This window comes from Kogia breviceps, chromosome 18, assembly GCF_026419965.1.
Source record: "Kogia breviceps isolate mKogBre1 chromosome 18, mKogBre1 haplotype 1, whole genome shotgun sequence".
Lineage (NCBI taxonomy): Eukaryota > Metazoa > Chordata > Mammalia > Artiodactyla > Physeteridae > Kogia > Kogia breviceps.
Genome location: NC_081327.1, coordinates 31,489,044 through 31,542,885, shown reverse-complemented (window position 1 = coordinate 31,542,885; position 53,842 = coordinate 31,489,044). Strand labels below are relative to the sequence as shown.

At 51.8% G+C, this 53,842-nt stretch overlaps 3 protein-coding genes across 4 annotated transcripts; all 3 read right to left on the bottom strand.

Moving 5' to 3' along the window:
* Positions 1 to 2,751: 2,751 nt before the first annotated feature.
* On the bottom strand, positions 2,752 to 23,386 carry CCL17 (C-C motif chemokine ligand 17). 2 transcript variants are annotated; one of them, XM_067020116.1, is made up of 5 exons: positions 23,297 to 23,386; positions 14,313 to 14,382; positions 13,193 to 13,283; positions 3,641 to 3,758; positions 2,752 to 3,008 (listed from the first exon to the last, which is right to left on the bottom strand). In XM_067020116.1, exons 3-5 carry the CDS (start codon positions 13,281 to 13,283, stop codon positions 2,888 to 2,890), a joined length of 330 nt encoding a protein of 109 aa, XP_066876217.1. In that variant the 5' UTR covers positions 14,313 to 14,382; positions 23,297 to 23,386; the 3' UTR covers positions 2,752 to 2,887. The 2 variants fall into 2 exon arrangements, with proteins under 2 accessions (XP_066876217.1, XP_058899842.1); XM_059043859.2 differs by lacking the exons at positions 13,193 to 13,283; positions 14,313 to 14,382; positions 23,297 to 23,386 and adding an exon at positions 5,306 to 5,375.
* CX3CL1 (C-X3-C motif chemokine ligand 1) lies at positions 22,190 to 34,574 on the bottom strand. The gene is made up of 4 exons (XM_059043849.2): positions 34,353 to 34,574; positions 33,430 to 34,152; positions 27,333 to 27,453; positions 22,190 to 25,377 (listed from the first exon to the last, which is right to left on the bottom strand). The coding sequence occupies exons 2-4, from the start codon at positions 33,497 to 33,499 to the stop codon at positions 24,297 to 24,299; spliced, it is 1,272 nt and encodes a 423-aa protein (XP_058899832.1). The 5' UTR covers positions 33,500 to 34,152; positions 34,353 to 34,574; the 3' UTR covers positions 22,190 to 24,296.
* Positions 34,575 to 43,029: 8,455 nt separating this feature from the next.
* On the bottom strand, positions 43,030 to 46,725 carry CCL22 (C-C motif chemokine ligand 22). Its single transcript, XM_059043858.2, has 3 exons — positions 46,653 to 46,725; positions 45,310 to 45,433; positions 43,030 to 43,114 (listed from the first exon to the last, which is right to left on the bottom strand). Exons 1-3 carry the CDS (start codon positions 46,723 to 46,725, stop codon positions 43,030 to 43,032), a joined length of 282 nt encoding a protein of 93 aa, XP_058899841.1.
* Positions 46,726 to 53,842: the final 7,117 nt, after the last annotated feature.

Sequence of the window (53,842 nt, the reverse complement as noted above, 5' to 3'; positions counted from 1 at the left end):
CTGCCCACGTTGCATCTGGAATGAGTGGCCCTGCAATTCCCAGCAGTGGTTTTCCTTCTTCCTCTTCACCTCGCTAACCCCTGGCAGCATCGTTGGTGGTTTCCTTGCCTCTGCTCCCTTAGGAGAAGGGTTGGCCAACCTCAGACACCCTGACCCTAGGCCCTGAGCAGCTACAGTCGGATGTCGGTGACCCCAGCCCCTGGGGACAGCACAGAGGCCAGGGCTCTGGTGGTCAGGGACATCAATCAGGCTCAATCTTTATTGGGAGATGGAGCGCCCCCTGGTGGGAAACCAAAGAGCGGCGCAATTCAAAATTCCACTTCAATGCCGGGCTTGAAGCCCAGTTACGTTATCAGGGCACCGCTCCTCTGGGAGTTTCTTTTTTGACGTGCCCCTCATGGGAGTCACCCAGGGGCTTGTTGATGAAAATATATATGTCAAATGTCCACTTTGCACAAAGCACTTTTCCCCCCTTATAAATGAGTCAGTAAGTACCGAGTTGCCTGACTCAAATACCTCCCCCAAGGAGCTCATCATTGAGTCAAACATGCAAGTAACTATAGTTACAGGGGACAATGTGGTAAAGCTCAGGTGAGAGCAGGGAGCTGGTGGAGGACACAGAGTGGGGCATCAACTGCAACCAAGGAGACCAGGGAGGGCTTCTTGAGGGAGGCAGCATTTGAGCTGAGCTCTGAAGGCGGACTGGATTTCAGACGTGGAGGAGGCGAAGCTCTTTTCAGGTGGAAGGAACAATGAGAGACCAGCGCCCCTCCCTACCGCTCTGTGTTCTCTGCTTCTGCCCTGTCTTCTTTCTTCCTGTCTCCCCCTAGCCTGTCACGAGTCCTTAAAATGGCTTCTTCCCAGGGGAGCATGGTGGCGGGTCCCATCTCCTGCATCTTGCCCCACCCACATTGCACCCTGACTCTGATAGTAGACACTTGGATTCTGAATCCTGCATTTTGTTGCCAGTCTTGGCTTCAACTCTCCCCCACTGAGGGACCTTTAAGCCACCCCCCTGCTCAGTCACCCTCAGCGCCTCCCCCCCGGGTAACCCCTTACCTCCTCATCGTCCTCCACTTATCGAGTTCACAATATGGGTCTCTGAGGAATATTTCACTAGGAAAAAAAGGTTTTGATTCTTTTAAGGCAAGTTTTCAATGCACTGGATTACATGCATGTTTTCTGAGTGTCTTTCTGGCAGGCGAGGGATCTGGGTCCCAGCCCTTGTCCCAGGGGCTCCTCCTTACCTCCCCCTATTTTGAGATCATCTTTTTCTCACCCCTCACCCCATGTATCCAGATGACATTTTTCCACAAAGAATTCAGACTGGGCTGCCCCAAGGACTCTGGATCCAAGGCAACTGTTCAAGGGATAGGGATACTCCTTGGGACCAGGGCAGGGAAAGAGCCCACCTGTGGCTGAGGAGACGCTGGGGTCACAGAGAAGTTCACAGTTCATTACCATCATCAGCCTTAGTAGTAGTAGTAGTAGTAGTACTGTTGCTGTTTTCTTCTTGTCCCTCTTCGAAAGTGGGCTTGGCTCTGACATCTGCCCTGCAATAAGATAACTGGCCACAGGGGGACAGCAGAAGACATAAGCTTTGCCTGAAAATAACTCAATTGCAGCCCCTCCAAACAACACAGGTCACAGAATCCTAGGAGAGAAGGACCCATTACTCCTGCTCCCGGACTTCGTCCCATAGAGAGACGCCACAGCCTACAGCTGGTCAGGAGGGTGAAGCAGAACTAGAATCCGAAGACCCTAACTTCCCCCACCCCCGCACGGCTCCAGTCCTGAGCTGCGCCTCCACAAAGGGGTCTGGGGATGGGTCCTGGTCCACATCCTTCTGAGCACTATGGGGTCCCCAGGGAGACTCACTGAGCTCCCAGCCTAATGGAGGAGCCAGGACTATAGACCCATGCAGGAGTCGACGGGAGAACAACCCCCTCGGGCTGCCCCAGAGTCCCTGAGAGCAAGAGAGAGAATCGGGGGTAGCTGTTCTCAGGGACGGCTTCCTGGAGGCTGGCTTGGGCGGAGGTTGGGTGAGATGTCACCTGGTAGGGCGGGGCTCACACTTCAGGTCGGCAGGAACCACGGGGCCGGGCTGGGGCGGGAGACGAGGGCTGGGGGCAGCGGGGATGAGCGGGCGCGGAGGTGAGGCTCGGGACGCGGTGGAGCAGCTCCGGCCCTGGGAGCCGGCCTGGGGTTGGAGCCGGGGGAGGGGAGCTGGGCGCAGGTGGAGCTGGGCTTGCAAAGACCGTCCGTCCAGGGCTGGCTGCGCTGCGGGGTTGGGTGGGGGCTGGGAGGTGGGCAAGATGGGGAAGGGGCTGCGGGAGCCCTCGGGCCAGGGAGCTCCCCAGCACTTGACAGAACCCTGGCCTGCGGAAGAATTCTAGTACCATTTGTGGAATTGGACCAAATGCTTAAGGCGAAGCGTGTCCTCAGTTCCACATCAGCTGGGGTGTCACGGAGGAGAATGGGGCAGGCCTGGGAGGGCTCCATGGGCAAATAAGACGAGAGAGAATCCAGATGGCCCTTCCCAGGTCCCCCTCCTGCCTGCGTGCAGGCCTCTTGCCACCCCTGCCCTGCTCGCCCCACAGACCCCCTCAGCCCTACCCCTGTCCAGGCCTCCCCTCATTAAGGTGGTCTGCACACTCGAAGCCTCAGTTTCCCTCTCTGACCTGGATAGGGAGAGACTAGATGTTCTCTGCAGGCCCTTCCAGGGCGACAGGCCAGAGTGCTGACCCAGACTGGGGGAGAAAAACTTTAATCGGAGAAGGGGACAAGGGGCCTCTTTGTCCTTGTAAGGCCTCCACTGGACTCAGGGAGCTCGGGGTTGGGCTAGTGAACGTGGAGGCAGGAAGACTCCAGATGGTCCGGGGAGAAATCAGGACGGCTGGGCGGCCAGGTCACGTGGCTTCGTGGTGTTTTTCAAGTGCTTGACTGCCTTCTTCACCCTCACATCCTTGGGGTCTGAACAGATGGATCTGCCTCGGAGAGTAACCAGCCTACACGGAGGGAGAAAACCTCTCAGGTGCTCAGGGCAGCAAGGCCTTCCAGAGCCCTGAGAGCAGCCTCGCCCTGCACTAATGAGGACCCTGAGCCTGCAAGAGGAGCAGGAACTTGCCTGAAGTCAGCCAGGGCGGCAGCGGCAGCTCTGAGACACCCGGCCCTGTCCTCAGGGATTCCTGACCCTCCCAGGGTCCCTGCCAGGCCTGGCCCTCCCAGAGAGCTGGGGCTGCACGACTTTGCCCCACCCTCCTCAGACCGCCTGCACCCATCTAGGCCTGGGAACGAGGGGTGCCCGGGAGGGGCCCAGTGCTCAGGGCTCAAGACCAGGGCCTGCGAAGTGACCACATGGGCTGCTGACCGCCCGTGGGATACGGGGCTGTCCCATCTATCTCAGGGCCTCAATTTCCCCATAAATCAATGAAGAGCTTAGACCTCACAGCCTGGGGCCCTTTGGGGGCTCGCAGTGTGGGGTACGGGGGCTGCCCTGGGGAGCGGGGCCAGGGGGTCAAGGGACGAAGGCCCTGCTCTCTCCTCTCCTCTCCCCAGTGCCCTTCTGGGAGCTCCAGGCTCTGCCTTCTTCCACACTCAGCTCCTAGGACAGGGGCAGGGTAGGGACAGGCTGACTCACACGATGGCATCCCTGGGACAGTCCTCTGGGGTCCGGTACCACCTCACCAGCTTCCTGAGAGGACTGGCCTCTTTGAAGTACTCCAGGCAGCACTCCCGGCCCACACTGGCTCCTCGAGCTGCAACAAAGCAGGAGCAGGTGTGTCTGTGGCTGTCTGCTTGGGGAGGGCGTGTGCACGGCTATGGCTGTGGTTGTGGACGAGGCTCTGTGAGGGTCTGCACGTGTGTGTGTGTGTGTGTGTGTCTGTCTGTCTGTCTGTCTGTCTGTCTGTCTGTCTGGAGCGGAGTCTGTGTGTGCATATCTGCATGTGTGTTGGTGCGCCTGTGTATGTCTGTGGTATCAGGGTGCATCTGTGTGTGTGTGTGTATTTCTGCATATGTGTGTCTGTGTGGTTGGGAGGGGTCTGTAATTGTATTTCTGTGTAGGGTGTATGTGAGGGGTCTGCACATGTGTCTCTGTGTATGTCTGCGTGTGTCAATGCATGCACGATTGTGTGCATGAGGTCCTGTGTGTGCTTTGGGGGGCCCTTTGAGTTTGTGTGTCTGTCTGTCCACGTATCTGTGTATGTTTGGGAGGGTTTGTGTATGCATATGCATGTCTGTGTGTGTGCCTGTGAGTGTGTGTCTGTATGTGTGCATATTTGTGTGTGCGAGATCTCTGTGTGTGTGCATGTGTGTATCTGCGTGTGTTTGGGGAGTCTGTGCATATATGTGTGTGTCTGCATGTGTGTGCGTCCGTGTGTGCTCACACTCAGACCAGCCCCGAATCACCAAATGTTGACTCTGGGCCAGGCTCTGGGCTGAGCCTTTGCTACTGCTGCCCCTTCAGCCCTCAAGCACACCTGGAGACGGGTGCTGTCACTACCCCATTCTACACATGAGAAAGTGGAGGTCCGAGATATGAACACGCTTTCCTGGGACTCAGTGTCTTCATCTTTGCACAAGAAAAAATATCCAGCGCTTGCTAACTGGCAAGCTGGTAATCTGTGACTACAATTAAGTCCGCGACAGAGTGTTTTCTAGGAAGTCTCTGACTGTCCTCTGACCACTTCGGGGGTGGAACTTGATTTGACTAACACGGAGCTGACCAGGCCCAGCGTTTTACGAAGTGAGAGTGAACGTGCAGCCAACTATGAGGATGACCCCATTAAGATAACCCCAAAGACTGCAGCTGTGTCACCATGTCACTGCGCAGGGCGCTAACCAGCTTTATTTCTAAAGTAGCAATCTCATCTCAGTCTTCCTTTCCCAACTGAGTATAAAAATCTCTTTTTTCACCTGCTCTGGGAACCAATTCTCCTGCCTTTATGCTGATCCTGTCATTGTACATAAGACCCATCAATAAAATAGACTCTAACAAATACTTGTGAGAATCTTCCTTTTCCACTGTCAAAACACAACCAAGGTCACTGCTACACAACATTTGCAGTGTGAGATATGCAAGTACTTTGTTCCTCAGAAGCTGAGCCCCAAGCCCTGGGGCATCCTCATGCATCTTCCTCCTCCTCATTTTCCTTCGAACGCCTCCCTCAAAATCCTATTGTTCCCGACCTCTCGCATTTTGGTAGGAATAAGTGGGGTGTAGGAATGATGTGTGGGGCCAGCTGCTGTAGTCTCAGTGGCCCCACTCCTCCTTGCCCGGTGTCCCTTCCTCCTGCTGCCTCACTTGCATGGGTGTCCTGCAGGGAAGCCCCCAGGATGAGGGCGGCCAGGAGCAGCAGCTTCAGGGAGGTCATGGTGCCCGGAGCCCAGGAGAAGGTCTCTGTGTGCGGGTCTCTTTGCTCAGGGGAGACCAGGATGAACACCAAGGGTGGAGGTGACATATTTAACCTCTTCGGGGATCTTGCCCCGCCTCCTGTCACCTCCCCCCACATCCTTCCCTAGACCCATGGAATTCCACGCATTTGAGGTGATTCGGCAGAAGTCCAGTCTTGGAATATTTGCGGCTTTCCAGAGAATAGACACTCAGCTGGGGACAGAGGTGGGTTATGTGTGTCCGGGGGCCATGACACACTTCTCCTTTCACAGGGGACATTTCTTGGTTCCTCAATTAGCAGAGCCCAAAAGCCTCCATCCTAAGCTGCGTGCACCCGTGCTCTGAGGCTGGCGAGCCTCCTTCATGCGGCGCCCTGGGTTGGGGGACAGCCAGGCTGGGGCCAAGAGGGGCTGCTTAACCTGGGCCCGGAGGAGCTTCCGGGTGCCAGGAAGGCCTCCTCAGGCGGTCGGCAGGCTGCGCGGGCACACGGCGTCACTCTGCAGGGAGAGCTCCGTCTCATTCTGAGAAAGGTCTGAGGCCCAGACAGCCTTGGTTGTGGGTCCTTCCCTAAGCTGGGCCCTGGACCACAGAAGGCCAGAGCCCAGCAGGCTTGAATCACCATGTAGGCCCAATCTGTAGAGATTGGGAAGCCAAGTTCTCTTCTGGCTCCTAGCAGAGCCAAGTCTGCATTGGGCACGTGGTCAGGGTCCAGTCCCAGCCACGCCCTGAGCAGAATTTCCACGAACCCCATGGGCCACAGCATCCCTGCATCAGGTCAGTGTCCTGGCCACCAGAGAAAATGGCCAACAGTCTGCTCAGGGCTCCCCCAAAACCAGATTATGGGAGTCCCTTAGCTAGAGGGAGAGCCCCATGTCCACCTCCACAGGCTGCATATCATCAGGGCCACCCTGGACTTTGATTCTGACACGTGGGGTCTAGGCCTGACTCCACCCTGTCCCTGAGCAACCAGAGGCAGCTCAGAATGACCCCCACCCACCCCTGAAACAGGGTGTCTGGTGCATCTGACCCTCTCTCAGTCAGCTCTGTGTTAATCACTGAGCCATTATTACCAATTCATTACCAGTGATGAAAACAACAGCAGGTGCTGTTGTTTTTGTTTTGGTTTGTTTTTGTTTCTAATCGAAGTATAATTAACCTATAACACTATGTTAGTTCCAATAGTACAACATAGCGTTTCAATATTTCTATACATTACAAAATCACCAAAGTTATTACAATATTATTGACTATATTCCCTCTGCTGTACATTTCATCCCAGTGACTCATTTCTTTTGCAAACTGGAAGTTTGTACCTCTTAATCTCCCTCACCTATTTCACTCATCCCCCTGCGCCTCTCCCCTCTAGCAATCACCTGTTTGTTCTCTGTGTCTATGAGTCTGTTTCTGTTTTATTATGTTTGTTCATTTGTTTTTTGGATTCCACATGTGAGTGAAATCATATTGTATTTGTCTTTCGCTATCTTACTTATTTCACTTGGTATAATACCTTCTAGGTCCATCCATGTTGTCACAAATGGCAAGATTTCATTGTTTTGTATTTCATTCTTTTTTTTTTTTTTTTTGCGGTACCTCTCACTGTTGTGGCCTCTCCCGTTGCGGAGCACAGGCTCCGGACGCGCAGGCTCAGCGGCCATGGCTCACGGGCCCAGCCGCTCCGTGGCATGTGGGATCTTCCTGGACCGGGGCACGAACCCATGTCCCCTGCATCGGCAGGTGGACTCTCAACCACTGCGCCACCAGGGAAACCCCCCGAGTGGGCTTTGAGTTTCCCTTGTTTGGCCACAGACTCAGAACTTTTCTCTGGAAGAGCCTAATTTCCCTTGTCCCTTCTAAGGAACAGGTTCCAAGAGCAGGAGCAAAGGGTTCTGTACTAGCTCTGGGCTGGCACAGCCTGCCTGCTGGGGATGGGGAACAGAGCAGCAAATATGTCAGGGAGCCCCTGCCATGTGCCCAGCACTGTGCCAGGGGCTATGGGGCGGGCAGAGGCTAGATGCCACCCGTGCCCTTGGGGGAGCTCGCAGGAAGTGAGCATGGAGAAACAAGGCCTGGCCTCACAGGGGAATGTGCAGGTGAGGTAAAGGGCTGCAGGGCCTGGGTGCGGGGAGAGGTTGGCCACCTTGGAGGCCACAAGGAGGCTGCAGCCAGTGAGCTGGGCCAGGCGGGTGGGAGGACTCATACCAAGAGGAGGGGTGGGCATTTCACATGAGGGGAGCACGGAGCAAAGGTGCAGAGATAAATGGGGGAAACAGCAGGGAACCCTAGTGGGGAAGATGGCCTGGATGTGACACCGAGACAGTAAACTCCGTGGCGACAGGAGCGTGTCTGCTTTCTTCACCACCGTGTGTGTCCCCAGCGCCAAGCACAGTGCCTGCCATACAGCGGGCTCGCAACGAGACTTGACTGAGTGAGTACAGGACGGAAAGGCAAGTTGGAAAGGCAAGTTGGTGACATGGCATAGGAACCGGGGTGGGGAGAAGACCGGGAGGGATGAGTGCATCTCTCAGCCTAACTTGCGAGAGACAGGAGACCAGGGACATTTTTGAGGTGCTTTCCTCATCAGGGATTAACCCACTTATTCCTCTTTGGTTCTCCCAGCTGAGAAACAAACTCCAAGGGACCTTCCAGATGAGTATCCTGGAGGGTGGGCCTGTGATAAGGATCTCAAAAGGCCTTTATGGTGCTATGTGGACTCGAAGGTCTGTCAGGGGGATCAAGAATGCGCCCTGGAAGAGGGAGAGGGAGGGAGGCGGAGAGGGGCCCAAGGGGAGGGGGCGCTCCAGATGGAGGAAGGGGGCGGGCACAGGCAGGGAAGCAGGCCAGATACAGGCCTGTTAAGAGAACAGCATTAAAGGGGGATTGCATCGGGAGCGGGAGGAAGTGGCAAAGCTTCCAGAGGTCTCAACACCTCTGCCTCAAGCTGCCCAGACACCCTGCCACCCCTCCTGCCCCAGCCCTGACACTGCTGCCACGGGGAGTCCCTCGAGGGTAAAACCAGCTAGAGGGGTCAACATGCCCCGCCCCAGATTTAGCTTGAACGAGCCGGACCAGCCTGATTCCGGGTTCCTTTCAGGTGAAGGAGGGAGGGAGGGAGGGTTCCTGGCCCAGCCCTGGCTCTACCACGGGCTGGTTGGGAACTGGGGATGCTGCTGTCACCCCCCCCCCAAAACTTAGCCCCAAGCCACCGAGCAGGGACCAGGTTGCTGGGGTGTGGAAGCTCTTTATCACCTTCAAATTGCACAGTTGTCACTGGGGCAGCAAAGTTGACACCGTGGGTCACACCCATGTCAGCTGAGGCCCAGGGTCTCCTGCAGGAGATGGAGTGTTTTGTCTACTCAGCTCCATCCTCTGGCAGCTGAAGCCAGATTCGTCCTGCCCTGCCCTGCCCATGCGGGCTGAGGTGTTCAGGTCCCCAAAGTTATCTCCATCCTCCGATCCCAAGATATGTCCCACTCCCCTGCCCTGAGCGCCTGACGAACCCACTGATGCACTGATGTCCGTTGTTCCTGACAGGTTGCAGGTCTGCTTGGTTCCTCAGGTGAGAAACGCAAGGGTCATCCCTGCCCTGGGGTCTTTCCCCACTCCCCTCCTACTGAGTCGGCCACCTAGACATGTCCTGAATCCATCTCCTTCTCACCATCCACATGGCCACCCCTGCATCTCTCTGCTGGACCTCAGTCCCACACTCATCTCCCCGCCCCCAGCCTTGCCCTCCAGTCCGTCCTCTCTAAAGCCCAGCGATCTTCCCTAAACACAAATCTCGGCAAGGCTCTCCCCTTGCAAAAATCCTTCATTGCCCTCAGGATGAGGTCCAGATTCCCACCGACTTCTCAGCCTCAACTTTTGTGCCCAGCCCTGTCACCTACCATGTCACTTTTTTCCAGCCACATCGATGTTTTTTCAGTTCCTTGAAAATGCCAGGCTCTCACTGACACTACTCAAGCCTTTGCACAGCCTGTCCCCTGCTTCCCATCTAGAACACTCTCTCTGCTCCCCACACCCCACCACCTCTCATTCCTACCCTCCTTCAGATCACAGCTTAAACTCTCACTTCCTTCCTTCAGCTCCAATTTTCCTTTGTGTTCTCATAGGTCACTGACTTTCCTGTTATGCTCTCTTTCCATTGCATTGTGATGGCTGGTTTATTTCTGTGAACTCCTTGAAAACAGGATCTCTCTCTCTTTTTTTTTTTTTTTTTTTTGACATCTTTATTGGAGTATAATTGCTTTACATTGTTGTGTTAGTTTCTGCTTTATAACAAAGTGAATCAGCTATACATATACATATATCCCCGTATCCCCTCCCTTTTTCATCTCCCTCCCACCCTCCCTATCCCACCCCTCTAGGTGGTCACAAAACACTGAGCTGATCTCCCTGTGCTATGGGGCTTCTTTCAGCTTGTACCTCCAGGACTAGCACTCCATAAAATATGTTTATTGAATGGATGAAGAGGTGGGTGGTTGGATGGATGCATGAATGGATGGACGAATGAGGGATGGATGGATGTATGTGTGGCTGGGTGAGTGGATGCATGGGTGGGTGAATGGACTCATGGATGTATGGATGGATGGATGGATGGACACTTACACATTTCTGAAGTACAGCTTGGGCCCAGCTTCCATTCTATCCTAGTTGTTCCTTCACCCCAGAACAAGTGACTTTTTTTTTTTTTTTTTTTTTTGGCTGTGTTGGGTCTCTGTCGCTGCGTGTGGGCTTTTTTCTCTAAGTTGCAGCGAGCAGGGCCTACTCTTCGTTGCTGTGCGCGGGGTTCTCATTGCGGTGGCTTCTCTTGTTGTGGAGCACAGGCTCTAGGCACTGATGTCCTAGAGCGTCCTAGAGGGCAGGCTCAGTAGTTGTGGTGCACGGGCTTAGTTGCTCCGCAGCATGTGGGATCTTCCTGAACCAAGTCTTGAACCCGTGTCCCCTGCATTGGCAGGCGGATTCTTAACCACTGCACCACAAGGGAAGTCCCAAGGACAAGTGATTTATGATCTAGTGTGTCCCACCAGTTCATGAAATACACCCGAATCCTTCTGTCACTGTTGAGGTGGAGGAACCCAACCAAGGCACTCTTTGACTCTTTTTCCATCTAGGTCACAGCTTCCTTGTGGGTTGTGGCCATTTCCTGCCTCTTGCCAAACCTAAATAGCTTCAACTGTGGCTTTGATCTCATCCCTTCTTTGTCCCAGAAGGGTCTTCTTCCTTCCACTACACTCCTGCCTCCTGGCTTCTCACACGCTCCCGCCCCACGGTCTCCTTCCCCTCTGCTCATGACATGATCCGATTTCTCTGCTTCCATAAAACCTCTCCTTGCCCCCGACTCCCCTCTCTCCTAACCCCCAGCACACTGTCCTCCTATTTCCCCTTTTACTCAGGACCAAACTTCTCCTATGTGTGGTCTACACCTCCCACTACCAATTTCCTCTCTACCCACGTGTGATTTAATTCTTAGACTGTGGCTTCTGGCACTGACCCTCTGGGGAAGCGACTCTCTCTGGGCCTCTCAACATCCCCCCCACTCCAGCTCCATGGCCACTCCTTGAACTTCCCATCCCCTCACAGAGGGCAGTGTGGGGCAGTGGTTACCAGCAGGTGCTCTGGAAGCATTATCTACAGCCCCAGTCCTTCATCTATCTGTCCCTGGTTGTGTGACCCAAGAACAAAGACTATGACTATTTGTAAAATGGGCATGTTGGTAGACTCTCCCTCACGGTATTGCTGGGAAAATGAACTGAGATGATGTATGTAAAGTTCTTCGACCCCAGATGGTTTGATGAGTCTCCTCGTCATCACGGAGAACCCACTTCCCTTCTTGACATTCCTCCCCATGGGATTTGACACATGGTTCCTGCCTGGGCTCGTTGTGGGCTCCTCTCCTCAGTAACATCCCTGAGCTCTCACCACAGGTTGGGCGAGGTCCTTAGCAGTTACATTTATGGGTGAGTGGATGCATGGATTCATGGATGGGTTTACTTTGTCCTCACAACAGCCCTAGGAGGTAAGAGCTATTATTACCTACATTTTACAGGTGAGGAAACTGGGGGCCAACCACGGTGGTTAAGAAACGGGTCCACTTCAGAAAGAGAAAAACAAATACTGTATGCTAACAAATATGTATATAGAATCTAAAAAAAAAAAAAAAAAAAAATCGTTCCGAAGAACCTAGGGGCCGGACAGGAATAAAGACGCAGACATAGAGAATGGACTTGAGGACACGGCGGGACAGGGAAGGGTAAGCTGGGACGAAGTGAGAGAGTGGCATGGACATATATACACTAGCAGATGTAAAATAGATAGCTAGTGGGAAGCAGCCGCATAGCACAGGGAGATCAGCTCGGTGCCTTGTGACCACCTAGAGGGGTGGGATAGGGAGGGTGGGAGGGAGGGAGACACAAGAGGGAGAGGATATGGGGATATATGTATACATATAGCTGATTTCCTTTGTTACACAGCAGAAACTAACACACCATTGTAAAGCAATTATACTCCAATAAAGATGTTTTAAAAATTAATTATTTTTTTTAAAAAAAGAAAAAGAAACTGTTCCAAGGGCACAGAGCTAGCCTGTGGCAGAAGCATGCCCGGGGCTCTGTCCTAGGGTGTGTTTTCACCTCAAGCAACCCTTTCTCCCTCCCTGATGTCTCCACTCAGGCCTTGGATCTTGGAATGGATGCTTCCTAAATCTCTGTCCCCAGCCTCTGCAGGTGACAGATCAAACACCCACCCCTGGACTCCGCCCCACCCTCTGGCCTCCTCACTGTCCGATGCCTTAGCTCCCCCTGCCTTGCGGTCTAGCCGGCTCTGGGCAGGTCTGTCACCCACACTGGACAGTTAGCCCCAGAGAGGAAGAAAGCTGTCCCCTCACGGTTCACGCAGCCTCAAGAACCAGAAAGGCAGAACCAAGTTCCCTTTCCACCAACTTCCCTTTTTTCTGTTCAAGCCAGTATCATTCCCTACCTCCCCATCTGCCTCACTGGTCTGAAACTTTGCCCTTGACTCATTCCTCGCCTCCGGCCCCCACATTGCATCAGGCACAGACTCTGCTCAGCGATATCGTCAGGCAACGCTCAGCTTTCTCACTTCCTCTTCATTCCCACTGGCTCAACACGAATCCTTCACACCCAGACTGTATCAATAATTTCCAATCCTATTTCCTCCTCTCTGGTCCTCTAGACGCCACCCACCTGCATGCTTATGTCTGATAGGTCTTTCTCAAGGGCTGCTCTGACTACATACTGCCCCCGCTCAAGAACCATCGATGGCTCCCTGCTTCCTTCTGCCTCCACTAAAAACTCTTCAGGCCAGTCTTTTTTTTTTTTTTTTTTTTTTTTTTTTTTTTTTTGCAGTATGCGGGCCTCTCACTGCTGTGGCGTCTCCCGTTGCGGAGCACAGGTTCCGGACGCGCAGGCTCAGCGGCCATGGCTCACGGGCCCAGCCGCTCCGCGGCATGTGGGATCTTCCCGGACTGGGGCACGAACCTGCGTCCCCTGCATCGGCAAGCAGACTCCCAACCACTGTGCCACCAGGGAAGCCCCAGGCCAGTCTTTAAGCCCTACTGTCAATCTGGTCCATCCCTCCCTAGTCAGTCTCATCTCAGGGATCCCCAGGGTTCACCTTATACTCTGTGCCTGGGTTTGCGGCTCCTGTCCTCTGCTTTTCTAGATTACCCACCCCCTTCTCTGCAAACCAAATTCTACCCATTTCTCATATATGGCATGCCATGACGGATTAAGCAAGGGGGGTCACTGTGGAGCCGAGGGGCTGGGAACAAAGACTCACAGTCAGGTAACCCGGCTTTGAATTCAGCTCTGCCATCGGCAAGTTGGGGGATTTCAAGCAAGTCATTTCCCTCTGAGCCTAGGTTCCACATCTATAAAATGAAAATAATAATAGTAACTGCATTAGAAGGTTTGAGTTCGCATCAACTGCCTTAGCGCCTATATCTGGCAAATAGTACGTGTTCCTGACTTTAAATATCATCTCTATGCCAATGACTCCCAAATTCCTCCCGCCAACTCCAGACTTGTATATCAGCTGCCTACTCAACGTGTCAAACAGATGTCGCAAACCACCAAGTCCAAAACTGAATTCCCCATTCCCGTTCACTCCCACACGTGCTCCTCCTCTGTTCTTTGCCAGCCCCTTCCGTCCGGTTACTTGGCCAGAAACCTGGGTGCCATGCTTGACGCCTCTTTCCCTCACCCTCCACTTCCCATCTGTCCGGTGATCGCCTGGCGCTGACTCTAGAATCCATCCAGAGCCTATCACCTCTCCCCTGGATTCCTACACGGCCTCCTGCCGTCTCCCCACCTCCATCCTTGCTCCCTACAATCTATTGTCAGCACAGCTGCCACAGGGAACGTGAGTGTCCTCTGATCAGAGCATCCCCATGGCTTTCCATCGCACTCAGAGGAGAAACCAAGGTCCCCACAGCAGTTACAAGGCCCTGTGTGCTCTGCACCCGTCCCTACCCTGCTAACTTTGGCATGTTCTTTCCCTGGATACCTGCATGCCATGTTCCTTCACCTCCTTCAAATTTTACTTAAATGTCACTTTTCAGTGAGGTCTACCCTATTTAAAACTGCAACCCACCCCCACCTCTTCCTCTGCTCTATTTTTTCTTTTTCTTTTTGCTGTAATACTTACCACCCTCAAACATACTATACCACTGACTTACTTATTATGCCTGCTGTTCATTGCCTGTCTCCTACCCGTATCCCCCTACCCCCATCCCCACTGGAATGTAAGTTCCACGGGACAAAAGCCTTTCAGTGAAGCATATCCCCTGGCACATAGTTGGCCATATTCTATTGGTAGAATTCAGTGAGTGGATGAAGAATGGCTGATATTGTTCCGGGGGCAGAGTACAGAAGCACTTCTCATGGAGTCTCACTCTTACCGATGATGGACTTGTCTCAATCTCTCTCGTGCCTGGGCTTTAGCTCTCCATCTGGGCTCCCGCTCCAGCCCTGTAAAACAGTTCCTTTTATTCACGCTAGAGTCCAACTCTCTCTTTCCAGGGAGCATTTGTCCCAGTTTCCAAGTTATTTCGCAGGCAGGTCTTTGGTCTCTTGACAGCACTGGGACAATTACAGGCTGTGCTGTCGAGTGACCAGTTCAAGGCACTTAGCCCTCAGGGAGCAAGGACGGATCTTTCGTTTGGATGTCAGAAGTCTGCTGCAGCCTGCTCCGAGCCTGGCAGCCTCCTGGTGGGGTGGGGGTCCTTCCTATCCAATCTGACCCTTAGGCTCCCAAGAAAGGTCTGTTCAGCACCAGGGTCAGCGCTCAGAGCCCAGCATCCTGGAAGGAGAACAAGGCCCCCTTTCTAAGGAGCCTGGTGGATCTGGCCTCTTTGAAAGTCTAGGGGTTTCCCCACACTCCTGTCCAATCTCAGCCACTGCAGACAAGCCAACAGGGACAAGAGCAGCAGCGCTGGGCCGTTTGACACGTGGTACAGTCCTACGTGGATCATGGCTCCCCCAGTGAGGGCTGAGGGTGCAGAGGGGGTGTGGCCACTTCTGAGCAGGGTCCAGACCTGGGAAATATGAGCCCGCAGAGGAGGCTAAGGCCCTGTTCCCTTTCCAGAGAGAAGCCGGCGCCTCAGCAGCCCTCCGGGCCCAGCCAGGTGGGTTGTGGCTTGTCCTACCACACGCGGGGCTTTCCCCCCAACCCCACTTGCTTCAGCATCTCCCTCCTTCCTGCCTTGCCTCCGTCCCATCAACTCTCCAGACTCATGGGTTTTTTTTGTTTTAGATGAAACTAAAACTATCTAATCTAACTCCAAAAATAATTTGGTATTTTTATTGGGATCACATTGAATGTATAGATGTCCTTAGGGAGCTGGGTATCTGTACCATCTACTCCTTGAAGTTCTTCTTAGCCTGTCCGACCTCTCCTCCCCCAGTCAGCTCCTCCTTGTCCCTGCCCTCCCTGTGGGGTACAGGCTGGGGAGCAGGGTGACTGGCTGTCTCCGATGTCTTGAGGTTGGGCTCATTAAGGATGTGCTCTCAGGGGAGATGGGGAGGAGTGGGGGAATGAGGGCAGGGAAGGGATGGAAGCCCAGAGAAGGTGTGACGTCAGCCACAGTCCCCCAGGGAGCCTCTGCCTGGCCCCGCGGGGGCTCTAAAGTGAGAGTTAGAAGCAAAAGCAGCCAAAAGGAGTGGGGCTCTGGGTGGGACACCAGCACCATTAACCATACGCATGAACCCACCACCAGGTAAGAGTCAATATCACTGCTCACGGTGGCCCTGCGTGCCTCTCCTAATCCATCCCCCTATGCATTAGAGAAAACGGAATTGGGCATCCATTAGTCCCATGCATTTCTTCATATCTTACTAATCGGTATATGTCCCTAAACAATATATAGCACTGTTTATGCATGTTTTTACGCTTCCCATTAACACTGTCATATTGTATCTGTACTTTCGCATCTTGCAGTGTTGAACTTGAGAGTCATGTGTGTTGACAGGTATCAGTGTACCTCTTTCTTTTTACATTGTATGCTGTTCCATACAATAACTATACTACAATTTACAGAAAGTCGAGTGGGGTCTCTGGAGTTGGAGTGCCTGTTGGTTTGGTCAAGGTAAGTTCCCTTAATCGGTCTGTGCCTCAGCACTTCTATCTAGAAAATAGGGCTCCTATTAGTAGGACATCATCTGAAACCTGAGGAAGGGATGAAATGAGAAAATTCATTCGAAGGCACACAGTGGTGTGTGACAGGGACAGTGAACCTCCCGAGGAGGAGGAGGTCAGTGTCCTATTCATCGGTGTCTCCGGCCATAAATGAATGACTCCTCCTCCTTCCCCTGCTCCCCACCCTGCCCAGTGGCCCCACGGCTTCCACTCCTGACACCCTGGAAAGAGGACCCGGGCCTACGGACCTGGCCTCTCAGTGTTCACGCAGACAGGACTTCAACTCCATCATGCTGATGGCAGTCATGATGACATATAAAAATGAGGGGGGCTTCCCTGGTGGCGCAGTGGTTGAGAATCCGCCTGCCGATGCAGGAGACACGGGTTCGTGCCCTGGTCCGGGAAGATCCCACATGCCGCAGAGCAACTAAGCCCGTGAGCCATGGCCGCTGAGCCTGTGCGTCCGGAGCCTGTGCTCCGCAACGGGAGAGGCCACAACAGTGAGAGGCCCGCATACCGAAAAAAAAAAAAAAAAAAAAAATTAAAAAAATAAAAAATAAAAAATAAAAAAAAAATAAAAATGAGGAAGCAGGCTGCACAGGGACAGTGCGAGCCAGGGGTGGGGAGGGGAAGGGAAGACCCAGGAAAGTGGCCAGGCAGGCAGAAGCGCCCACGCTGAGAGTCTTGAGATCCCAGGATGCTAGGTTCCCCCTCCACCTGCTCGCCCCTCTGTGCGTTTGGATGATAATCAGAGCCTTGACCCAGTCCAGGCTTCCCAGGGATCCTTGCTGGGCCTGAGGAGCAATTTCTTGACCAGGATAAGACGGCAGAGGGTCAGAGAGTTTCCGGGGTGACTTGAACACATCTTCACAGAAGGCCACTTTCAGCCTCTGACATCCCTTTGAGGCAGTTAAATAGTTTCACCAGGAAATGCCTTGAAATGCACCTCCCCGCCGCGGATGGGCAGGCTTTGAATAAATCAGAAAGGGGTGTGGCACAGGCATCAGGTCAGAGAGGGCCAATGGACACAGACAGCTGTGGGCCCTGGCCCTTCCCCTCTTTCTCTTCTTCCAGGACCTGTGGTGGTCACTGGAGCACAAAGGGAACACGACACACACGTGCCTGCTCTCACGGGTCTTACGGAAGCACCATGAAACAAGCCGGGTCACATGAGGGATACAATGGGCGCAGGTGAGGTGAGTACCCGTGGCAGGGAGCCTTCGTTAAGCTAAGTCAGGGAAGGCCTCCTGGAGGAAGTGACATCTAAGCTGAGACCAAAAGACGAGTAGGAGTTGGCCAGGGCAACAGTGAAGGGGGAAGTTATTCCAGGAAGAGAGAACAGCCAGTGCAATGGCTCAGAGGTAGGAGAGAAAAGATCGACTTGAGGATGTAAAAAAAAAAACAAAACAAAATGTGTGCCAAAGGTGATGTGGGGGAGTGGACTAAAAACGGAGGAGCCGGCATCGGGGAAATGAGCCTAGAGCCAGCAGGCCAGTTGAAATCCTCTAGGAAAACAAAGACACGGAACATGCACTTGTCGGTCCCTGGAACTATGCTCGATTTCTGTGCCAACAGGCCTAGGTTGCCCTGGTTGGGCTTCTGGGCTTAGGAGGTACGTGAAAGACTGGTTAATGTAGATCATCTGGCAAACAGCTGGTGCTCAATCATTTCAATATGCTTCTCTCTGTTTACTTCCTTGTCTGCTGCAGTGATCACCAGCATATCTGAGTCATTAGCACTCTCGAGTATCAGTGTATCTCAAAGCAACTACAAAACGCTTCTCCTTTCCAGCCCCACTCAGTGAGAATCCCAGATAAATCCATTAACAGCTGGTGGGCTAAGGATGAACTTCATCCCGTTTGCCAAGAGAGCAAATGAAGAGAGGCGACCTCGATAACGGAAAGTTTGTTTACCCCAGTTAAGGGAATGGTTCGAGCCTTTTAACAGCATCATACACATTACTGACAAGTCATTCCTACTTAGACCAAGTAATATATTTCTTCTTCCTGATTGCTGCATCAATCAGGATAGGCTAGGTTATGCTGCAATGACAAATAGCCTCAAACTCTCAGTGGTTTAAAACCACAAAGCTTTGTTTCTCCCACATGGATCTGCTGGGGCTCTTTCTGTGGCTGGAGGTTCCGAGTCGTCCTCACTCTGGGATCCAGGGTAATGCACTTGTCATCTTCTGGAATACTGCCAAGTTCTGGACCCAAGGAACTAAAAGTTCTGAAGGCTCTCTCACCGATAATTAAATGTTCGAATCTGCTTTGACAAACTTTACTCCCACTGCCAGTTCAGAACTGGTCATGTGGCATCTCACCAACGCCAAGGCGGCAAGAAGAGCAGCCCTCTTGACAGCCTAGGAGCAGCAAGCCAGAAAAACTCAGAGAGACTGATGTTGAAACCAACTTCCCATTCTGTCCAAGTCTAAGATTCAGGCATCTTGCTAGTCTGCTTCTAATTAGTTGGGATTCATGAGTTTTGACCTTGCCAAGTTCAAAAGCAATTTAGAGGGAAAAAGTTACACCAATTTGAACAGCATCTATTAGCTTAGGGAAAAAATTATGCAAATTACAAATTATTTTTATCTGCTTGCTGACACTATAACATGTCTTCCTCTTACTTTACCGAAAACCAGGAAGACTGCTTTTCTTCATACACATCCTATAATTCTATAGTCTTGTTTGGGTAACCAATAACAAAAGTGAATAGAAATAGGATGTTTCAAACCCTTTGGAAACATCTATCACATGATCGTAGATTCTAATTTACCAAGAGCTCACTATGGGCACGTCATTTTTCTAAGTGTTCAGCAAGGATTATCTTATGACATCTTCCCCTACAAGGAGAGTTGTTATTATTTCTGTTTTACAGAGGAGAAAATCAAAGCCTGGAAAGGTTAAGCAACTTGCCTAAAGTCATACAGCCAAAGATCACCATGTTACATTACACTCCTGTATGGATAAAAAACAAGAGGCTCATTATGAATAATTCTGTTCTGTCCTCTGGGGGCAACAGATCCTTTGACAGTAAGAGAGGGGCATCTCTTCCAAAACATTCCCTGCTTTGGAATTCTCCTAGGTTCAGACGCATCACCACCACCAGCCGATTTGGTGAGATTAATGAGATCCTGCATGGGTCTGGCCGCTGAAGTTTGCGGTCATCTGGGGAAAGCCAGCCTAGCACTAGATCTTTACTTTAATCCCAGCAGCTGAAACATTATTTATCCAGGAAAGCACATGACTGAGAAGAAGTAAACGGGGCACAGGTGGTCTCCTGAGCTATTAGTGGCACAGGGGTAGCAGGGCGTGTGCACGCACGCATGCACGCACGCATGCACGCACGCACGCACACACACACACTCACGTATATTGTGGCTCCCAGATGCCTATTATTCAGCCTCCTGCTGGAAATTCCGAGTCATTTGTGTCTGTGTTTTGCTGCCTGGCCTCACCCTTTTGGGGAATGTACAGAGAACAAAGGAGAGGCAAAGGGGAATAACAACGAAGAGCAGAAGGTGAGAAGAACGCAGGTAGCAACCACACAAAGGACCCTGCAAACCTGGGAGGGGTGGGGGTGCAGAGGGCTCTAAAACTTTGGCTAGGAGCCAAATCCCCTAATTTGGAAGGCAGGGCAGCGGGGGGAGGGGGAGAGGAGGGGAGGAAGGGGGAAGGGGCAACTGCTTGAAGGTACAGATACCCAGCTCTCCCACCCCTGCAGTCTGAATTCAGCAGGGCTGAAGTGGGGCTCGGGAGTCTGTACTTTTGACAATCTGTGGCTCATGCTTTCAGAAATAGTGACTAAGATTGAAGTCCTGGAGAAAGACTTCAGGTCATATTCCAGCTTTGCTGCTTACAAGCTGTCTGACCTTGGGCAAGTCACGTACCCTTTGAAAGCCTTACTCTCATCATTTGTAAGATGGGAGCCCTTGTACGTAAAGAACCTAGTATATTGCCTGGCACATGGTAAACATTAAATAAACAATGGCTATTTTAATATTTGTATTATTATATCTCAGAGCCCTGATCGCTCTATCCAAGATTTCAGAGGCCTCCAAGTCTCTATGAAACTCTGTACTAATTGTGAGGAATCGCTTCAGCTAAAGTTTAGCTCTGTAACTGAAAGAGAAAATAAAACACAAACACCCCAGCATCCCTAGGGAGGTGCTCTGGACTGAGGGAGAATAAAATTTCCCCACTCTGCATCCTCTTCTGGCACATGAAGAGTTTACCTTATCTGAGAATGTGATGAAAAGACAGGGACAAGCATTTTCATTTCAAAGCCTCCGTTGGTGTCTCATGTTGCTGAAAGGGTGGTATTCGGGGAGAGGTTTGGGGGCTGTGACTTTGCCTCCAAGCTCCTTCCTGGGGGTGGGACTGGGCAGAAGCAGGAGGGCCTGGACTTGGGGTGGAACAGGAGAGCTACTGCACACTGCTAAGGGCAGTACTAGAATTTTCAGGGTCTTCCCTAGCGGTCCAGTGGTTAATACTCTGCGCTTCCATTGCAGGGGCCGTGGATTTGATCTCTGGCTGGGGAATCCTGCATGCCGTGTAGGCTGCAGTCAAAAAAAAAAGAAATTTCAGCTGGCGCAGAGGCAGCAATCTCAGATTCTTGCAGGAACCTCAAAACCAAATGTCTATGGGGCTTGGCAGGTAGTAAAATGAGGGAAGCAATGTGTAAGAAAAATTATGTGCCCATCATATTCTGTCTTTCCTTGTCCTGCTTTTGATGAAGACTTGGGCTCAGAGAAAAATATCCTTAGTATAAGAAAAACAAGAGAATGGTGATGATAAATGGCAACTGACACGGCCACAGGGTCCAGAGCACCAAGAGGTGGAAAGGATGGTAGAGAACTGGGGGTTCTCAGCCTGGCCTGCCCCCTCCTAAGGGGCAGCCACTGCTCAGGCCCTGCCCACTGTCATCCTGGGGGTTAAACCACCCAGTGGGGCCAGACCTTCTGAATCACCTGAGAGAACATAGAAAAGTGGGATGGTGTGTGTAATTTCCAGATTTTTTTTTTTTTTTTTTTTTTTTTTTTTGTGGTATGCGGGCCTCTCCCGTTGCGGAGCACAGGCTCCGGACGCGCAGGCGCAGCGGCCATGGCTCACGGGCCCAGCCGCTCCGCAGCATGTGGGATCTTCCCGGACCCCTGCATCGGCAGGGGGACTCTCAACCACTGCGCCACCAGGGAAGCCCTAATTTCCTGATTTTTAATGTTGCCTCTAATTTTTAAAAATACCATGTAGACATCGAATCTAAGATGCCTTTGATTGCAAAACATTCTGATATTTAATAAACTACTAATAAAGAACAAAAGACCTGTCAATTAAACTGTGACAAGTCATTGATTGTAGGACAAATCCCAATTCCAAAGATGTCACAATGTGAAAAAAAATGTGCCTCTAAGAATCCATGAAATACTGTATAATAATAAGTTGGGTTTGGCCTTTGGCACTTTGTACAGTTTCCAATCTACACAACTGTACAGAGCAGCTCTTATGATGCCACTTCGGGCACTGGAGGTTTGTACTTGGGTCATATCAATGAACACCCGAGTCCCTTGAGGAGTAATCCCTCTTTGGTCTTTATCTGGACCAGCAATGAGTCAAGGCAGTAAAGAGGAAAATGTGGCCCAGTTTGCTCCTGTGGGTCACTAGAGCACTAATGGTGATACCAAGGCCCCCAAGATGGTGGTTTAGTAAGCATGGGCCAGGGGTGGGGTGGTGGTTCATAAGGGATTCTGATTCCTGCCAGGGATGGGAGCCACTAGAGGTCACACACCTGATTTTATACATGGCCCCGTGTCACATACCTGGACAGAGCAGAGCCAGGCCAGAGGCTCAACCCTCCCCAGCCCTGTTCCCAGTGCTCCCTTCCCCTGCTGACTGTAAAGTTCCTGCCCCTCTGCCCCAGGGCTCTCCGGTACTTCTCCAGAGAGCCTTGTTTGTGTGTTTCTTTGTTTTGGCCACACAGCTTGGCATGCGGGAACTCAGTTCCTGGACCAGGGATTGACCCATGCCCCCTGCAGTGGAAGCGCGGAGTCCTAACCACTGGACCACCAGGGAAGTTCCGCTTTCCCAGAGAGTCTTGGCCTCCTCCCGGAGGCGCTGGTGCTGAGCCTGCCCTAGGAAAAGCAACTTTATTTGATTCACAAGACTTTTCAGTTTTATTAGTAAAATACAAAACGGCACAGACGTTGGTGATAGTGTTGGAAAAGCAAAATGATCAACCAACTCCTTCTAAAGTCCTCCTCAAACTGTCTTTGTCCCTGTCCTGCTTGGGGGAACTCACAAAGTCCCTGGAAGGGGGACACGCTGTCCCCAGCTGCTTTCTCACAGAGGGGAGCCCCTTCACGGGTTCCGGTCCCTTGAAGGCTCCCAGGCAAGAGGAGCCCCCAAAAGATCCGCTGTCTTCCTCTCTGAGCCAGGCCCAAACATCCTGTGCCATGACCTGCAGGGGAGTGCAGGAGAGCCAGGCGGGCAGGGAAACACGGCTTCCCTCTCTCTGTGGACCGGAGCCCTGGGTGCTTCATCTCAGCATCTGTCTGCAAAGGAGCATGTCACCTGTACCCAGGGGAAGCCTAGCCCATGGGACACCCCTCTGGTGGAGGACAAAGAACACCTTCAGAGACAATCGGAGGGAGGTGGGGAGCTGCCGCCAGGGACCTGAGAGGCGAGACCTGCAGGTCTGGCTCTGACTGCGGGGTGCTGGCCAGCCCGGTGAGCCTTCGGCCCCATCCAAGCCTGCCCGAGAGTCCTCAGTGCCAAAAAGAGAACCTCTGACTCCATGCCCACAACTTCCCCACCCCTGCCGGTCCCTCCCCACAAGACAGAGTCCCTTTCAGAAGTAAACACGGGAACCTCAGCTTTCCCTGGTGGATTCTGATCTCATGGAAATTCCTGGCCCTGCCTGCGGGGGGGGATGAAGGTGAGGGGAGAAGATCTCAGAGTGCAGAGGACAGTGTTTTCAGGGCTCGAGAGGTGGAAGAGGAACCCAGGCCGCAGGAAAGAAAGAGAAAATGCCTGACTCGGGTCCCTAACGAAGACACGAAGGAGCGAGGCTACTGCCTGCAGCTGCTCCCTGGCTCCTTTCTCGGAGCCTGCAGGCCTCCCCTCGTTCTTCAGCCTGTCACTCGTCACTTCGTCTCAAAGCCAGCGGGGGAGGAGGGGGGGGCCTTCAAAGTTGGTCTCTGCGCCTCAAGTACCCCAACCTAGCCCCCCCACCCAGGGGGCCCACAGTGCTCACAACGGGGCAGGACCTCCAGGTCACAGCGTCCGTGGAAGTGCCGGTCTCATCGATTGGCAGAGACCATCGCTTCTGCTGAAGGCTGAGAGGCTGCACCCAGGGTCTGCAGAAAGGGCTCTCTGGATCAACTAGTGATGCCTGCCAGGCTTACAGGCTATTGCCGCACGCACGCATATTTGCCGTCCCTCTCCCCTTTCACGGGTGGGAAACCAGAGGTATGAAAGCCTTGATGGATGGGTGGTGGGCCTGGGACTAGACCCCCCCAACCTTCAGGCTCATAGTCAATGTTCCTTCGCAGCACAGACGGGGCAAGGCAGCGGGTGGGAATCAAAGCCACCGGATAACTTCATTTCCCATTTTCGTGATGCCTACCTGAGGGCAGATCTTTCGCTGGGTTCAGTCCCAGGAAACACCACACTAGCCTCATGCAAGAAAAGACAGGTCCCCGGCTGGGGCATGGGGTCTGTACAGGGGGCAGGGGAGCTAGCACCGCAGGTGGCCGGGGTGACGGGCAACCACAGCGGGACCGAGAGACACGATGAGGTGTGAGGGAGTGGGGAGAAGGGGCCTGGGACCGAGAGACACGATGAGGTGTGAGGGAGTGGGGAGAAGGGGCCTGGCCTGAGGCTCGTTTGTAAGGAGGGATGACTGTGGTACCCGCAGGGGTATATGGGTCAGAGGGGCTGGGCGTTCCTTCAATAAATAATTGTTCACTGGGGCTGGCACGGTATCTAAGGGACCCTCTAGCCAGCCAGCAGCAGAGGGGAGTTTTCTGACTTGGGACATTGGAGTGAGTTGTGGAGGCCACCCACTCTGTCCGCAGTAGGTCAAGGATGGTCAAGGGTGGCCTCCAGGAGCTGCGGGCAGTTCCACCCAGAGGACCCACCTCCTTTTGCTCCAGTCAGCCCAGCTCGGGCCAGACCCTTGGGGGAGGGGGAGTGTGAGGGTGGGGGACCCCAGGCAGCTGAGTTGAACAACTGGATGCAGGCAGGTGGGCAGCTCACACTGGCACCAGGACGTACGAGTTACTGCCACAGCTCCGGGGCACGTAGCGAAGCCCCTCCACCATGTCTCCTGCCATCTTGCGAGGGCAGCCCTGAAGGCTCTGGTAGGCAAACATGGCCACCCCCAGGCAGAAGAGGAGACCGAGGAAGGCCAACAGCCCCACTGCCTGCCTCCGGGTGGCTGCCTGGGAGTTGGGGGCGGAAGTGGTGAGGACACTGAGCTTCTGGGGGTCCGCGGTGGCTTGAATGGGCTCCTTGACCTTGGGGGTCCAGCTGCCAGAGGCCATTGGATCCGTGCTGGGGGCCCCTTCAGAGGATACAGGGACCACGAAGACATTGGACACGCTGCCAGGCCCCATGAAAGCATCCGTGTGAGCTGAAGTGGGACCCATTTCTTTGGACCCTAGAGAGTTCTCTGGCGTGGGGTCCTGTCCCTTGATCCACCCAGGTTGGCCTTCGGGCCCAGTGTTGTCCTCTGGGACTGTGTGTGAAATAGTGGGGGCCTGGGTGGAGGGGGCCTGGGTGGAGGGGGCCTGGGTGGGGAGGGTCTGGGTGGAGGGGGTCTGGGTGGAGGGGGTCTGGGTGGAGGGGGCCTGGGTGGAGGGGGTCTGGGTGGAGGGGGCCTGGGTGGAGGGGGCCTCAGAGGCTTTCCCCTCAGCCTCGAGGTCTGCCCCAGGTTGGTAGGCGGTAGAACTCTGCCAAGACGTGGTGGTGGTGACGGCAGCCTTGTTGAAAAGCTCAGTTCTCTCGGGCCCTCCATCCGGAGTCTTTGAAGTGGAGGGGGACCTGGTCCCCCTAGAATCAGCCACTTCTCGTGGCAGCTCTGGGGAAGTCCCGAAGGCCCTCTGTGCCTCCTGGCTACTGCTTTCGCTTGTGAATTTGGTCTCTGAAGCCTCAGACCAGTCCATCCCCCTGGTGGCTGGGCTGGTCCTGGGCTCACCCACGCCGATTTGCTTCTCGAACGTGCCGCCATTTGGAGCCAGAGCAGCAGCCTTGCGGTCTAGATGCTCCATGGCTTTCTGGACCCATTTCTCCTGTGGGTCAGCACAGAATAATTTTTCCTTCATGGTCTTCAGGCTGCAAGGAAGGAAGACAAGGGACCCAGTGATGCCCAGATGCCATGCGGAGAAGGGGTATCATGCACGTGCACTGCAGGTGAGCAGACGCGGCCAGAAATCCTGCCCCCACCACTTACTAGCTGTGAGCTATGAGTTCTTAGCTGGGGCAGCTCAGCTTATGGAACTTCCATGTTCTCACCTGAGAACTGGAAAGAGAGTCCTACCTTCCGCGGGGTGACCAACCATCCCAGAAAAACTGGGACTGAGGGCGTTCTCAAGATGCGGGTCTTTTTGTGAAAATTCCAGCAAACTGGGACGAGTCAGTCACCCTACTTCTGTGTTATTGTAGAAGATGAAAATGATGTAAAGCCCCTGGTTCAGAGTAGGAGATCAGTAAAATAATAACAGTGTTAATAATAATGTCATTAACATGAAGGTGGGGGCTGTGGGCTGCAAGTTTTCTGATTGGCAGAAGATATCACGGGTGTTCTCTGCCACCAGGTGTAAGACTGGCAAGGTTGGTGGTAGGGCCTCCTCACTCTGGAAAGGACTCAATGTCATAATGTCCTCTTACTCCTCTCCCTCAGTGGCCGGCTGCCCTCCGTACCTCTACCCTCCTCTCCTAGTGTGTATCCTCAGACTGAAAGGGCCCCTAGGGAGCTCCAACCCTACATATGGTGTCCCTGCTGGGACCCTGAGTGCCATCCAAAGCTTGAGCTTCCTTTGAAGCTGCGTGTGGCTGGTTTACTACCGAGACCGCAGCTCAGAGCTGGCGGGGACCCCTGCTCCACGCCATAACCTGTGCTAGGCATTTTGCCTGGTTAAACTTCACACCCATCCTGTAAGATGGCTACCACGTGCACCCCCATTTTACAGATGAGAAAACCAAGGCTCCGAGAGGTAATGTAAATGTGCCTGGCTCCAGTACGCTAGGAAGTCGGAGAGGTCCAGAAAGCAAGCGTGATCCTGTAGACCCCACAGGTGCAGTGCTGCCCTAGTGCCATCATCGCCTCTCTGGAGTGTCCCACTTCCCCTTTGCCTACAAAATAGAAGCAAATACGTGGGGGAGTCTGGGGGAAGCAAGTGTTGACAGGTGAGCAGAGAGGTCAGGCAGTAGCACAAATGCTCCTCTTAGTGACAATCAGTGGGAGGAATTACAGCTTCCTTTAGCTGAGCCTGTAGTTCGAAGGCCCACTGACCATTTCCTGTTGCCAGGACTCAGGGTCTGGTTGAGTCTGGCTGAGGCCGCTTTAAGACCCAAAGGTCAGTCCTGGGGAAAGGCCTCAGGGCTGGGCGATTGGCCGTACCCAAGAAGGACCCTAGAGGAGCAAGCAACTAAGATGGCCAGGGATCCCAACAGCCAGAGGGGAAGCTGGCTTGGCTTGACCCCTCCCCAAAGTCTCAGGGGGATTCTATTTCCCCATCTGTCCAATGGCGATTATAACCTTGGCCTCTCCTATTACCAGCAGCTTCTGGGCACCCTGCCAAGCACTTCAGGTTCATTATTTCCTTTCAGCTTCCCCAAACTACCCATTGTACAGATAAGGAAACTAAAGCGCAGAGGGTATAGGCAACATGACCAGGGCCCCCCAGTCTGTAAGTGGTGAAGCCAGGATTTGCACCAGATCTGTTGGCGTCTGGAGCCTGCACATTCAGAGCACCGTGTTTTCATCCCCCGTGAAATCCAGCAGGTTCGAGGGCTGCATAAACACCCTTTGGCCCAGAAGGAATCATCACCCTGGGTGGCATCTCCAGGCCACGGCCGTTCAGGAAGCCACAGCTCACCTTTGCCCTGAGGCACAGATATTAAGATTGGCGAGGAGGCCAGCAGGTCAGGAGCAAGAAGAGCATTTGCAGAGGCCCTGGGCCAGGAGCCCAGCTTTGGGTGACAGGATGTGGACATGGATTAGTGGAGGCCAGGGAACCATCCCCGGGGCCTGAAAGGAATTCAGAGGCCAAGAGGGCAGTACCTACATGATGGCACGTTTGCCGCATGATTCTTGATTTCGTTGGTAGTGAACTAGACGAGCCACGGGGATCTCCGAGGTCATTTTGCTGCACGTGATGTTACACTTCTTCACACCGAGGTGCTGTCCTGAGCCCACAGAGGCCCCCAGTCAGCAGGACTGTCCACGGGCATCTGGCTTCCCAGCCCCACGTCAGCTTGTCCCTGCCGCGCACCCCCCAAACCAGAACCGATGCCCCACACCCTTGACCTCAGCCCCCTGTCCCGGGCCAAACCTCTCTATGCCTCAGTTTCCCCACCTGGAAAATAGAGAGCAATAGAACCTACCTCAGAGGGTTGCTGTAAGGTGATGAAAATGAATTCTTACTTATAAAGCTCTTATTGCCCGCCACATTACGCTTAATTTTAAAAATTAAGTCGCTATAGTTGGTTCACCCAGGGGAGAGGAGTGTGAGACTGACATGGATCTGCCTGAGTTCACACAGCCAGCAAGTGATGGAACAGGCTCTCCTGTCAGGCCTGGTTCCCCGCCCTTCTGGGCCCAGGACGCTGCCCTTCCCCGCACCATGCTTTTACGCCAGTAAGTCACCTGCTCAACTATCGCCCACTCCCAACCATATCCCATCCATCCCTCTCAGCCTGATCCATATTCATGGATTTCTGCAACCTCTGGGACACACCCAGACCTCGGTCCATCCACATCCCATGTGTATACCCTATGACACACACGTACACTCATAGCAACAAACACAATGACACATATATATATGCCCCCGACACCCCCCCAAAAACACACAAAGGCATACATGCAACCAGGCACACATAGCGGATAATAAAATTTTTTAAATATATAAGTACAACCACCTTCTAAGGAGTGTGCTAAGTAGGTGATCCTTTGTTCTGCCAGGATGATTTTGGAAGCAGTTTCTTGGGAGGGACGCAATGGGCCATTTGGATTCCCAGGGCAAGCTGGCGGAGCAGGAGTAAGGAGGACGAATGGAGATGCGTTGTACATGGAGTGGGGACAGAGTGAGATGGGCGGGGGCCTGCAGATGGCTGCGTCCCACGTGGAGCCAGACAGAAACCCCAGGACACAATGACGGTGACTCAACAGATAGTTGAGAACCCAGACATTTTATATAAACATTCGAAGTGGTTTGCATTGCATTTCCAGCTTCTCCTAAAATCTCTAGCAAAATTTACTCTGTTTGCTGTAAGCTCTAGAGGGTATGCAAAAAATGAGGAAGAACCTGAGTGTCAGATCTGGGTCAAGGTCATATGCAGCTGAAGCATGACCTCAGAGGGTTTCGCAAAAATCTAGAGGCCAGCACGTCCAGGGCAGTGCAGCTGAGGGAACAAACTTATTTAGCTCTGCAGAGCTAGGGAGGCCCCAGGTGACCCCCTCCCCGGGTTCCACCAAAACACACACAGCTCACACACAAATACTTATGCACACACACCTTCTAGAATCTGCCACTCCTTCTCTCATCATTTCCCTTGCCTCGGCCCACCCTGCTTTGTGGGAAAGGGGGTGCAGGGCTTGCAGGGTGAGGCTGGGCCATCAGGGGCAGCAGTAGTAGCTCCCGAGGTGGTCGGTGGGCTCCCTGCCTCTGGTCCCTGAGTCACCGGTAGCCCTTTCTCTCTGAGGAACCAGGATGTGAAAGGCGCTTTATCACCCTCCTTCTCCCACAACGGGACCTCAGAATGACTCAGTTGCAGCCTCCCCAGGTCCTGTTGAGTAGAGCCAGGAGCCGGCCCCTAGACTGGTGTGGCAGGTGACTTCCAGAGGAATCCCCGGATGACCTGGACCTGGGAGATGCTGTCCAGCGGGCAGGAGGGATAAGCTCGGGCAGGTCAATGTGCTCTTCTGACTTGCTTCCACTGCTCACCTCCAGGGCTTAGAGAGCCACAGAGGCGGCCTGTCCTAAAGTCTCCACCCTCTGCCGTGGTGCCTGAATAGCCCTGGCCAGGCTCTGTTCTTGGTTCTGCTTGAGAAGGTTGTGTAACTAAATGGAAGGTCTTTTCTTCTCAGAACTGAAGTTTTCTTTTCTGTAACTGGAGATAATGCCTCCACCAGCCAGTCATCTATTACCTGTCATGTGAGTGTCAGGAGGACAGGGACCTTGTACGTCTTGGTGTCACAGTGTTTCCCAGCATCCAGCATAAGGTGGATATAAATATTCGTTGAAGGAAATAATGTCTCAATCTACTTATCCCTTCACACACCTCCCCATCTATCTATCCATCCATCCATTTATCTGCCACCCCCTTGTCAATCCCCTACCCATTCCCTGCCACCCACCTGTCTACCTCCCATCCATCCCCACTCACCCTGGGCCATCAATCTATCCGTGCCACACTCACCCACCTATCACCTGTCCATCCCCTACGCATCCTCCACCCCCTTCATCTACCCACCCCTCCACCTCTCACCAGCCCACTCACACATCCTTCATTATCCATCCATTCATCCATCCATTTCCTGATTCAGGCAATACTTGTCTGAATTACTTTTGAGTATCTACAAAGACCCAGACCCTCTTGTCCTGAACCCTGAGCTCCTCCCGGAGGTGCTGGTGCTGAGCTTGGAGAAAGCACCTCAGTCCCAATAAATGCTATCAGATCACCATGTTTACTCAGTCAACCAACAAATGCCGACCTGGCTCTTGCCAGGCCCTGTGGAGGAGTAGAGGGATGAACAAGGCCCATCTCTGCCCTCAGAAGTCTCCCAGCCTGATGGACAGCTAAGACATAACCACAAAGTATCAGAGCTTTTCTTAGTAGAACACCTACTGTATTTTGGACCTTATGCTCAGCACACACACATCTGCTCTCATTAATTCCTGCAAAAGGATGATTTTTATCCCCATTCTAAAGATGCAGAAGCTGAGAATCAGAGAGGTTTAATGACTTGCCCAAAGCCACACAGCTGCTTAGTGGCAGATCTGGTTTTCCTTCCAGACCCTAGACATCCACTGTTCTAGGCTGCCTTAAACACCAGGTAAAAACACCGTGTTCCAGAACAGACCCCAGATGTGCCAGGGTTTACAGGAGGGAGAGACCACTTCCAGCTGCAAGTGATCAGGAGACAGTTCTTAGAGGAGGTGTACATTAGGCTGGACCTCAAGGGCTGTTTGGAGGATTACAGGCAGGAAAAGATGGGAATGTTCTGGGTCTCTGGGTATTTGGGTGGTAGAGAAGGCTTGAGCCATTGCTCAACTGTGTGTCCTGGACGAGTGACTGAGGTTCTCTGAACCTCCATTCCCTTACCTGTAAAATGGACATGATAATACCTGCTTCGCAGGATGGTTATGAAAATGAAGCTTTAAAAATATCTGGAGGGCTTCCCTGGTGGTGCAGTGGTTGAGAATCCGCCTGCCGATGCAGGGGACACGGGTTCGTTCCCCGGTCCGGGAAGATCCCACATGCCGTGGAGCGGCTGGGCCCGTGAGCCATGGCCGCTGAGCCTGTGCATCCGGAGCCTGTGCTCCGCAACAGGAGAGGCCACAACAGTGAGAGGCCCGCGTACCGCAAAAAAAAAAAAAAAAAAATCTGGACCCTTAGAGCAGGGCTTTCTCAACAGCAGACACCACTGACATCTTGGACCACATAATTCTTTGTTATGGAGGCTGTTCTGTGTACCGTAGGACATTTGCCATCATCCCTGGCCTCTACGTACTAGGTGCCTGAGCACCCCCCAAACCAAAATGTAACAACCAAAACTGTGTCCAGAAATTGCCAGATGTCCCCTTGGAGGCCGAATCCTGCACTGAGGAGTGCTGCCCTGGAGCATGTGTCCCCGCCAGGCTCCCTCAACACCCCCTTCTTCCCTGACCCACTACTTAAAATCTCAACACCTTCCCCACCACCCCCGACTCCCTGCTTTTTAAAATCACAGCGCCTTTTTCCTTCTGACAGACCAAATCTGTTTATTTTGAGGATTGTCTGCCTTCTCCAGCTGATGCTCAGCACGCTGAGGGCTGGGATCTCTGGAAGTTTTATTCATGAAGATGTGGCCCCAGCACCTAGAATTGTGCCTGACACATAGTAGGTGCTCAGCCAGTGAATGAATCAAGAAAATGCACAAGGAAGCACTTTGTGACCTATAAAATCCTAACCAACGGAGACAGAGGAATTTTAATTTAAGTTCGACTTGGGCCTGGACCTGACCTTCTGGATTTATCCTCCCCTGCCTTCCCCCACCCACACCCTAACCAGGGGGGCAGACGACAGCAGCTTAATTCAGATTTTTTTTTCTCTCTTCCTTGTTGGAGCTTGAGTGGGAGTGAATGCGTCAGTGCTTGGGGAGAAAAATTCACGGCTCTGACTTTTATCTGCAGGTTTGTTATATAAAGCAGAAGAGCCTCTTGCCTGACACAGCCCTGCAAACCCACATTTGGGAACTGACGCCGCCACCCTGCACCAGCCAGGGCAGTAGCCATGAAGTCCCCAGCCCCCTTCCGGGCCTCTCTGGCTTGTGGACCACTCTCTAGTCCTGCAGGGGTTCCCAGGGGCTCTCTCAGAGCCACAAATGTCAGCGTGGCTAAGGACTTCCAAGATGAGCCCAGTCAAATGCCCAGTCTTAAAGGAGGAGAAACTGAGGCTCAGAAAGGTTGAAATAATGTGAGTATCTCCCAGCACAACCAGTGACCAAGATTAGGGCAGGAACCTGATGATTTTGAAGCCTCGGGCTGCTGGATAGAGCATCCAGAGTGCCCCCAGGATCCCCTCTCCATCCTAACATAGAAGACCTCCACCCCCAACTTAGTATAAGTAATTCCTCCTCCTCCCACTTTCAAAGTGTCCTCATAGGCATTAGAGCCTCACCACATGGAGGCAATAGCTATATTTAAAGGTGCAGCAGCTGGGACCAAAGAAGGCAAGACCCCACTCAGGGTCAGGGCCATGGCAAAGCAACCTCCATCGGAGTCCACGTCTTCCACTACTCACTATCCCCAAACACCTCGGAGCTCAGTGTTCTAGCCCAGGAAGCAGGAGGGCCAGCGGCAGGAGGCCCGCACCACACCACCCACCTGCTCACTGCCCCACTGGTGCGTTTTCCCCAAATAGAGGGACTCGGGGGACAGCTTGCTCCACGGAGGTGCTCTGGAAGCTGGAGACTGGTTCTCATTTTCCCAGCCTGGCTGTGTGCCCTAAGGCAGCCTCCCACCCTCTCTGAGCCCCAACCTGCCGGATGGTCTGGGTATTCCCTGAGGATGGGGCTGACTCAAACAGTTCTCGAAGGCAGTGTGATCCACAGAAGTGGTGAGCATGCATCCACGCTCTCCTGCACGCCGTCTTACCCTCTCCTGCCCTACTTGCTGGCTGTGCATCCTCAGGCCAGTTTCTAAACCTCTTTGGGCCTCCATCTTACTCATGTCGGGTGGGATGGATACATCATGCCCTAGCAGGGCCCAGGCTCCAGAAAGCAAGTGACTGGAGGTGCAAACATTTCTAAGCTATGCTTGTAGGAGAAAGGCAGTATCATGGGGGAGACACAGGCAGAGGGACTGGGGGCTACAGGCCAGAGGAACAGTGATGAGCCCAATTCATGAGCTGCCATGACCTTGACCTCCACTGGTCCTGGGCCCCCTACTCCTGGGAAGGACTTGAAATCAGGGCAGGAGAAAGTCCCAGCTGTGGCTTAGCCCGGGGCCAAGCTGAGACACAGGAGTCAGGGCTGAGGGTTACATATTAACCCTGGGCAGGGAGACCGGCCCACAGTCTGCCAGGGCTCCCACCCCAGGGCCCACCAAGAGCATCCTCGGGCTTCCCGCAGTCCCACCTCCTGGCACCCCTCCACAGCCGGCATCTTGTGCTGCCCACACCACCTCTCTGTGCAGCCACGCGGTCGCCACCTTGCTCACCGGGTCGGGCAGGGACAGTCTCCGGAGACGGTAAATCTTTCCAGCCGGAGGGGCAGTCCTGAGTCTGGGACCTCCACCAGGGAGATGCCCAGCCCCCTCCGGCATATCGGTCAGGAAGGGGCTGCCACGGATCTCAGCCTTACGCGGGCAGGGTCCGGGGGCCTCATGGAGGCCTGAGGGGCAGAAGTGGGGCTGGGGGCTCCCCCACCCCGCTCATGCCTGAGTCCACCACACTCACCAGCCAGCAGCATGATCAGATGGCAGAGGGCAGTCAAGCGGAGCAGCCAGGAGAGAGGTGGAAGAGCCATGGCCGAGGGGGTCCGGGGGTGCCGGGGCAGGCGGTGGCGGCCCTCGTCGGGGCTCGGTGCTGTCCGCTCGCTGCCTGAGCTCTGCGCGGTTTATAATGGGGCTCCACTGCCTCTGCCTCGCTCGCCCCCGCAGGCAGCAGGCAGGCGGTGGGAGGGGAGAGGAAGGGAGCGTGTGCAGCGACTGAATTCCTTAGCATGTTGCCAAGGAGCTGAGTCGGCTCGCAGGCTCTGGGTGAGGGCTCCTGGTGGGGGTAATGGGCTGGCTTCTCATACGGGGACCCGCCTGCGAGGCTGGGTGAAGCCTGCTAGGGTTCAAAGAGCCTCCTCTCCTCCCATCTGCCGGGGCCACCTTCCTACTGGGAGCTGGCACACGCCCTAGGGTCCGACCTGGGGCCCTAACTCCTAAGAGGGCAGTAAACCAAAGGACAGAAGACTAGAGAATGCTGGCTGCGGGCAAGCCAGGAGGACACAGGGCCCGTAAGTCTGGGTCTGACGAAGTCTCCTTTGGTCTGGGAGGTAGCCCTCCCACGCCAGAAAGGACCTCCAGCCCTTACCTCTTAAAGCCCCAACGCCTGGGGGACCTTGTTCATCGAAGTACCCTCCGAGCCCAGCATGCAGCCTGGCAAACAGTAGGGGCTCCGTACAGCAAACGCCTGCCGAAAGAATGATCCAGCCCAACTTCATAGGGACAGATGGGCAAACTGAAGCCCAGAGAGGGGGCAGAATCATGCCAGGTCATAGAGGTCATCAGAGCAGAGAACCCACCTCCCGCTGCCACAGAGAAGAGTAGGCGTGGGCAGTTCAGGCAGGACACAGGCAAGAGCCCCGGCCTCCCTGCTTCCAGCCCCCCTACCTGTCCTTTTCTCATTTGCACAGACTCCCATCGCTGGCTCTGGCCCTCTGTGAGCCCACGGGAAAAACACGGCTGCCAGCCTCACTCCTGGTAACTCAGGGCCTCTCGGTTGTTCCTTAACTCGGCAGCATGCTTGAATAAGTAAAGCCCCTCACGGGGGCTCCATCTGTACAAGGAGGGAGTTGGGCTTCTCCACTGAGGAGGGAGCTGCGCAGCTGTGACTTTCTAGGTTCTCTCTTTGTTAGAGGTGGTGACAACAGGACCAGGCCTGATCGGCCATTGGCTCCCACCAAACTGGTGTAAGTGCTTGGTGGTATAAATGGGCACAGCACAGCTGCTTTCATGGCTGCTTTCCCTGCAGGCCCAAGACTCTGGAAGAGTCTAACAGGAGCCTAGCTCAGTCTGGGACAGGAGTCAACTGTGAACCCACTCCCATCTAGGCAAGTATGGGCTGCCAGCCAGAGCAAAACCAGTTTGTGAGGCACTGTTGCAGGCTACGGAGCCAGTTGGTCTAGGCTGGGCTGGGTGGAGGGGTCACAGCTCCCAAGGCCAGGGTACCTCTCTCTCACCCAAGCACAGTAAAGCTGCCTAGGGTGTGGAGCTAAGAGCCCGGACCCGCCTTGACAGGGAGGAACACCCCTGGCACTGGCCAATGTCCACTCAGGCTCGGAGAATCTGTCGCAGTCCATGCAGATACGAAGCTAGAAACCTTCACATCCCTCGTTGTATAGTTGTTGAGGCCCAGAGGGGGACAAGAAGTGAAACAAACTGAGGTCCAAGGCTTTCTGTTCTGCCCAGGTAGGAGCAGCTGAAGAAAAGGGGGAGGAGGAAGAGGAGGAAGATGAGATGGAGGAGGGGGAGGGCCAGGGGGAGGGGACAAGTGGGAGGAGGAAGGGGGGAGAAATAGGGAGGAAGGAAGGGGGAGAGGGGAGAGGCAAGAGGCAAGTCCTGGGAAGCCCCACACTTCATAAAGGACAGGACCTGGGTTGGGCCAGGTATTTGGGGGTAAAGACCCTTGTTCTCTTGGCCCCGGACTGTGCTTCAAAGAAGCATTTAGAAGGCAAGGGCTTTGGGATCAGATGATCCTGACTCTGCCACTATCTCTGTGTGATTTGGGCGGCTTCCCTGCCTCTCTGAGTTCACACTTACTCTGAGATAGGCACTGTTTTAAGTGCTTTGTATGACTAATTCAGGAAATCATGACAACAAACCCAGGTGTAAGCAAAATACCATTATCGTGGTCCATTTTATGGATGGGGAAACTGATGCATGCAGAAGTTAAGGGATTTTCTGAGGATCACCAGCCAGGAAGTGGGGGAGCCTGGATTTGCCCCAGCCAGCTGGCTCTGGAGTCTGAGCTCCTGATCACCAGACCACACCACCTCCCTCCATCCCCACTTCGTGGAATGCTGTGAGAATTGAGTTTGTGCCCTTAAAGGTGCCGGTTCAGAGCCTGGCACGAAACCGGTGCCAAAACACAGATATAACACTGCTTTTCTTTATTTAGCCCTTGGGAACGTCCCCTACCTTCTAGTGGCCCAGCTTTCCCTCCCATAAAATTGGAATGGTCACCCCACCTATCTCATCAGGGTGTTAAGAACTGAGTTTAGATTCAATTCAGACACAGGAGCCAGGCTTTTAGGTTGGTGGGACCTGGAGACAAACATGACGCCACCTCTTATGAGGGGTGTCACTTTGGGCAAGTGACTTAACCTCTCTGAGCCTCAGCTTCCCCTTCTGTAGAATGGGATGCTAAAGCCACCTCATCAAATCACTCCTTGGGGGAGTTCATAAAACTAAGGACTTTCAGAGTGCCTGGCACACAGAAACCATTGGTGTTTGTTATTCAGCCCTGATGTGTGCCTGGCACTGTGGTGGGACAGTGTTGGTGGGGGAGCATAGGCAAATAAGCCAAAGTCTTTGCCCCAAGGAACCCCAGCTCAATGGGAGGGAGAAGATGCAAGTCCTACCAGATATTCGAAGGCTGCAGGTCTTAGGGAGGGCGAGAAGCCTTTGTTCTTGTCTGGGAATCAAGGAAGGCAGGAATGAGAGACGATATTTCAATCAGAAGATGGACAGAGGGCTTCCCTGGTGACGCAGTGGTTGAGAGTCCTCCAGCCAATGCAGGGGACACGGGTTCGATCCCTGGTCTGGGAGGATCCCACATGCTGTGAAGCAACTAAGCCCGTGCGCCACAACTACTGAGCCTGCTCTCTAGAGCCAACGAGCCACAGCTACTGAGCCTGCGTGCCGCAACTACTGAAGCCTGTGTGCCTATAGCCCATGCTCTGCAGCAAGAGAAGTCGCCACAATGAGAAACATGTACACCGCTTGCTGCAACTAGAGAAAGCCTGCGTGCAGCAACAAAGACCCAACACGGCCAAAAATAAATAAATAAAATAAATTTATTTGAAAAAAAAAAGATGGGCAGAATTTTGCTTTTTTTTTTACATTATTGTTTTGAAAAATCTGTAAACAATAAAGAAGAAATGAAACAAAGAGCTTTCCTATCTCTACCACCAAGATTCAATGATTAGCATTTTTTCATATTTGCTTCATCTTTTTTTTTGCTAAGCCATCTCAGAGTAAATTATGGATGCCTTATACTTTGCCCCTTGAATTCTTCAGTATGTACCTCCATTGTATAGACATTGTCTTACATAAATAGAATGCTATTATCCCACCTAACAAAACTAACAATGATTCCTATATGTCTTATAATATTTAGTTAATATTTAAATTTCTCCAATTATCCCAAAATGTATTTTAAGTTTCTTCTCCTTCCCTCCCTTTTTCTCTCTCCTCCTTCTTTCCTATCTATCTATCTACCTATTTATCTATCCATACATATCTATCTATCTATCTATCTATCTATTGAACTAGGGTCCAATCTAGGTTCATGCATTGCTTATGGTTATTTCTATTTATTCTACGATAGACCTCCTTTACATTTTTCATGACATTGACTTTCTGAAGAGTCAGGACCATTGTCTCACATGCTGTTCTCATTCTTACTTTATTGAATTATTTCCTTGTGATGTCATCTAATTTGTTCCTTTACCTTATGTATTTCCTGTAAACTGGAAGTTAGATCTAGAGGCCCGATTAGATCTTGGCTACAAATCCTTGGTAAGAATCCATTATGAGTAATATTTTGTACACCAATCACATCCACAACGATGGACAGGTTATTCCACTATTCTTTTTTTTTTTTTTTTTTTTTTTTTGCGGTACGCGGGCCTCTCACTGTTGTGGCCTCTCCCGTTGCGGAGCACAGGCTCCGGACGCACAGGCTCAGTGGCCATGGCTCACGGGCCCAGCCGCTCCGCGGCATGTGGGATCTTCCGGGACCGGGGCACGAACCCGTGTCCCCTGCATCGGCAGGCGGACTCTCAACCACTGCACCACCAGGGAAGCCCTATTCCACTATTCTTGAGAGATTGATGGCCGACCGCTAGATCTCTCCACTGCCGAAGTGTTATTCCCTTTGTGATTCACAAGTAACTTGCCATATGCAGACAGGCAGGATTTTGACCAACCATTCCAGGCAGAGGGAAAACTTAACCAAGGTGGAAAGCACAGGACCTATGCAGGGGTTGGGGAACGGTCCAATGCCATTGGTTCTGAGGAAGGAGTGGGCCGGGAGGCTGCAGCTGGACACTTTGAAGCTGGAGTGAGGAAAGAGAATGCTGTTCAGGGGCAAAGGGGAGCTGGGGATCTTCTGAGCTGAGGAATAACTAGAGCAGCGCTGGGCAGCCAGCAGGTAGGTTCTCTCAGAGTCGGTGAGATGGTAGGGAAGGGGGTCTTCCCACCCATACCTCTGCAGGCCCACAGATGGCTGGGGCCCTGCATGGGTGTCCCAGAGAGCAGGGAGCCTGTGTCGTTCTTGTGGAACATGAGAGACTCGCCCAGCATTGGAAGCAGAACAGACACAGCACGGGGATCAGGGTGGGGAGGCCTGGGCACCCCTGTGGGGTCCCAGGATGGTAGGAGGAATGTGGTGGTCAGTGCGGTGGTCATCTCCAGGGCCCCTTGGGAACAGCCTTCCCTGCCCCAGCCCGTCCTCCTGCCCAGCTCACCTTTTCTGACCAGTAAAGAGGGTTACCCCCATGCACTGGGCATTTCCTCTCTCTGTGCACATGTCTGGCCACACCCTCTTTTTTAGTGTGGTAAAATATACATCACGTAAAACTTAACATTTTAACCAATTCTAAGTGTTCAGTTCAGTGGCACTAAGTACATTCACATTGCTGTGCAACCATCGCCACAATCCATCTCCAGAACTTTCTCATCTTGCAAAACTGAAACTCTGGACCCTTTAAACAATAACTCCCATTTCCTCCTGTCCCAGCTCCTGGAAACCACCATTCTGCTTTCTGTTTGTATGCATTTGACTCCTCTAAGAATCATACGGTGTTTGTCTTTTTGTGACTGGCTTATTTCACTTACCACGATGTCTTCAAAGTTCATCCATGTTGTAGCAGGTGTCAAAATTTCCTTCCTTGTAAGGCGGAATTATATTCCATTGTATGGATAGACCACATTTTGCTTATGCATCCATCCATCGATGGACACTTGGGTTGTTTCCACCTTCTGGCTATTTCAGAAAATGCTGCAATGAATACGGGTGTACAAATATCTGCTCCTGTCCCTGCTTTCAATTCTTTTGTGTGTATGCCCAGAGGTGGGATTTCTGGATATGGTAGTTCTATGTTTAATTTTTTGAGAAACAGTCACACTGTTTTCTACAGCGACTGTACCATTGTACATTCCCATCACCAATGCACAGGGTTCCAATTTCCCTACACCTTCACCAACCTTGTGTTGTTTTTTTTTTTTTGATAATAGCCATTTTAATGAGTGTGAAGTGGTATCTCATTGTGGTTTTGATTTGCATTTCCCTAACGATTAGTGTTGTTAAGCATCTTTTCATGTGTTGGGTAGGAAGAAATTTTCCTCTACACTTCTAGGTTCTCCTGGCTGGTTTAACAATTAAACTGACATGAGACAGATTAACAGAAGAAAATCAAACAAAAGTTTAATAACTTGTATATATGGGAGAGGCCCAGGAAATCTGAGTAACTTGCCAAAATGGCTGAAAGCTTCACGTTACATACCATCTTCAGCTAAAGACAAGAGGTCTTTGGGGGTCGTGGTTTGGGACTTCAAAGGGGAGGAAGACGATCCACAGGGAGATAGAAAAGCAAATGTTTGGTAAATAAATGTTTGCTGGGTTGTGCAGAGACAGTGGGTCACAGAGTGGACCCTGATCTCTAGATGTTGCCCGGTCCTCCTCACCACAGTTAGCCCCATATTCTTTGCAGATACCTCTGGCGATAGCTCTGTAACTGTGACCAGTCCTTTATCTAAATTCTTTCAGGCAGTTAAGGTGGAAGTAACAAGGAAAACTTCCCGAGTCTTCTGTTTCTTAAAAATAATCAGCCTAGGGCTTCCCTGGTGGCGCAGTGGTTGGGAGTCCGCCTGCCGATGCAGGAGACACGGGTTCGTGCCCTGGTCCGGGAAGATCCCACATGCCGCGGAGCGACTAGGCCCGTGAGCCATGGCCGCTGGGCCTGCGCGTCCGGAGCCTGTGCTCCGCAACGGGAGAGGCCACAACAGTGAGAGGCCCGCATACCGCAAAAAAAAAAAAAAAAAAAAAATCAGCCTAAATTAGTCCTCATGCCAAAGAGACACATTCTGGGGTGGCAATTATTGCTCGCCTACAATGTGCTTGTTAGCCAGTCGAATATGTTCTTTGGAGAACTGTCCATCCAAGTCTTTGCTCATTTTGTTATTGGGCTGTCTGTACATTCTTACGAGATTCTCACAACTACATGCACCATGTGCTTTTATTGCCCCCTATTCACAGAGGGAGAAATTGAGGCTCAGAGGGACCAAGTAACTTGTTCCAGACACGCAGCCAGTGAGAGTTCCTATATCTGTCTGAATCCGTGACCTGTGCCCTTCACCATGCTTCCCCATGCCTCCCAGACAATGTTCTAGGTGTCTGTAGCTTCAACCCTGGAAATCCCACTGTGAGAACCAGATCCAAAAGGGAACAAAGGCCACTTGTGCCAAGATGTCCATGGAACGGTATGCACACCGAGGAAATAATGAAGATACGCCAAGGGCAGAGGAGCCCTTTTTTGTTGTTGTTTTGGCAGCGTGAGACGTGCCCAGGAACTGCAGGGAAGCAGGCCCATTGAGGGTCCAGGGAAGTTAGCGCCAGATGAACTCAGTTTGGAGTGCTCCCCAAACACGCTCCCTCTTCCTCCTGGACACACAGCTTGGCTGTACTTCCCAGCATCCCTTGCTGTCAGGGTGGTCATGTGACTAAGTTCTGCCAATGGCACATGGGCAGAAGTGATGAGCCCCTCTTCCTGGCCCAGCTCATAAAAAAATCTTCCCACAGCCTCTATTCTCTTTTCTCATCTGCTGGATGATGGGGAGGAGACCTGGTCCTGGAGGTGGGCAGGGCCATGAGAAGGAAGCAGCCTGGGTCCTTGAATGACCACATGGATGGAAGTTCGCCCACAGACCAGGAATGCCTGATAAGACTTCGTGTGAGAAGAAAAAAACTTCTATGGAGTTGAGCCACTGAGATTTGGGGGGCTGTTTTTTGCAAGAAGTAGCATTTCCTGACTGATATACTCTCCTCTGCCTCTGTGTCCACCCTTGAAGTGGGAAGGTTGAGATTGGGTTATTGAATGAATGGATGAATATGCTGCTCAAAGATCTAGACTTGAGGACTGAATGAATCATTTCATCAGCTCCTCCTGACAAGTGGTCCCAGGGTGGACAAATGTCTGGGGTTCCCAGCTGGCACCTGCTCAGCTACTTCCCAGGTCCTCATGTCTAGCTGGGATTCCCCACCTTCTCACAGGGTGACCTTGGGCAAGCCAGCTCACATATCAATGTCAAGGGCTTCCCCACTGGGAGAGAGGGGCCATGGGTCCCCTGCCCCACCTCACAGGAACAGCACATGCCAAGGAACAAAACAGACATTGTTGTAGAGGATTTATTTTTCAGAAGGCTTGAGGGGCAAGAGCAAGGGCAGGACAGGAGCGGAGGGAGATCCCAGCACAATTGAAGGCCCTGTGCATGGCCAGTGGGCAGGTTAACACTTCCGGCGCCTACAGTAGGCAAATGACCTTGGGCTCCCGGGGGGACACAAGCCCTGGAAGACACTGAGTTTCATGGCCGGCAAAGCCACATTTTCTGTGACTTGGATCTGAGCCCCACAGCAATCCCATAAGGTAGGCATTCTCATTCTCAGGTGAGGCTCAGAGAGGTTAGATGGTCTCCTCAGGGTCACACAGCAACAACCACCCTGCCATACTATACCAGGCTCCCTCGGAAAGGAACAAGCACAGATACCTGGGGAACCTGTGGTCTTCAAAGAGGTGTAGATAAGTCCTAAGTCCCAGTCCTTAGCCTGGCCCCAGCCACCTGAGAACAACCTCCATCCAAGGCTCTTTCACTTAACTATACCCCACACATTCACTCCAAGGACCAGGAAATCTCTGCCTTGTCCCGCTCCCACACATTTCTTAAAATTCTTCCAGTGATCCATTTGGCCTCTTAAGCATTTGCCCTCTTTTCTTATACACATATAACTAGAGCTCATAATACCAAGCCAAGGGTACTCATTCACTCCATAGCAGGAATTCGGTTGTCAGCTATTTGGGGAAGGAGGAAGAGGAAATTCGGGACTCTGAAGAGGTCAGGCCTGGATGCAGTAAAAAAAAAAAACAAGGGAGGCAAGAAGGGTAAAGAGGTAACATGGGGAAGAAAGGTGACTCTGAGTAAATCTGAGGCTTCATAATGAACCCTGCCAGCCCTTCTCTAGATGACCTTGAGTCTCTGTATTGATGTGTGAGAGCCCTTGAGAGGTGGGAGACGGACATTACTTTTATTGATTCAATCTGCAGCCTCTTATTGAGCCCTGATTCTGAGCCAGGCCCTGTGCTCTGTGCCAGAGGCCGGGAGACAAAAGTAACTCAGGTGTGGATATTGGTCCAGCTGGTGGGGCTGGAGGACAAGCTCCCAGTTCCCAAGAATTCTGGGCAGACTGTGATCAGGGCTGTTAAAAGGGGGCAGAGGGCCAGGGGAAGTCTAAAAAATGACTCTCAATCACTGGCTGCTTAGGTTGAGTGATGCTCTGGAGGACTGGTGGGGTTGGACATGTGCAGAGGATGGGAAGACATTCTGGGTGTCAGGAGCAGCTCGGGAAAAGAGCCAGAAGTGGAAATGTATGACATGGGTTGGGAGAACAGGGAGCCGGAGTCCAACATGCATGAAGGGAAATGAGGCAGGGCTGGAGGCAAAGGATAAGACCCAGATCTGGAGGGCAGGGATGCCAGGCTCAGGAGCTCTGACCTCAGCCTAGGGCAAAGGGGAGCCATGGAAGGATTTTGAGCAGGGGAGTGATTGACCAGGACCCAGTGGACCCTCTGGCTTTGGTGGGGCAGAGGATGGGTTGGAAGGGCAAGTGGGGAGATGAGAGTGACAGTTGGAGGCTTGACTGGGAGTGACAACTGCAGACATCAAGATCAGGGGCCGCCGAGAGGGTTGTTGGCACAGGCTTTGTCGGGGAGCAGCTGTAACAGCAGGGAGGTGGGGCTCCATGAGCCTTCCTGGAGGAGCCAAGGTCACGGTCATCAGGGCAGGGCCTGCCTCATTGGTCCAGCCTCTGGAGAACTTTCTTCACCCAGGGCAGTCTGGGATCAGCACAGATCTCTCGGTCCCTCACGGTTAGCAAGCTGGAAGGTGGAGACACCAGGGAGACAAGGAGGCCCCATTAGCATGCAGCAAGGATGCCACAGCCCCGCTGCAGAACCTTAACAATTATGAGTCACTTGCTGTAGGCAAACACATTTCAGGTCAGGCCATGTAATAGAATGCCCAGGAGTCCCATAATCTTTGCTGACATTGCCTTGGGAGAGAGTATTGGGTAGTGGCCAAGAGCATGAACTTTGGAGCCAGCCTATCTGGATTAGAATTCTAGCTCTGCCACACGTTAGCAAGTCCCTTAACTTCTCTGAACCTCAGTTTCCACATCTGTAAAATGGGTATGATAATTCTGGTCCAACCTCATGGGAATTTGATGAAGATTTGATGAGTTAATATAAACTGGAGTGCTCAGAACAGTGCACAGCAGACAGTAGGTGATATATAATTGTGCCAGGACCTGGCCTGAACTTTTAACGTTGATTTCCTTAATAAATCCTTACAACAACCCTATGAGCCTCCAATATTCCATATACTTCATAGCTGAAGAAAGTGAGGCCCAATGGGGTAGAGCAACTTGCCTAAGGGCCGGAGCTGGTAAGACCTGACTCATCATGCTTGCTGTGAACGAGCATCCCCACCCAGGCCCCTCTGAGAGACCTGAGCACAGAGAGGAGAGGTGAACAATAGCCCAAGACCACATGGCAGTAGTGGGCTAAGGCTTCCACTTTTGCCAGAGCTGCAACAAACACCCCTGATCTGCACACACACACACACACACACACACGCACACATGCACACCCCCAGATGACCAATGAACAGAAAGAACAAAGAAGGCAGCAAAGCAGTGTTGATCTTGGCCACGTGGACAGCCTGCCCTGGCTGCTTTGTGACACTGGACAAGGCTCAGACCCTCTCTGAGCTTTGATCTTCTCATTCATTGAGTCACATTCTTTCTAGAATCCCTTCTGGCTCAAGATCCAATAATCACATGTGTACCACCTCTCATTGAGTAGTACACCTCCCACTTAGTATTATTGTGCCCTGTGATGCTTGAGAGGCCCCATAACTCGCTGTGCACATTTATGCACCTGTAAAAAGGGGATTGTAACAGTACCTATTACATAGGGTTGCTTGAAGGATTAAATGAGTTAATGTTTATGAAGCGTTTATAACAGTGCCTAGCACTTAACAAGCACTCTCTACATGTTTGATTAAAAAAATAAATGAAAGTGATCACTCCCGCTATACTGATGGGGAAACTGGGGCCCAGTATTGAAGTGACCAGAACTGTGGCAGGCCTTCCCGTTTCAGCCTTCTTGTATTTTACCCACAGACCCCTCTGAGGGACGGAAGATGAGTGAGAAGGGGGAAGATGAGAAGATGACAGGGCCCCAAAGAGGGTCATAAGTCCCCAAGCTCAAACACCCCCCACTCTGTGGTTTGGCAGCCAGAGGGGCTGCCCCAGAAAGGACGGGTCCGGTCACCCAGCCAGGGGCAGGGGAAGGGGCGGGGCAGGGGCGGGGCAGGCTCCAGGCCGAGGAAAAGGAAGCAAAGAAGCTGAGAGAAAGCAGCAAAGGAGAATAAGAACCTTAGGAGAAAGCCCTAAACAAGGACCCAGGAGTCCTGGTTCCAGCCTGGGCAAACTTGAGGAAAGTCACTTTTTCTCCCCTCATCCCGCCCTGAGCCTGATTCTCCATCTGTAAAATGGAAAGAATAGCACCTTCCTGTAGGCTCACTGTGAGAATTAAACAGTCATGCTCAGAACAGTGCCTGACCCTGAGGAAGCACTTAGTGTCAGCTCTTAATACGCTCCTGGTAAGAATAGGCTGCATCAAATAACTGACTCCCAGGGCACTGGGGATCCAAGATGCTTCTGATGGGAGCATCTTTGCTGACTCAGTGGAACCCGGCATGCTGCCTTGTACCCTGAAGCCGACACTCTACGGCAACTGTGCACTACCTATCTGCCTTGCCGGCGTGGAGCAACACCCTCTGCATCCTCAGAACCTGGCACATAAGAGGTGCCTGATAATATCTGTTGAATGATAACATGATTTTTTTCTTGGTACACCCAAGCCTCAGCTGAGCCATCTAGTTCAGCCAAGTGCTCCCAGCTGACATCTGGATGCTCCGCTGCATTCCCCCATCCCTGGGTGCACCTGGAGCCTCCCAGGCCACACCCGTCAAGCTCTCCAAGGTCTTGCCTCCCGGGCTTCCTACTCACACCACGCCAGGCCTCCGGCAGGAGTCCGAAGTCCAGTAGTAATATTTCACCAAACGCAGGGGCAGGGCGTAACGGATGTAGTCCCGGCAGCAGACGCTGTCCTGCACGTTGGCACCGTAGGGACCTGGGGGAGAAGGGTGCTCAGAGGAGTCACAGGCTGCTCTCCCTTGGCCCAAACCTCTGACCCAGCTTTTCTGTTCTCATGTGGAAGGTTGGTGTCCAGAGGATTCGGGGCCCTCAAAGTCCCCACTCTTGGGGCCTCTGAGAAGCCACTAAGTACCCAAAGTCTACACTCTGCGTTGGTCAGCTCAAGGGAGAGGGATTCAGAACGACCGAGCATCAACAATGCCCTAAGCTCTAGATGGGACCAGAGATGCTGAACAGGAAGGAGCCTTAGAACCTTGTTATTCATGTTGAGGTCTGTGGACCCACACCATCAGCATCACCTAGGAGCTTGTCAGAAAAGCTCCGTGCCTAGTTCCAGCCCTGCTGAATCAGGTGGACATTTTGAAGAACTTCCCAGGTAATCTGAGAACTTCCCTTCAGCTCACATCTACTCTAATCCCCTTCATGGTGCAAATGGTGAGGCTGAAGTCCAGAGATGAGGGAGGACTTGCCCAGATCACATAGCATGACCCTGGAGAGTCAGGACAGGGGCTCAGGCAGAGTCCAGGCACGGAAGCCCGGGTTCGAGTCCTGCTCTGCCCTGAGTCACTTAACCTCTCTGAGACCTCATTTCCTCCTCAGACCCGGGAGGTAATAATAGTACCTACTCTATGGGGCCTGTAATGCAGGGAAGGCGCTCAGGAACCCCGGTAACTGAGCAGTTATTGTTCCTAGCTCCCTGCCTCCCAGTCCAGTGTTCATTCCCCTACCCATCATAGGGCAGAAGAGTGTACATTGGGATGGAAAGAGAAGTCAGGAACCCAGTGTTGAGGGCAGGTTCGGGAGAAAAATGGGGTGGTGAGAGGGCAGGACTAGTTTTCCAAGGGAATAACTCTTAACCCTGCTCCTGCCTTTACCCACCCCAGCTGGCCTCCTTCAGTGGCTCCTTCTCCGCATCCCAAACCCCTACCCTTGAGTTCTCTGGAGTAGGAGACCCTGGGCCATGCCCACTACAACCCTGAGCCCAGCTGAGATAGATCCTAGACTCCAAGCCTTCAAGACTATCCATTTAACAGATGTATAAACTGAGGTCTAGAGAAGCAATGGGACTAGCCCAAGCGCCAGTGGCAGATTGGCGTCTTCTGCTCTCACTTCAGTGCTCTTTCTACCACATGAGGAAGATACCCCAGTATCTGACCCTGACCTCTGCAGAGAGCCCTCCCTCTTCCCAACCTCACCTGCCTCTGTTGCTTGAAGTATCGTAGCAAGGAGAATGAGGGCAGCCAGGAGTGGGGTCTGCAGGCTGGCCATACTTTTGTCCTGTGTGTCCCAGCTCAGGTGTCTACAATCGCCAAAGGACAGGAAGCCCTGTTATTTAAATGCTTGCTACACCCACAAGCCTCAGACACTCTTAGTCACCGGTGAGCCCAGAATCTCTGACATTCACATTATGAAAGAAGAACTCCCACTTCCTTCAAAGAGAAGGAAATTCTCTGTGGCCAGGAACCACTCAAAGGGGACCCCCACCCTGACCTCTCCCTGGGTCCTAAGAGACTTGCAAAATCCCCCTTGAGCTGGGCCTCTTGGAGGCCTGTGCTCCCTGAGGTCTGCTGGCTGTGTGGCCTTGGCCATGTCACTGGATGTCTCTGGAACTGAGTTTACCCATCTAGAAATGGGGGAGATGGTTTTACAGTCCTACGTATTTACCCCAGTGGTTGTTTGTAAATCAAGTGAGAACATGGACGGAGCCAAACAGCCCCAAACCCTCACCTGGAACTGAGGCCCATATTGATGAAGGGTGACCTTCATCACCGATCTGTCTTCAAAGGGAGAAGCCTATGAACCCATTGGGTTCGTTTCTCTGCCCCATCACCGGTGTCCTCTAGGGCTTCTCACAAAGTCTCACCTTGGGCCAGCTCATGGTCCCCTCAACAGCTGTAAACAGCTCCCACACATTTCCATCTTGCCTGTTCTTTCTTCGCAGCTGTCTCCACGCTTTTCCTCACCCAGCCCCTTCTCAATCTACCGCCGTGTCCCACTGATTCTATTACCTCAGTCTGTCTCGGATCTGTCCACTTATCTCCATCCCCGTTGTCCCTGCCCAATCCAGGCCACCTCCGCCTCAGGCTCAGATGCTGGCGCCTCATTCCCCTCTCCACGCTGCAGTAACCAGAGTGAGTAGCCCAGATTCAAAGCTGCACAAGCCTCTCTCCTGCTTCAAAACCCTGCTGTGGCCCCCTGAACCCATGCTCCTGACTGTGGCCTTCAAGGCCTCCATTCCGGACACGACCCCACCACCCCTGCCCAACTGGTCTCCGTCCCCTGAGGAATCACAACCACAGTCCTCAGAGTTTCTCAAAGAGGTCTGTGGCTTGTCCCTGGCGGTGAATGACCTTGCCACTTCTCTACTGCGTAAACTCCTACTCGTGCATCAAGAGCCATTTGAAATGTCACCCTCTAGGTAAACACACCCCCTCAGGACTCCAAAATTCTCTGAGGTGACCCAAAATTCTCTGAGGCATTACCCAAAGCCAGTCACAGAAGGACAAATACTGCCTGATTACAACTCTGTGGGGTTCCTAGAGGAATCAGATTCATAGAGACAGAAACTAGAATGGTGGCTACCAGGGGCTGGAGGGCGGAGGGAATGGGGAGTTTGTCTTGTGGGGGGTTTTAAAATAAATTTATTTATTTTATTTATTTATTTTTGGCTGCGTTGGGTCTTCATTGTTGCGTGCGGGCTTTCTCTAGTTGAGGTGAGCGGGGGCTACTCTTCGTTGCGGTGCGTGGGCTTCTCATTGCAGTGGCTTCTCTGGTTGCAGAGCACGGGCTCTAGGAGCGCAGGCTTCGGTAGATGTGGCACACGGGCTCAGTAGTTGTGGCTCGTGGGCTCTAGAGCACAGGCTCAGTAGTTGTGGCACGCAGGCTCAGTAGTTGTGGCTCATGGGCCCTAGAGCACAGGCTCTGTAGTTGTGGCATGCGGGCTTAGTAGTTGTGGCACACGGGCTTAGTTGCTCCGCAGCATATAGAATCTTCCCAGACCAGGGCTCGAACCCGTGTCCCCTGCACTGGCAGGCGGATTCTTAACCACTGCGCCACCAGGGAAACCTCCAATATGATTGTATTTAATGCCACTGAACTGTACACTTAAAATTATTAAAATGGTAAATTTTACATTATGTATATATTATCAGTTAAACTACTCTCCGGTCCGATGATCACGATCCTTGGTATTCACCCAAAGGAGTTGGAAACTTATGTCCTCACTAAAGCCTATGTTATAGCAGCTTCATTCACAACTGCCAAAACTTAGGAGCAACCAAGATGTCCTTCAGTAGGTGAACAGATAAAATGTACATTCAGACAATGGAATTATTATTCACTGCTGAAAAGAAAAGAGCTATCAAGCCAGGGGAAGACATGGAGGAACCTTAAATGCATGTTACTAAGTGAGAGAAGGCAATCTGAAAAGGCCACAAACTATATGACTCCAACTATATGACCTTTTGGAAAAGGCAAAGCTATGGAGGCAGTAAAAAGATCAGTGGTTACCAGGGGTTAGAGGGAAGAAAAGATGAGTAGGCAGAGCACAGAGGATTTTTAGGGCAGTGAAAATACTCTGTATAATACCACGATGATGGATACACATCATTACATTTTTGTTCAAACCCATAAACTATACAACACCAAGAGAGAATAAACCATAATATAAACTGTGGACTTCGGGTGATTATGATGTGTCAAAGTAGGTTCATCATTTGTCACAAAGGTACACTCAGGTGGGGGAGGTTAATAGTGAGGGAGGCCCCGCCTGTCTGGGGGCAGGAAGCATGTGGGAAATCTCTGTACCTTCCTCTCAATTTTGCTGTGAACCTAAAACCGCTCTAAAAATTGTCTTGAAAGAAAAAAAAAAAAGAAAGAAAAGGTGTAACGCAGAATCTAATCAAGCCTCTAGTCCTAACTTCCAGTTTACAAGAAATACAGGGGCTAGAGGAAGGTGAGTGATCCTGCAAGAAAACAGACAACTCCAGAAGGTGGGGCCTTCCAGGTCTCCTACAAGACGACTGTCTGGGGATCAATAGTCAAAGTTCTTTTTTAAAAAATGTGGATTAGGGACATTGAAGATTAAAAGAGATTGAAGAGACATAACAGCCAAATATGTGCAATATGTAGATTTTGATTGAATCCTAATTTTGAAAAACAGTTATAAAAGACCTTTTGGGGACAAATGAGGAAATTTAAATATTAGATGATATTAGGGCTTTATTGTTGATTTTCTTAGGTATGATAAAGACTTTAAAGGTGTGTAAGAGAATGTCCTTGTTCTTAAGAGATGCACTTGAAGTATTTAAGGGTGAAGTTCATGATGACCCTACTTTCAAAGAGCTCAGGTTCAGAGGAAATATATGTGTGTGTGTGTGTGTATGTATGTGAGTACATATAGATGTGTGTATATAGAGGGATATATGTGTGTATATATGTGTGTATGTGCATATACGTACGTATATGCATGTATGTATTGCCTATATACGTGCAAGTGTATACGTGAGTATATGCATACATGTATGTGTGTATTGTATACATGTGCGTGTATGCATGCACACTGTGGTGTGTGCTTGTATGTACATGTGTATATGTGTGTGCAAATGTGTTGTACGCATGTACATGTATGTATGTGTATAGGTATTATATCATATCCCAGAGAGAGAAAGGGAAAGACAAAGCAAACATGGCAAGATGTTAACAATGTTGCAGTAAGGTAGTGAATCATGGAACTGCTCTAACAACTTTCCTGAACATTTTAAATGTTTCATAACAAAAACATGGGGAGAGGGGCTTCCCTGGTAGCGCAGTGGTTGAGAGTCCGCCTGCCGATGCAGGGGACGCGGGTTCGTGCCCCGGTCCGGGAAGATCCCACATGCCGCGGAGTGGCTGGGCCCGTGAGCCATGGCCGCTGAGCCTGCGCGTCCGGAGCCTGTGCTCCGCAGCGGGAGAGGCCACAACAGTGAGAGGCCCGCGTACCGCAAAAAAAAAAAAAAAAAACCAAACATGGGGAGAAAAGGGGAAAAAAAATATTTTTTAAATGTGGAAGTCATCTTGTAAAAATAGGCTGTCACTGGAGGACTGTGAGAGACAGAGGACCGATCTGACGGTTCTTCATCTGAACTCGGGGTTTCCTTACACGGGGCCCTCATGGAGGCCCAGGGGCTCCCCCCTGGAGAGCACCTGCGTCCCCAGGGACTCAGCAGGGCCCCAAGGCTTTCCTGCTGGCTCAGCTTCTGCTACCCAGCACCCCATTTCCCTGGGGCTTGGAAAGACGGTGAGCTACACGTGCAGCCGGCAGGCCTTTGCTCCCCCAGGGCCCTTGGCCTCCTTGGTGCAGAGGTACTGTGTTCAAAGAGCCCTGAGTTCCCAGGCAGGGCTCAAGGGACCAGCATGCAAAGAAAGGAAAGGGGAGTTTCTCTACCCGGGCTGAAGGCGGGGAATCACCGGCAGTTGCCAATGAAGGGGATGTTTTCCCTCCTCTTGTCAAGAGGTTGATCATGCCCTATCCTTCTGTCTTTCTACAGCACTGGCAATGCGTGCGAAGCTCGCAGATCAAATCCTCTTTCCTCCAAACTTCCTTCTTCTTTTATTTAAATTAATTTTTGTTTATTAAAAAATATGGAAACAACCCAAGTGTCCATTGATGGATGAATGGAAAAACAGAATGTGATGCACACACACACACACACACACACACACACACACACACACACACACACATTGGAATATTATTCACCTTAAAAAGGAAGAAAATTGTGACATATGCTATAACATGGATGAACCTTGAGGACATTATTCTAAGTGAAATAAGCCAGTCACAAAAAGAAAAATACTGTATGATTCCTAGAGGTATCTGTGAGGTACCTAGAGGTAGTCAAATTCATAGGGATCAAAAGTAGAATGCTGGTTGCCAGGGGCTGGGGGAGGAGGCAATGGGGAGTTATTGCTTGATGGGACAGAGTTTCACTTTGGGAAGATGAAAAAGTTCTGGAGATGGAATGTGGTGATGGTAGCACAACAATGTGAATATAGTTAATGTCGCTGAACTGTACACTTTAAAACAATTTAAATGGTAAAGCTTATGTTATGTATATATTACCTCTATAAAAATACACTTAATTACACGTAAATGTGGATGTATAGAAATGCATAGCTTATATCTGCAAAGATATACAAACAATTCATTACATTAGTTGCCCTTAAGGAGGGAAACGGGGTAGTGGATGGGGGCAGCTGCTCAGAGACTCAGAGGAGGAAAGACTTATTTTCCACCAAATACCTTTTTGAATGATTTGAAATTTTTTTCCATATGCATGACTGACCAATTCAAAAAGATAAAATTTTAAATTCATGCAGCCCAAAAAAGGGTAGACTGAAAAGTAATTTTCTCACCTCTGACCTCCCAGCCACATTTCATTTCCCCTTCTCAGAGGCAAACAAGCTTAATGATTTCTTATTTTTCCTTCAGAAACAGTCTATGCAAGTATGTATATAAAGGCATTCCTTTGAAAGAAATGGGAGAAAGGAAGGAATAAGGGAGGGTTCTTTCCAATGGCCATCTGGTTTTTCACTGTATGGATCTACCAAAATTCATATAGCTGGTCCCCTTATTGATGGATGTTTTGGGTTTTTCCAGTCTTTTGCATTTACATAAAAATGCCAAAATAACCTTCCCTGAGCATACTCGTGAGGGAGAATGCAACTGGTGGATAAATTCCTAGAAGTAGTGTCTGGGCTTTTGCTTCCACTGAGAGGCAAAGAGAAAGCCCCTGCCCTGAACAGCTGTCTCAGAGCTTCCTCTTCTCAGCAAAGGCGAGGGGCCTCAGGAGAGAGCTCCAAGTGGGGCTGTGAGGACCACCCCAGGCTCCTGATTTCTGAGCAGCTAGGAGCCAGGGTTTTCTGGGGGACATCCTGCCATCCATCTACTTGGCAGCAACTCCAAGGTTGTCCCACAAATAGAAGGAAGGATGAGCGCTTCTATCTGAGGGCCTGGGGTGGCAGGCTTACAAACCTGGGCCTTTGTGAGCAAAGAGAATCGGTGAAGAGCCCGGCCAAGAGGCAGCTGAGTCCAGGCCGCCACTTGGGCCAGACAAGTGGAGTGTGAGGCAACAGGGGAATCCTGGGATGGAGAGAGAGGGGTGGGGAGGAAGAAGTAAAAGACTTTGGGGTTAATTGGCCACGATGGCAACCACTACAGTAATAGGAGGAAGAAGAAGAAGGAGGAGGAAGGGGAGATGAAGAAGAAGAAGAAGAAGAAAAGACGACAGCAGCCCATTGGTACTTACTGAGCGCCAGATGTACTGTGTCTTGTGTTTTAAACCAACTATCTCATCATCTTCCCACAGCAACACTTCGAAGGGGCCACCGTCATTATCCTCGTTTTTCAGATAAGGAAACTGAGACTTAGATTCCACAGCCAGTGAGTGGTGGAGCCTGAATCTGTGCTCAGATCTGATGCCAGAGTCCAAGTGAGCAGTAACCACTCATTGTTGCAGCCATAATCAGACTAGGAATAGAGGCACCCTTGAGAGTAACGAGCCCCGTTAGACGGGCTCATTAGATGGACTGAGAGTCCATCTCAGGTGGGTGCAGCCGGGGTTACTGTAAGTCCCCTCAGATGAGGAACCAAGGCTCAGAGAATAGAAGTCATCTGCTGGGACCACACTGGATTTGATCCTAGGTTTCTTGGTTTTGTTTTGCTTTTTGTCCACGCTGCGTGTAGGATCTTAGTTCTCTGACCAGGGATCAAACACACGCCCCCTGCAGTGGAAGCGCAGAGTCTTAACCATTGGACCACCAGGCAAGTCCCTGGTTTTGTTTTTTAATTGAGATATAATTCACATACTATGAAATTCAGCCTTGTAAAGGATATATATAATTCAGTGGTTTTTAATTTATTCACAAGGTGTATATCCATTTCCGCTATCTAAATCCAAAACATTTTCATCACCTCAAAAAGAAACACAGTACCCATTAGCATTCACTTTCCATTTCCCCCTCTCCCCAAACCCTGACAACCACTAGTCTCTGTCTGTCTCTATGAGTTTGCCTTTTGTGGACATTTCATATAGACGGAATCATGCAATAGGCGGCATTTTGTGTCTTTCTTTCACTTAACCTATTTTCAAGGTTCATCCATGTTGTGGCATGTATCAGTACTTCATTCTTTTTTATGACTGAATAATATTTCCTTATGGATACATCATATTCTGTTTATCCATTTATCCACTGATGGCCATTTGAGTTGTTTCTACCTTTTGGCTGTTACGAGTAATGCTGCTATAAACATCTGTGTACAGATTTTTCTGTGAACATATGTTTTCAACTATTTTGAGTATATAAGTAGGAATAGAATTTCTAGGTCATACGGTAATTCTATGTT

Excerpts from the sequence above, each read along its gene's own strand:
- CCL17 (XM_067020116.1), bottom strand. The coding sequence starts at position 13,283 with ATGTGGAACCTAGGCTCAGAGGGAAATGACTTGCTTGAAATCCCCCAA. Across the intron at positions 3,759-13,192 it reads CAAAGCCGGGTTACCTGACT|CTCGAGGAGCCAGTGTGGGC; the intron begins GTGAGTCTTTGT and ends GCTTTGTTGCAG. Across the intron at positions 3,009-3,640 it reads TGTCCCAGGGATGCCATCGT|GCTGGTTACTCTCCGAGGCA; the intron begins GTGAGTCAGCCT and ends CCCTCCGTGTAG.
- CX3CL1 (XM_059043849.2), bottom strand. The coding sequence starts at position 33,499 with ATGGCTCTTCCACCTCTCTCCTGGCTGCTCCGCTTGACTGCCCTCTGC. Across the intron at positions 27,454-33,429 it reads TCTGATCATGCTGCTGGCTG|GACAGCACCTCGGTGTGAAG; the intron begins GTGAGTGTGGTG and ends CTGTGGGCTCAG. Across the intron at positions 25,378-27,332 it reads TGCGGCAAACGTGCCATCAT|CCTGAAGACCATGAAGGAAA; the intron begins GTAGGTACTGCC and ends CCTTCCTTGCAG.
- CCL22 (XM_059043858.2), bottom strand. The coding sequence starts at position 46,725 with ATGGCCAGCCTGCAGACCCCACTCCTGGCTGCCCTCATTCTCCTTGCT. Across the intron at positions 45,434-46,652 it reads ACTTCAAGCAACAGAGGCAG|GTCCCTACGGTGCCAACGTG; the intron begins GTGAGGTTGGGA and ends CTTCTCCCCCAG. Across the intron at positions 43,115-45,309 it reads TGCCGGAGGCCTGGCGTGGT|CTTGCTAACCGTGAGGGACC; the intron begins GTGAGTAGGAAG and ends TCCACCTTCCAG.